Consider the following 71,310-nt stretch of genomic DNA (forward strand, 5'->3'; position numbering starts at 1 on the left):
GCCAAGTAAGCACTTGGCTTATTTACATATGCAACCTATGGCTCCTCCTAGGTCTGGATTGTCTACCTTACAGCCTAAGGGCAGGGTCAGGGAGGAGCTTTCAGGTAAAGGCAGTTTGATGATGCTGTTGGTCTTGACCTCCTATGCCAGGGTAAGTGGGAGAAGATCTGTGGCCCCCAGGACACAATTGTGGAGGTCTTTGAGCACATCACCTTGATGACCCTGGACATACTTATGAAGTGTGTTTTGAGCCAGGAGACCAACTGCCAGACAAGCAGGTCAGTGACAGAAAAGCAAAAAGACACTTGTTCGTCATTATCTAAGTCATGCATTGACATATTGTCCCCACTTTCTCTTCTAGCACCCATGATCTTTATGTTAAAGCGACATTTGAAGCCAGCAAAATCATCTTTCACCGCTTATACAATTTCTTACATCACCTTGACATAATTTTCAAATTCAGCCCTCAGGGCCATCGCTTACAGGAGATGGTCAAAATTCAACATCAATACACAGGTATTGCTTGTGTTTGGATTGCCTAAGTCCATACACCGTCATCATTGTACTGTGCCTGTCTAGAAAAATAGGCCTCGGTGTGAAAAAAAAAAAAATTCTTGTTCTTAACAGAGCTTTTATATGGACAGTGCTCCTTTAGAAGAGTGTGCTAGATCCATAGTAGTAGTTCTCTACTACTTCAGAAGTTTTCTATGTATTATATCATGTTTATTATTATTTCCAATTGTTGGGGCGCCTGGGTGGCTCAGTTGGTTAAGCATCCGACTTCAGCTCAGGTCCTGATCTCATGGTTTGTGAGTTCGAGCCCCACATCGGGCTCTGTGCTGATGGCTCAGAACCTGGAGCCTGCTTCAGATTCTGTGTCTCCTTCTCTCTCTGCCCCTCCCCCAACTTGTGCTCTGTCTCTCTCTGTCTCTAAAAATAAATTAAAAAAATATTTCCAATTGTTATTAATACAAATATAACAAGGGTCATTTAATATCTCAAAGCACACAAGGACATATGGCTTTTTACACAGTGTTTGCAGTAGTCGCGAAGGAATAACAACAAACTAAAAACATTCATGCAACATGGGAATGAATATGAGAACAGAGAGCACACGGACATGCATTCAAAAGGAGGGGGGACGGGGAGTTGTTCAGTAGGTAGAAAGTTTCAGTTACACAAAATGAACAAGTTCTAGAGATCTGCCTACAGTTAACAGTGCTACACTGGGCATGGAAAAACTTGTTAAGTGGGTAGATCTCTGGTTAAGTGTTCTTACCACAATAAAAAAATAAAAGAAGCTCAGTTCAAAAATAGTTTTGGCAAAACATAAACATAAAAGTTGAAATAGATTAAGCTCTTTAAGCAATTCAACATTACTTTTCATCAACACCCGAATAGAGAATATTTATAAAGCAGTTAATGAATCCTTCCTCAGCTATGACTTTGGGCAAGTTACTCACTGCTTTGTCTCAATGTCAGCTGTAAAATGGGGACAAAAAGGAACCTATCTCCCAGGTTTGTGGTGATGATTCACTATGTTAATATACATAAAGCACTTGGGAAAGTGCCTGGTACTAAATAAATGTTAATCATAAAATACAGTTACTTTAGCAAATATATTTGCCTCAAGGAAATTTGCAAGACACACCCACACAGGCACAGGCGCAGTCAGGCACCCATAAACACACATGAATGTAGTGTATAAGGAGGACAGTCAGAAGCAGGTTAGGTTAACGATTTAAGATACAGATGGGCATTATGCAAATTATGGAAAGAACCTAAATGTCCATCAACTGATGAATGGATAAAGAAATTGTGGTTTATATACACAATGGAGTACTACAGGGCAATGAGAAAGAACGAAATATGGCCCTTTGTAGGAACGTGGATGGAACTGGAGAGTGTGATGCTAAGTGAAATAAGCCATCCAGAGAAAGACAGATACCATATGGTTTCACTCTTATGTGGATCCTGAGAAACTTAACAGGAACCCTTGGGGGAGGGGAAGGAAAAAAAAAAAAAGAGGTTAGAGTGGGAGAGAGCCAAAGCATAAGAGACTCTTAAAAACTGAGAACAGGGGCGCCTGGGTGGCGCAGTCGGTTAAGCGTCCGACTTCAGCCAGGTCACGATCTCGCGGCCCGTGAGTTCGAGCCCCGCATCAGGCTCTGGGCTGATGGCTCAGAGCCTGGAGCCTGTTTCCGATTCTGTGTCTCCCTCTCTCTCTGCCCCTCCCCCATTCATGCTCTGTCTCTCTCTGTCCCAAAAATAAATAAACGTTGAAAAAAAAAATTAAAAAAAAAAAACAACTGAGAACAAACTGAGGGTTGATGGGGGGTGGGAGGGAGGGGAGGGTGGGTGATGGGTATTGAGGAGGGCACCTTTTGGGATGAGCACTGAGTGTTGTATGGAAACCAATTTGACAATAAATTTCATATATTGAAAAAAAAAAAAAGATGGGCATTATATACCAGTAGTTCCAAACCGGTTCACATCATGGCCCACACAGAAAATGCTAATATTTGTATGGCTCACTAGAGTGAATCTGGGGCATCTACAAAAGGTTATTGAAAGAACTCTTTACTATTTCTTTATATTACATAATTATGATGAGAAAACAAAATGCAAATATTAGGGAAAAATAAATGCTAAATTTATTCAAAATAAAACCTTTTCAAAAATTTTATATTTATTTAGTCAAATTTACAAATATTATTTGTTCCTTTTTATTTTTTATTATTTTTTAAAATGTATTTTCAAGTCAGTTAACATACAGTGTAGTCTTAGCTTCAGGATTAGAACCCAGAGATTCATCTCTTACATATGACACCCACTGCTCATCCCAAAAAGTGCCCTTCTTAATGCCTATCACCCATTTAACCCAGCAATCCTCAGTTTGTTCTCTGTATTTAAGAGTCTCTTATGGTTTGCCTTCCCCCTCGTTTTTATCTTATTTTTTCCTTCCCTTCCTCTATGTTCATCTGTTGAATTTCTCAAACTCCACATATGAGTAAATCTTATGGCGTCTGTCTTATTTTGCTTAGCACAACACCCTTCAGTTCCATCCATGTTGTTGCAAATGGCATGATTTCATTTATTTTTCATCACCAAGTAATATTCCATTGTATATATACCACATCTTTTTTATCCATTTATCAGTTAATGGACATTTGAGCTCTTTCCATAATTTGGCTGTTGTTGATAGCATTGCTATAAGCATTGGGGTGCATGTGTCCCTTTAAATCAGCATTTTTGTAACCTTTGCAGAAATTCCTAGTAGTGTGATTGCTGGGTCATAGAGTAGTTCTATTTTTAATTTTTTGAGGAAACTCCATACTGTTTTCCAGAGTGGCTGTACCAGTTTGCATTGCCACCAACAATGCAAAAGGGTTCCTCTTTCTCCACATCCCCACCAACATCTGTTGTTTCCTGTGTTAATTTTAGCCATCTGAACAGTGTGAGGTGGTATTTCATTATGGTTTATATTTGTGTTTGAGTGATGTTGAGCATCTTTTGATGTGTCTGTTTCCCACATGGATGTCTTCTTTGGAAAAGTGTCTGTTTATGTCTTCTGTCCATTTCTCTACTGGATTATTTGTTGTTTGGGTGTTGAGTTTGGTAAGTTCTTTATAGATTTTGGATATTAATGCTTTATCCATTGGAAAAAACCCAAAGCTGGAGGCATCACAATCCCAGACTTTAACCTGTATTACAAAGCTGTAATCATCAAGATAGTATGGTATTGGTGCAAAAACACATAGATCAATGGAATAGAATAGAGAACCTAGAAATGGACCCACAACTATATAGCCAGCTAATCTTTGACAAAGCAGGAAAGAGTATCTAATGGAATAAAGACAGTCTCTTTAGCAATTGGTGCTAGGAGAACTGGACAGCAACATGCAGAAGAGTGAACCTGGACCACTTTCTTACATCATACACAAAAATATATTCAAAATGAATTAAAGACCTAAATGTGAGACAGGAAACCATCAAAATTCTACGAGAGAAAACAGGTAATGACCTCTTTGACCTAAGCCACAGCAGCTTCTTACTTAACATGTTTCCAGAGGCAAGGGAAATAAAAATAAACCATTGGTGCCTTGTCAAGATAAAAAGCTTCTGCACAGCAAAGGGAACAATCAACAAAACTAAAAGGCAACTGACAGAATAGGAGAAGATATTTGCAGATGACATATCAATTATTTTTATTACATCTGGATTTTAAGTAGTAGACAGTAGCCATCCCCTATTTTAGGGTATTTCAACCCTTGCTCTAATGACATTTTGGTTTGGGTAAGTCTTTGTTATGTGGGAAGGTGTCCTGTGCATTGTAGGATTGTTAGTTCCATCCCTGACATCTATCCACTCAATACCAGTAGGACTCTGACAGTTGTGGCAACTGAAAATGTCTACATTGATGAATGTCCCCTGGGGTCAAAATTATCTCCATCTGAGAACCACTGCCCTGTACCCAAATTGTAGAGACATTCATCCGTGTTTTTCTTCTAGTGCTTGTGTGGTTTTGTTCTTGCAGTTAGATCTCTGATTCATTTAGGGTTTATTCTTATGCATGGTGCGAAGTGTTGACCTAACTTTTCCAAATGGTTATCCAGTTGTCTCATCACCATTTATTAAAAAGGTGGTATATCTATGCAATGGTATGGTACTCAGCCATAAAAAAGAATGTGATCTTGCCATTTGCAACAACATGGATGGACCTAGAGGGTATTATATTATGCTAAGTGAAATAAGTCAGATAGAGAAAGACAAATACCATTCAATCTCACTCATATTTTTTCATTTAAGAAACAAAATGAAGAAAGAAAAAAGAAACAAACAAAAACAAATTGGTGGTGCAGAGGGCAGGTGGGTAGGGGGATGAGTGAAATAAAGAGGATTAAGAGTATACTTAACATGATGAACATAGAGTAATATATAGAATTGTTGAATCATTATACTGTACACCTGAAACGAATATAATGCTGTATGTTAATTATACTTCAATTAAAAATTTAATTTAATTTAATTTAAAAGTTCCATGTGTTCCAGTAATTGAGATAACCATTTTTATATACTAAATTGACATATGTACTTGAACCTATTTCTGGACTTTCTTTTCTGTTCCATTCATCTGTCTATTTATTCATGTACTGGAATCACACTGATTCTTTTAAAGAGATTTTGTAGTATTTTTTTTAATTAACAAACTATTTTTAGACAGTTTTAAGTATACAGAAAAATTAAGTAGAAAGCGTAGACAGTTCCCATATACTTTCTCACCTCCACCTTCTTACGCAGTTTCTCCTCATCACATCTTGCTTTAGTGAGATACATTTGTTACAATTGAGCCAATATTGACACATTATTAACTAAAGTCCATAGTTTACTTTAGGATTCATTATTTATATTGTACACTCTATGGGTTTTGACACATGTGTTATGATATGTATCCCCCTCTATTCCTAGTTTCCTGAGGGATTTTTTTTTTCTTAATTGTGAATGGGTGTTAGATTGTGTCAGATCTTTTTTCTGTGTCTTTTAATATGGCCATATGATTTTTCTTCTTTAACTTATTGATGCGATAGATTACATTAATTGATTTTTTGATGTTGAACCAGATTTGCATATCTGGAATAAATCCTACTTGGTAATGGTGTATAATTCCTTTTGTGCATTGTTGGATTCTTTTGGCTAATATTTTATTGAGGATTTTAGCATTTATTTCATGAGAGATATTTGGTTTGTAGTTGTCCTTTCTTGTAATGTCTTTGTCTGGTTTGGGTATTAGGATAATGTCTGGCCTCATAAAATAGATTAGGGAATATTCCCTCTGCTATTCTCTGGAATATATTGTAGAGAATTGATGTGATTTCTTTCTCAAATGTTTGAAAGAATAAACCACTGAAATCATCTAGACCTGTTTTTGGAAGGTCATTATTATTGATTTAATTTATTTAATATATATAGGTCTATTCAGATTATCTGTTTCTCTGGATGAATGTTGATAGACCGTGTCTTTCAAGAATTTGGTCCATTTCACCTAGGTTATCAGATTTATGGGCATATATTTGTTCATAATATTCCTTTATTATCTTTTTAATGCTCATAGAATCAATAGTGACGTTCCCTTTTTATTCCTGATATTAGTAATTTTTATCTTCTCTCTTTTTTTCTTAATTAACCTGGCTAGAGATTTATCAATTTTACAGATCTTTTCAAAGAATCAACTTTTGGGTTCATTGATTTTTTTTTCCCTTGGTTTCTTATTTTCAATTTCACTGCTTTCTGCTCTAATTTTTATTATTTCACTTCTTCCACTATGGATTTAATGGGTTCTCTTTACAGTTTCCTGAGGTCAAAGATTAGATTAGGATTTTAGATTTTTCTTCTTTTCTAGTATATCCACTCAATGCTACAAATTTCCCTCTAAGTATTGCTTTCACTGTGTTCCACAAATTTTATTAGCTGTATTTTTAATTTTCATTTAGTTCAAAATATTTTTAAAATTTCCCTTGAGATTTCTTTGGCCCATGTCTTATTTAGAAAAGTGTGGTTTACTCTCCAACTATTTTGGAGTTTTCAAACTATCTTTCTGTTATTGATTTCTATTCCATTGTGGTCTGAGAGCATACTTTGTATGATTTATGTTCTTTTAAAGTTTGTGCTTTATGGCCCAAATGTGGTCTATTTTAGTGAATGTTCTCTGTGAGCTTGAAAAGGAGGTGTATTCTGCTGGTGTTGGATGATGTATTCTATAGGGGTCAAATAGATCCAGTTGATTGATGATATTGTTCAGTTCAACTACATCCTTGCTGGTTTTCTGCCTGCTGGATCTGTCCATTACTGACAGGGAAGTGTTGAAGTCTCCAACTATAAGAGTAGATTCATCTATTTCTCCTTGGAGTCCTGTTGTTTTTTGCCTTATATGTTTTGACACTCTGTTGTTAGGTGCATTCACACAAAAGATTGTTTTATTATTGGAGAATTGACCCCCTTATCATTATATAATACCATTTTAATCCCTATTAATTTTTTCCCTACTAATTTTACTTGCTTGGAAATCTGTTCTGCTGAAATTAATATAGTTACTCCAACTTTCTCTTTGTTAGTTAGCATGGCATATCTTTCTCTACTCCTTTACTTTTAATCTATACATATCTTTATGTATTTAAAGTGGGTTTCTTGTAGATGACATATAGCTTGGGTTTTTTTCATCCATTCAGAAGTCTCTGTCTTTTAGTTGTATTTATACCATTGATGCTTAATGTGATTATTGATATATTTGGATTAATAGCGACCATATTTGTTACTTCTTACTGTTCATTGCCTTTTTTTGTCTTTCACTCTTTTTCTGCTTTCTCTGGTTTTAATTGAGCATTTTATATGATTCCATTTTTCTCCTCTCTTAGCATATAAATTATACCTGTTTTTACCTTTTTTTAGATGTTGCCCATGAGTTTGTTTTATATATATATATATATATATATATACACATATATATACATATATATGTTGTTATATATATATGTATATATATATAACATATATTTATGTTATATATATATATATATATATATTTGCTATCACTTTGGTAATCAGAAATTGTTATTCTATCCCAGAAAAGATAATCCAGGATAGAAAAAAATTGCTCAAGAATGAGAAGAAGTATGGTAACACTCAGAAGCGGAAGTACCAGGATTTTCTGGATATTATCCTTTCTGCCCAGGTAAGTCTCAAATGTCTGAGGCTGCTCATATAGTTAATTGTGTGGGTAGCTGGATGATTGAGGAGGAGAATAGACAAAAGCAACATTGATCAACTAAATTTAACAACACTTTTGATGGTTGGCTCCATACAGTTTGAGATCAAGACAGAAATCTATAATTCTGTTACTAGAAGGAATTAGGTAAGGCCAAATTTTTTACTAATATGACAGGATTTGGTGATTATTGCAAAGACACATGATAGTTTAGGGAAACATGGGGAAAGAGTCACAGCGTAAGCTGGTAAAATGATGATGATGAGGTGCTGGGAAGTCTGAATGAATCTGGTAGGATGATTGGAAGAACTCTTTGCAAGGTCTGCTTTCCTTGTCTAACATTGGTTCTCCTTTATGCTCTGGTCAAAGTATGGCCTCTATTATGTATTTGATGAACTATATTAAAATTGAAACTCTCATTTGAAACTCTAATTTATTTCCCTAAAACCATTATCTTGATTGGGGCTCCAAAGATCTGTAAATTGACATTGCATAAAAATTTCTCTATTTTATCCGTTGCATAAAAACAGCTCTGTTTTACCTTTCAGGCTGAAATTGACAACAACTTCTCAGATACTGACCTACAGTCCGAGGTGAACACATTCATGTTGGCAGGGCAAGACACCATGGCAGGGGGCATTTCCTGGCTCCTCTACCACCTGGCTCTGAACCCTGAGCACCAGGAGAGATGTCGGGAGGAGATCAGGGGCATCCTGGGGGACGGGTCTTCTATCACCTGGTAAGATCTGCATTCCTAAACATTTCATCCTGGTTCCCCTCCTTGGGTTTTGCTTTATTTTTACCTGTGGTATCTTGGTGACTGTTATTGCTTTAAGATATGTGCCTGTAAAAACAGAATAAGCAAGCTACTATTCTGCTCTTTTTCTAAAGGAACCAAAATTATCCCTTTATCTTCTGCTAAAGAAGTTCACTCATCCACAACTTATCTGTTTTGTTGTGTTTCTAATCAGTGGTGTGTAATGTCTCATTTCTTTCTTTCACCTAGGCTCCAGTGCACTGAAAATGGGGCTTGATCCCTAGACTTGCATTTAGAGCTTAAATGGTAGGGCTTAAGTGGGGTTCCTCTTCCGATACCTGAGTGCATATCCATATCATTTCAGCCTCATTGTAGTCATTGTCTCCCATTTCTTTGTTCACTCCTCAGGACTGGCTTTGGACTTTGAACATAGTACCAAATGATATACACTTTAGTTGAGTCTGCGGATTATGGACTTACGACATTTTAAATACTGAGGTACTTAAAAAATGTCCAAGGTTTGATTGGGCTCACACCTGGTACAGGAGACAGACCTCCATACAAATAATTGCCATATAACCTGGTAAGGGTAGCGAGAGAGAGAGATGTGCGGGTTACTACAGAGATTTAGAAGACAAGCACCTAACCTGGTATAGGGGACTCCAGAGGACTTCCTGGGAGATCTGACATGCTAGCTGCCTCTTTTAGGATGGGTAGGAATCAGCCAGGTAGAAAACTTCAACACCGTTGTGCAAGACTTTGAGCTTATCTTGCTGTTAATGATGCCCATGTTATGGATTTGCCCCCTCAGACATAATCTCTGATAGAAAAACAAACACATGTCTCCAATATAAACCACATTCTTTACCCTAGTTAGATATTTCACTTATCCTTGTTTTGCTGGTCAAAGGGACAGAAAGATAGAAATACTAAGGGCCACATGACCTCATGACTAAGGGGAAAACACCGTATTTCAAATGCAAAGGTCAGCTCAGAACATTTGTAAGGGACAATTTGAATTTATATAGATGTAGTAGAGGTCTTACTTTTTATAAGGAAATAATATTTCCTACCATAAATTAAAGGTTTAATTTGTATAGCACAAAATATAATATTGATTAATCATTTTTTACTCATGCATTAACATTAATCGGATAACCTGTTTAGGGTGGATATATATGTATATATATATATATATATATATATCCAACCCAAATATTCACCTTCCTTATTCTTGTTTGGCCTATGTGAAATATGAAAACAATAAAGAAATTTTTGCCAGGTGAGAAGAAAAAGTCCAAAGGATCTGTTAACTTTCATTTTAATGAGAGAAATGAAAATAATTTTATAAACAATAAGATATGTTTTTATTCCATAGTATGACCTTATACTTACATTTAGTGAAATTTTTCCATAGCATTCTGGAAATTTATAGTTCTTTTAGACAGATAGTAAAACCACACTGCAAAGAGCAATTTCCAAAAAAGCTGGGAAGTTATTCAATGTCTCCATTTGGCTCCTCATCAGCCATTTCTGCATTGGTTTAAAATTCCTCTCTTCTTCTTGCACCAGGGCTAAGATGGACAACATTGTGTTTCTTAAATATGCAAAGTGCCAGACTAAGCAGAATTACTCTTTTTATTCTGGGCTTGAGGAGGAAAGAGTTCAAAATTAAAATTTCACAGGGCACCTGGGTGGCTCAGTCGGTTGGGCATCCAACTTCGGCCCAGGTCATAATCTCATGGTTTTGTGGGTTCGAGCCCCACTTCGGGCTCTGTGCTGACAGCTCAGAGCCTGGAGTCTACTTTGAATTCTGTGTCCCCCTCTCTCTCTGCCCCTTCCTTACTCACACTCTGTCTCGCTCTGTCTCTCAAAAATAAGTAAACATTGAAAAAATTTTAACAAAAAAATTAAAATTTCACACCACCGAATGGCCAAAGCCTGCATTCAAAATAAGTAATCAGAAAAGCAAACAAATACAATAAAACAAATAGACTGAATATATGCAGTCATTTTATGACTAGCTGACTATCTAGGATGCAAGTAAAAAACTTTATTCTTCTCCCTCTGATACTTGTATAGGGCAAGTTCTTTTCATCTCCAGAGTGAAATCTTACCCGGATCTCAGAGAGTTCCCATCCATTTAATTCACAAGAGCAGTCTCATTCAGTAATTAAGCTGTGGTCCAGTGGAATAATACAAAGTGTAAATTCTCATCCACTGGGACCATCTTTCTCCATCCCAGATCAGCATTTCTTTGGGTCTGGAAGCCAGTGGTGACTGAGGGGGTTATGGTTGACTTCTTACTGACCAGTTCCTCCCCTACCCAGTAGCTGCTGCTTCTGGCCTTTCCATAACTGGTCCCAGGAGGAAGTGAGGATAAGGAGAAAGGGGTGGTAATATGGTGATCCTGCCCTCTAAGCTTAGTAGCTATTCAGTGCTTCCTTTTATTCTCAGTGGGTGCATCTCTGGGTTTTTTGGAGATTCCCTCACTGTAGCTTTGCCATGGTGATCCATGGGGCAAGGAAATTCTTGTCCTCAGAGCTCCTTTCAAGCTGGTTCCAGAGCTCTCCCTCTTGCCAGTTCATTGGCCCATAGAACACAATGGACCACTCCTAACTTGTCCCTGTTGCCCTCCCCTCACTCCCTGCCTGTTCTGAGTCACAGCGTTTCCTATCAGCCCTGTTTCCCAAACTCCAGGGAGCACATTTCAGGTCATCTCAGTGACCCCAGAGGGCTTCTTTGCCTAACATGGTTTGGGGGCACTCCTCCATTCTCCACAGTACTCTGGCATTCCAACAATTCTCCTTAAAGATTTTTTTTTCCTATCAAAACTCTTCAGCCTCTTCTTTTTAGTCCTTAGTCATTCCTTACACATTCTTGAGCTAAGTGTTGCAAAACTGGTTTCAGAAACTCCCCTAGCAAATCCTTTACTGGTAGATTAGCATCTTGCTTTATCATGAAGATATCTGGCACTTTTTTGGTCCCTCTTTCTCTGGAACCTCAGCTGATCCTGAGGCAGAAAGAGTCTCAACATTCTGTTACATAAACCAACTGCAAAATAACTTTGACCTAGAGATGGTATTTACCAAGAATAAACACCAAAGAGGAAAAGAACATCAATATTTATAAACTGGATATGGAGTCTGAGTTCCCTACCCTCCTTCCTTGTCCTCACAGGGACCAGCTGGGTGAGATGTCATACACTACAATGTGCATCAAGGAGTCACTCCGACTGGCCCCTCCAGTCCCATCCATTTCCAGAGAGCTCAGCAAGCCCATTACCTTCCCAGATGGACGCTCCTTGCCTGCAGGTCTTTGTATTCTTTTCCTAAGCAGTTCTTAGAGACCATGGGATCTTGGGTGACAAAGTGACAATGACAAAGACTGGCTTGTTTCTCAACTGTTAGAGTCAAAATACAATCCTAAGGATGTCTAGCTTAGGATTGGGTGCCTATTAAGAATTCAGTGGGAAATTCCTTGATCAAATGTGGCTTCCAGACTTTCTCAAAGGTATATATAACCATTTGAAGCAAAGCTCTGTGCCCAGAACCTGGATTACCAGAATCCCAACCCAGGGTTTCTTTCATTGGAGGACATTGTTCCTAAGATTATCCTTATTTGGCTTAGTTTGAGACCCAGGTGAGACTTCGTGGGAAATGAGCATCATCATCTTTATCTAGATGACCCCGTGGGTTTTTGGCTTCATCATCATAATAATGTCACTCTTGTAAGTGTACAGCACTTAATAGTTTACATAGAGCCTTCAAACACATTATCTCATTTTTCCCCTTGGAAATGATCTTAGCAGGCATTTATATGGTGCTTCTCAGTTTACAAAGCACTTTCAAATACTTTTGGTGTAGCCAAAAACCCACCAGAGACCCCAAAGTGCAGATGAGCAGAACTAAAACTCACACAGCATCCCAACGCCTGGAGCCCTGTGCTCTTCAGAGCACAGGTTTCCAAGCATGGCAGGTGAGAGGCAGAGGGGTGTCATGTGAAACACCCTTCACTTATCTGCTTCAGTGTTCTGTGAATTCTTGCCCTTAGATACAAGCTGATAAGACTGCTTGTAGCAAACACCAACAGCTTGTCACTTACTGTGACTTTGTGGACAGATCCAGAATTAATTTACCAGAATTTTTATGGTAATCAAATAATCCTCAAAATCTCTCTCCCCTGTGTTTTTTTTTTAAGCCCCAAACCACATGGATATTTGCTAAAATTTCCTCCCTTCCACTTATGAACAGAACCAGCAGAAACTTGTCACTGGACCTCCATGATGGAATTGTGATTCTGTTCTTTTCTACCCAAACTGTCTCTGGTGGGTGCTGTATAGTCCACTAACAGATATCATTTTGACGTGATACCAATAGCTCCTTAAGATAGAAGCATGTATTAAATAAGGCATTGCTTTGAAATCTAAGGTGTCACCCAGGCCTCATCTTCCCATGGGTCCTTGACTGCTGGCATCAGCTACAGTGCACAGAACTCTGCCAAGAGCTAGCTCTTTCCCTTCAAGAAGAAAAGTCTTATCGAAGAATGGTGTAACAGTAGCCCACAACTTGCTGTATCTTCTGCAATCTTTTTTATTTCTTTCTTTTCACAGGAATAACCGTGGTTCTCAGTATTTGGGGCCTTCATCATAACCCTGCCATCTGGGAAAACCCAAAGGTACGACTGTCTTGCACATAAATCCTTCAAAGAACTAATGCTGTGTAGCTCACTTTTTGTTAGCTATGCATGGAAGTGGCAAATGACTCAAGGCAAACAAAATAAACTTAAAGACCAAAAATGTTCAACCTTTCCCCCAAAGGAAAGCTATCTGTCCCCTTCCCCTATTCCTACTTTATGTTCGCTTTGCATGAACATATGGATATAATGCCACACAATCTGTTTGAAATTGCCCACAGTCTATACCACAGCTGTTTACTTAGCAAGCTCTATCAAGAACTCACCTAGATGCCTGCAGGAGTATAGACTACTCATGCAGTCATGCAGGCAACTCAGACTCTTTTTGGCTGGATGTAACAATCAGGATTCTGGCAGAAACCCAATGACACACTCAACTTGAGCACTTGGAGGAGAGTTTTATAAAGCAACTATTTACAAAGGTATGGGTAGGCTTTAGAAAAACAGAATGGAGCAAATAACTGCTGAAGTGCTTACCACGTCTGGGCCAGGCAGGAAAGAGGATTACAAAGCCTGGAGAGAGATTACTGTGCTGGGAAGTGTCCTGGGCAGGAGTTGGACCTTCACTGGAGTGTGCAGCCAGCCAGAGGCAGCCTGGTAGGGTGGGGCCCAGGGAATAAATAACCCAAAAGCTCTCTCTGCCCACCCTCCAGATCACCAATGTCTTTTATCAGCCAACCTCAAAAGAAACCATGTGGGTCAGCTTCTTGGAGCCCAGAGCAGGGCAGGAAAGGGAGGAGAGACTGCACGCAGAGGCAAAAAGAAGACATATAGCTTACCTGAGCGCTTGATTCAACGTTCTTAAACTCTCAACACTCACAACACCTACAGATACTTTCACATAAGTGGCTAGGATTTAAGATCTCTTATGTGTAATGGGAGGTGGTCTACATGTCTCAGTAATCATTGATCACATAAGCACTTTGGCTTGACTTCTAAGTGGGCGCATTCTTTTTTTTTTATGTTCAAATCAATTTTATTTGAGTGTAGTTGACATACAATTACATTACATTAGTTACATTAGTTTCAGGTGCACAACTTAGTGATTTGACAAGTTTATACATTATGCTGCGTTCCCCACAAGTGTAGCTACCGTCTGTCCCATTACATCGCTATTACAGTATTATTGACCATGTTCCTTATGCTATGTCTTTTATTCCTGTGACTTACTCATTTTGTAACTGGAAGCCTGTATCTCCCCTCTCCTCTTCACCCATTTTGTCCAAACTTCCCCCACAACCATCAGTTTGTTCTCTGTATTTTTGGTCTAATTCTGCTTTTTGTTTTTTTATGCACTTGTTTTTCATTGTTTTTTTTTTTTTAGATTCCACCCATGAATGGAATAATATAGTATTTATCTTTCCCAGTCTGACTTATTTTACTTAGCATACTGTCCTCTAGGTATATCCATGTTGTCTCAAATGGCATGATCTCGTCCTTTTTATGGCCATGCAATATTCCATCCCATCCACCACATCCTCTTTATACATTCATTTGTGGATGGACACTTAGGCTGCTTCCATATCTTAACTATTGTAAATAATGCTGCCGTATTGCACATACCAGGTGCATATATCTTTTCAAATTAGTGTTTTCATTTTCTTTGGGTAAATTAGGTTGGGACATTCTTACTTCCAGAATGAAAATAATATTACACCCTAGTGTTTCTGCTTTCTCCTTATGTGTCTGGGTAGCAGATTTGTCAATGAAGAGGCCAGACAAGGGCTGCACCTCTTGAATTGCACTGTCCAGTGTGGTAGCTACTAGTCACATGTGGTTACTGGGCATTTGAAATGTAGCTAATGGGAAATGAGATGTGCTGGAAATGTGTACTCAGTGTGTATCACTGGATTTTGAAGACATAGTACAAAAATGTGAAATATTTCCTTAATAATTATTTATATTGAGTACATGTTGGAATGATAATATTTTCTGCAAAATAAATTCTATTGTTAAAATTACTTTCACCTTTTAAAAAAGTGACTACAAGAATGTTTGAAATTGGGGCGCCTGGATGGTGCAGTCGGTTAAGCGTCCGACTTCAGCCAGGTCACGATCTCGCGGTCCGTGAGTTCGAGCCCCGCGTCAGGCTTTGGGCTGATGGCTCAGAGCCTGGAGCCTGTTTCCGATTCTGTGTCTCCCTCTCTCTCTGCCCCTCCCCCGTTCATGCTCTGTCTCTCTCTGTCCCAAAAATAAATAAATGTTGAAAAAAGAATGTTTGAAATTACATATGTGGGGGTGCCTAGGTGGCTCAGTCAGTTAAGCGTCTGACTCTTGATCTCGGCTCAGGTCTTGATCTCAGGGTCATGAGTTCGAGCCCTGCATTGGGCTCCATGCTGGGTGTGAAACCTGCTTAAAAAAAGAAGAAGAAAAAAAATTACATATGTAGCTCATTATAGATTTCTGTTGATCAGTGCTAAGCAGTAGCTTAAAAATGTGCTAATGGTGTTTTGGGGATGGTGGTGGGGTTGCCTTGTCATTTCAGGTCTTTGACCCCTCGCGATTCTCTCAGGAAAATTCTGATCAGAGACACCCCCACTCCTTCTTACCATTCTCAGCCGGACCAAGGTGAGGACAATTTGAAGTTGTTGAAAATGGACAGAAGTGTTTTATTTGGAAACAGCACTCTTCCTTTGGTATCTCAGGTGTATATATTCTTCCATGGAACCCCATCTTCTCACCAGATTATGAGGTAGATATTGGTACCTATTTGAGCCCCTGAAAAGACCAGTTAGTTTCACAAAAGACAAAGCCCTTCTCTATCACATCTTATACAGCCATGCCTCAGAAAGCTCTCCCACAATGCAAACTTGCTCATCAGCCATGCAGCCCACCCCTGACACAGGAGAAACAATTCTTCTTTTTTCTTAATTTCAAATTTATTGAGATATAGCTGACATGTGAAATTGTAAGATATTTAAAATGTGTATCATGGTGATTTGATATCTGTACAGATCATGAAAGGACTCTTCCCCATCTAGTTATTACCACATCCTCCATCTCACAAATTTATCTCTTTGTGTGTGTGTGTGTGCACGCGCACGCGCACGTGAGGACATTTAAATTCTGCTTTATTAGCAAATGTCAATGACACAATACTCTGTTACCCACTATAGTCACCCAGTTTGACATTTATATCCTCACAGGAGAAACAATTCTATAAGCAATTCCAAGTGCCACCTTGTTTAGGGCAGGCATCACATTGCAGCCTCCCGGTTCACATTCTTACAGGGAACAATAGACATTCAAAAGTTTCTGTGGCATATGGTGTGTAAATGCAGCTTTACTGTGACTATCAGATTAATTATGCTAGCATCTTATGCAAGAGTCAGAAAAAACTACCATTTCTTCAAGTATCTCTTTCCCTCTGTGTCTGCAGAAACTGTATCGGGCAGCAGTTTGCCATGATTGAGTTAAAGGTGGCCATTGCCTTGATCCTGCTCCGCTTCAAGGTGTCTCCAGATCCCACCAGACCTCTTGTCTTCTTGCCCCAGATTGTCCTCAAACCCAAGAATGGGGTCTACTTGCACCTGAAGAAACTCCCCTAATGTTACAGCCCAGGGTACAACGATTTTATATATATATATATATATATATATATATATATATATGTGTGTGTGTGTGTGTATAATTTTAAAGTTAAATTACAGGACCACCTGGGTGCTCAGTCAGTTGAGCGTCGAACTCTTGATCTTGTCTCAGGGCTTGATCTCACCATTCATGAGTTTGAGTCTCGGGTCAGGCTCCACTTCCATGCTAACAGTGTGGAGCTTCTCCCTCTCTCTCTCTCTCTCTCTCTCTCTCTGCCTCTCTCTCTCTCTGTCTCTCTCAAAATAAATAAACATTTAAAAAAATAAAGTTAAATTACAGCTAATGGGCCAAAAAAATGGTAAAGAATCAAGGTACAGTGGGAGGGTTAGGGGTAGGTGTGATGGGGGTCTCTGTGTAACTGCACATTATCCAAAGGTACACAGGTGATACCCTGTGTCACTTAGATCTGTTTCGGTATGATTTGGGGAGATTTTCCAATCATTACTGTTTGATTCTGTCTTCTATTAATGCTGTATACCAAGAATTTTGCTAGGTGACTTCCATGTTTTCTGCTTTTTAGAAATAGTTTTTGGAATTTCACAAGTAATAAGTGAATAAATGCTCACAGTAAAAGATTTCCAACACTAGAAAAGCATGTAAAGTAAAAAGTAAAAATCCCACTTCACATACGCTACACGTCTCTGCCCTGACCCACGCCCTGACACATCTACACGTTTTCCTAAAAACAGAATAGTTTGGTGTGCATTCTTTCAGAGTTTTTCCTATACATTTCATATATGTATGTATACATTTCATACATATGTAAGTATGCATTCTTATAGATGGAATCATATCCATATTATTCTTGTTTTTTTCACTTAATAAAAAATACATCTTATTCCTAATCAATGGATTCATAATATTTTATAACATGGATATACTATAACTTATTGAACTATTTTCTTATTATTGGATATTTACACTATTTATAGTTTTAAAAACATGCTTATTGGCCATTTGTGATTATCTTTGTTTTGTTGTCTGTGATTCATACATCATCTATGCTTATTTTCCAATGAGGTTGTTTGTCTTTTTCTTACTGATTCGTATGAGTTCTTTAATATTGTGGATAATAGCCCTTGATTGTAACTTTTCTTTATAATTTTCCCCATTCTTGCATTTTTATAGGAATACATTTATGGTGTCTTTTATCATACAGAAATTCAAAATTTTCATGAATTAAGATAAATAAACTTTTCTTTTTGGTTTCTGGGATTTGAATCTTAGATAAGAAAACCTTCATTTGGAATATTATCAAGATAGTCTACAGAGAAAGACAGATACCGTATGTGGTTTTCATTCTAATGTAGATCCTGAGAAACTTAACAGAAGACCATGGGGGAGGGGGAGGGAAAGGAAAAAAAAAGTTAGGGAGAGAGGCAAACCATAAGAGACTCTTAAAAACTGAGAACAAACTGAGGGTTGATGGGGGGAGGGAGGGAGGGGAAAGTGGGTGATGGGCACTGAGGAGGGCACCTGTTGGGATGAGCACTGGGTGTTGTATGGAAACCAATTTGACAATAAGTTTCATATTTAAAAAAAATTTTTTAAATAAATTAATATTAATAATTTTTTAAAAAGATAGTCTACAGATTTCCCTGGTGGTAACAATGCTTGTGAAACCTGAGCAGGAATTTTTAATAATTTCCAAATAATAACCATAATAATAATAATTTCCAGATTCATTGCTCATTTGATGTTTATGTGTCCACTGCATGTCAGATATTATGATAAGCATTCAGTGAATGCACAGTTATGATCCCTGCCCTCATGGAACTTGTATCCTTTTTAAAATTTTTTTAAATTTGTTTATTTTGAGAGAGAAAGAGAGAATGAACAGGGAGGGACAGAGAGCGTAGGGGACAGAGGATCTGAAGCAGGCTTTGTGCCCACAACAGAGAGCCTAATGGACTCAAACTCATGAACCATGAGGTTATGACCTGAGCTGAAATCAGACACTCGACCTACTGAGTCAGGTAGGAGATTGTTTCCTAAAGTGCAAGTTGGGTAACAAATCATTATGAATTTCACTAAGTGCCATGAAGAAAATAAGTGGGCCAAGCAAGACAGTAATGAAGGGGCACTTACTTTAGATTGGGTTGTTTAGAAAGCCCTCCTTAAGAAAGGGACATATAAATTGAGGCCTCAGAGGGGTGGAAGCTGCTTCTGTCCTTTCTCAGATGTCCCCCAGCAGCAAAATTATGGGCAATGAACTGGACAATTTAGCCCTGAAACACTTCCAGTCACAAAATGAATAAATCATGGGAAGAAAAGGCACAGTATAGGGAATATAGTAAATGATACTGTAATACTGTTGTATGGTGGCAGGTGGTAGCTACACTTGTGGGGAGCATAGCATAGCAAAACATATAGAGAAGTTGGATCACTATGTTGTACACCTGAAACTAATGTAACATTGTGTGTCAACTATACTAAAAAAAATGTTTTTAATAGCCCTGAAACAAACAGTAGAAGTATATTGTCCTCGCCAAGTGAAAGCAAACTGACTTTGACTATCCGGATGGATAAGAAATGAAAATAAAGTACTGGTCACATCCAATAACAGTTCACTACAACAGAAGTATGCCCAAATAGAGGAGCTTAAACAAGATAAAAATTCCTTTTTCTCTCACATGAAATTGAGGAAATAGGTGGTCCAGAAATAGGGTAGTTCGCTGTACAAGGTCACCAGGTATCCAGGCTCTGTGTATCTTGTTCTCCATCTTCAACACATGGTTTTCAATAAATGACCTAAGATGGCTGCTAGCTCCTGCCACCACACCTGTCTTCAAGTGGGAGGAGGTAAAAGGGAATGGGAAGGCAATCACCTTTCCTCTTTAAGATATTAGCTGGAGGGGCACCTGGGTGGCTCAGTTAAGCGTCCAGCTCTTGGTTTCGGCTCAGGTCATGATCTCACAGTTTGTGGGTTTGAGTCCTGCATTGGTCTCCATGCTGACAGTGTGGAGCCTGCCTGGGATTCTCTCTCTCTCCCTCCCTCTCTCTCTGTTCCTCCCCTGATCATGGTCTCTCTCTCTCTCTCTCTCTCTCAATCTCAAAATAAATAAATAAACCTAAAAAAAAAAGATATTAGCTGGAAGTTGTACTTATCACTCTGTTCACGGCTCTGCCAAAAACCCAGTCCCTCCCAAAGCTGAAAGGGAAACTGGAAAATGTGGTCTTTAGCTGGCAACCACATACTCAGCTAAATCTATTTCTGTGAAATTGGGAAAGGATGCAGAAGGAACACCAAGCCACAGACAGCCTATCATTTAAGCACGGACTGGAGCAAATCCTTGAAAATAGGAACAATATCAAGGATAGTGCTGACCATGAAGGTGTCATAACATTTAGGTTTAGTTATCAAGAGCCAGCACTCAGCAGGCCATACAGGTAAATAGTCCCAAGCCAGGAATGGATGGGGTGGGCAAGCATCCTGAAGAAGTCACATAGGCTTGGAAAAAATACTCGGATTCTCTCTTCTTGTCCCCTCAACTGAAAGACAGCACACACACAAAAACATATGCTCAGTTTCTTCAACACTAATATTAAAGTCTACAAAGGATAATACACTCAACAGAATTGTAATTAATATCAAGTATCATGTTTTTATTCTTTACCTTTTGTGACTCATTGGCCTTTTTACAAATCTAAAGAAAATTGTGGATCTTCTCCAGAAATATGTATGTACTTCAAGCACCAACAGAGTTTGTGATTTCAAGATATTTGTGGACTCCTTGAGCCCAGGCCTGGACCCAGTTGATAGCCCTTCCTCTATCTTCACATCCTTAAGAACCTTATCAGATGGCTGTATCTAGTAATGGAGGCACCCATTAGTTCAGGAAGCAAGTCACTTCATCCCTAGGCAGCTATTACTGTTTCAGGATTTTGAACGAAAACCTTCCTTCTTGTAACTTTCGCCCATTGATACAGCTCAAAATTTCTTTATCAATATGTAGTTTTCAGAGGCCTTTTACCACCATTACATAATTAGATCTTTATCCCCCCCGTTGTGATGTACACATGCGTTATTATCATATTCATTTTCCCAATGAAGAAAAGGAAGTCCAGCAAGATCAGGTAACATACCCAATGTCTCTTGGTTACTGAATAGCAGACCTAGAACTCTGGAGCCTTGGCAATTCTTTAGGTATTTAGAGATAGTTCTCATGACTTTCCAAGCCCTCATGTGTTTCAGCTCTATAGTTTTAACAAATCAGATGTGGGCTTGCACTAGCATCCACTGCCATGAAGTCAAGATGCATAGAACTGATGGTATTCATGGCATCATCCTGGAACTTTCTTCTGTACCTACTCTAATCTGGCACCCATTTAGGCTCTGGCATGTTTTCTCTCTCATTTACAATTCCATTTCTGGTATTTTGATTTGACATTTGCATTTTGGATTATCTCTCCAACTCCTGACTCTCCTTTTCTTCTCAAAGAGGAGGCTTGAACTACACTTTCCCTCAGGTCTCATTAACCATTCAATGACCCAGCTAGGTGCTGGCTAGTGCTTCAAGCAGGCCCATCTTATCCCCCCATGAATGGGGATTCAGACCTCTAACTCTGTCTACTTTTCTTCATGCAACATCATCCTCATATCCAACACTTTCCTGGTTTGTCTCTTCTTAACTCAAACTAGTTGGACAACATCCTTCTTAAAACATGATGCCCGTACATGGACAAAATAATCCAAGATGTTATAAGTTTCTTTCTCCTGACATCCAAGACTGCCTCATGTGGGGACACCAGTGATATTTGGTGAAACCAGAATGCATGTTTAGTCAACACTCCAGGAACCAGAGTCTTCTTGAGAACAACTGTAAAAGCTGAAGAAAATGGTCCACAGCTCTCTGGAGAGCCTGCAAAAATTGAGGCCTCACCACTGTAAATCCATTTAGAATAAAATGTGAGTATCTCCCCTGAATGGATCAGTATAGCTTCCCTGGCAATCTCTAAAATATATAACAAGAACACTGATCTCTTCCTTACTTCTCCCCACAACAACCCATTGTTGTATGAACTACTTTGCTAGCCACCCATAAAGGCCTCCATCCCTAAAGAATGCTCTCAGATGCACCTTCTAGGCTAGAAACAGGCTGTGCTGAACCACCCACATTCCCTTTCTTTTTCTCACCTGAGACTAGTGACATTTGTTTATGGAATACGGAGCTATAGCTGCCTAACTAAATCTAACTATGGATTGGCCCCAGCTGTAGCCTTCATAACTCTGGATACCCTACTACATGGTAGACACCCAAGACGTATTTGTTTAACGAATGAATGAATTCATGGACAGATGAATGAACAAATGAACTATGACCACAAGGTGATCTCTCTCCCCAGCCATCATACTGACTGGCTAGCCAACGAAAGTTATTTATGTTCTGGGAAAATAAATGTTGCAGCTCTGATTCAATTATGCCATCAGCCTCAGCCGCAGTTTGGAGAGATACTATGTGGCTTTGTGTGGTTCCTTCCCACTGCAGGCACATGCTTCAGTCTGCCCTTACTCTTCGCTCATGAATACTTATTGAACACCTGTGTGCCAGGTGCTGTTCTAGCCACTAGAGACATTGTAATGAATAAACAGACAAAGACTGAACTCTTGACACTTATATTCTAGAGAGGGCACAGAGAATTAGAAAATAGATGAATAAATCAATACATTTGTTAGGTTTAGTCTAGTTTGTAAAAATCATCAAACCCCCAAATTGAAGTGGCTTACCACAACACAATAAAGGAAGTTTATTTTTCACTTACATAATTGATCAATATAGGTGTTCCTCATGGGCTGGCAGGCTTTCACACTGAGATTTGGGGGGCCAGTCTCTTTTCATCCATGGATCTGCTATCCCCTTGAGTTTTGGAGTTCTCTGTATCCATCCAGCAGAGAAACAGAGTGTGGAGAAAGTACACCTGTTTCTTCCTTGCCTTGTCTCAGATGTGATACACATCACTTCTGAGTATGTTGTATTACTGAGGACACGTCACAAGGATGAGAGAATTGGAAATGTGGCCCCTGATTGGACAACTCTACATTACGGAAGAAGAAACACAAACATTGTCCCTCTCTGTGCCAGTCTATCCCTTTGGCCACCAAATATCTGGTTTATTTTATTCTCAAATACAGAGTACATTTACTCCCTCTGTGAGGATGACAACAAAAGTCCTATCTTGCTGGATATTCAAAATCTCTGGGTGATGCTCATTTCTCTTCATTAGGCCTGGATGGGACTTGTTGTGTTCCTGGGGTCTATGAACTAAAAGATAAGTTCTCTTTACTTAATGGTGGAGCAGAGACAGGAAAACGGTCAACTCTCAACCCTATCCCAATAAGACTATATTTCCTGGATGTTCTTGCTATTAGGTGTGGTTGTGTGACTTAGTTTAGGCCAGTGGGATATGAGCAAAATTGACGTGTGCAACTCTTGCATCATGCCATATTGTAAAACCAAGCTGCTTGCCCTAGATCTCTTCTCCCCTTCCCAAGGGTTGGAAGGATTTGGGTTGATTTTGATAACTGACCGTTTGGGCCACTTGTTTTTTTTCTGCTCCCATACTTTAAATTCTACCCTTTAAATTTGACTCCTATATAAAGTGGAATTCACACAAAAAAGAGAGTGAGCCTAAGAAACCCTAGGCACATACCCTCAACCCCAATAAAAGCAGAATACTAGGCCCACTAGTGCTCTTTCTCTTTACCTGCATCCTTGCTATGTGGCCTGAGCTATGCTATGTAATTTACAGGTCTTGTAAGTAATAAACCTTTATTTTTTTTTAAGTCCCATGATAGTTGTTGCAGAAGAGTATTTTGCAATCATAAGAACCACAAGGGCTGGTCCAGCCACAACATCGGTTATTGATAGGCTGAGACCAGCACAAAACACTCCCATACTTCTGGGGCACCTGGCTGGCTCAATCAGTAGACTCTTGATCTCAGGATTGTGAATTCAAGTCCCATGTTGGTGTAAAGCTTACTTTAAAAAAAGTTAACAAACTACTAAAACAATAAAACACTATGATATTTCTTTTTTTTAATATAATTTATTGTCAAATTGGCTAACATTCAGTGTGTACAGTGTGCTCTTGGTTTGGGGGGTAGATTCCCGTGATTCATCACTTACATACAACACCCAGAGCTCATCCAACAAGTGCCCTCCTCAATGCCAATCACCCATTTTCCCCTCCCCTCCACCCCCTCATCAACCCTCAGTTTGTTCTCTGTATTTAAGAGTCTCTTATGGTTTGCCTCCCTCCCTCTCTGTAACTATTTTTCCCCTTCCCTTTCCCGATGGTCTTCTGTTAAGTTTCTCAGGTTCCACATATGAGTGAAAATGTATGATATCTGTCTTTCTCTGACTGACTTATTTCACTCAGCATAATATCCTCCAGTTCCATCCATGTTGCTGCAAATGGCATGATTTCATTCTTTCTCATTGCCAAGTAGTATTCCATTATATATATAAACCACATCTTCTTTCTCCATTCATCAGTTGATGGACACTTAGGCTCTTTCCATAATTTGGCTATTGTTGAAAGCACTGATATAAACAATGGGGTATATGTGCCCCTATGAATCAGCACTCCTGTATACTTTGGATAAATTCCTAGTAGTGCTATTGCTGGGTCATAGAGTAGTTTTATTTTTAATTTTTTGAGGAACCTCCACACTGTTTTCCAGAGTGGCTGCACCAGTTTGCATTCCCACCAACAGTGCAAGAGGGTTCCCATTACTCCACATCCTCACCAGCATCTGTTGTTTCCTGAGTTGTTAATTTTAGCCACTCTGACTGCTGGGAGGTGATATCTCAGTGTGGTTTTGATTTGTATTTCCATGATGATGAATGATGTTGAGCATCTTTTCATGTGTCTGTTGGCCATCTGGACGTCTTCTTTGGAAAAGTGTCTATTCATGTCTTCTGCCCATTTCTTCACTGGATTATTGCTTTTCAGGTGTTGAGTTTGGTAAGTTCTTTATAAATTTTGGATACTAACCCTTTATCCAATATGTCATTTGCAAATATCTTTTCCCATTCCATCTGTTGCCTTTTAGTTTTGTTGATTATTTCCTTTGCAGTGCAGAAGTTTTTTTATCTTGATAAGGTCCCAATAGTTCATTTTTGCTTTTAATTCCCTTGCCTTTGGAGATGTGTCAAGCAAGAAATTGATGTGGCTGAGGCCAAAAAGGTTGTTGCCTGTTTTCTTCTCTAGGATTTTGGTGGTTTCCTGTCTCACATTTAGGTCTTTCATCCATTTTGAGTTTATTTTTAACACTACCATAGTTCTATGTTCTTCTTTATCCTCCCCCCAAACAAAACAAACTTACATTAACTGTATTAATGATTCTAACAACCACCCAATTACTAAAGCCAGAGAGCCATCTACTTTCCTCCTGTCCTCATTCATCACACTCATTCACAAAGTCTACTTCCTAATTTTCTCTCAAATTCAACCACTTTTCTCCATTTTTATTATCAACACATTCATTCACTGATTCATTTGTTGACTCTACTGTGGGCTAGGAATCTAGAAAACTGAAGATATCAAAGATAATTAGGCATGGTTTTTGACAGAGAAGAGTTTTCAGTATAGTGAGGAAAAAGGTAATAAAACAATGCTTATAATACACTGTGAAAATCCTGTTCCTCAGATTTGCCGAGGGTGCAATGGAAGCATTGGGAAGTGGTTGCTAATCAGCCATGTGGTGATGGTGAGGGTAAGTCAAGTAGTACATGCTTCTCAAAGGATGTGATGCCTATTTTTGTAGACCCATACTATCAGGCTGGGCTCTTTCATGAACATGTCAAGCAGCAATATTACTTAGAATTAAGGAAATAATTTTCTGTGAGACCTCATGTTGCTAAGTGATCATCTCAACTAATCCAACATTACTTTACTGGAAAAAACTCGTACATAAAGGATGCAAGAGGGAGAATTGCCATTAACACTGATTCCAAAATGGTCAGAGAACAATCCTCCATCAAATGCCCTTAAGGGACACTCTAAGTAGTTAAGTGCTAGTAACATCTCTAAAGATAAGTTTTAGCATCACCATGGAAACGACTCCCCTCAAATATACTAATGAGATGACAATGAAGACAGCTGTTGTATAATGAACACAATATGGACAGAAGCAAATTACCAAAATTACCAAAAGAATGATCTAGGAAGAGACCAAGAAAAATTTTCAGCCATAGGCTTCTTGAGATAGAATGGAAAAGGACCTATAAAATTCTAATATGGAGTTTGAGTACTGTCTGTAAAGTTCTCGTAGTATCCAGCCACCGCTATGTACCATAAATTGGGTTTTGATTATGCCGTCTAGTTTCTCAGCTGACACTTCTAGTGCTTGTGCAGACCTCAGGGAGCTCACAAACATCAACCAAAGATCGTTAAAAATCTTTAGAATTGTTTTCCCTCCTAATATATTGGAGAGTGTAGAGGAACACTGTAAATGACTGGAAACTTTCCATGAGGGCAACAATTTTAGAAGTCCCAACATTTACAATTAATATTTTATTACTTGATCCCCCCAAAAGCTCATTAAATGAAACCTGTAGCTTTTGGTCCGTTAGCCTTTCTCTCTATTGTTCTACAGCTTTTGCTTTCTTTTCTCTATTTCCTGCCATCTCCTTCCTTGCATCTGGCTTCCTTCTCCTTTCCTTCTTTCACCTGTGCCCTCTCTCTTCAATTGCTTTCCTTCAAGAGTTGGTTTTATCTGTTTGAAGACTGAATTAAGATTCTTTTCTACTAAGTCACACTACCAGGAAGATAATTTCCTCCAACAGACTTTTGACTATAGTCACATATTCTTGGCACATTCTTTCCCCAAGTTTATTGCATATTGGTTGCTGAATGTGATGGTTAACTTTATATGTCAACTTAACTAAGCCTCAGGGTCCCAGACATTTGCCCAGACATTATTCTGAGTGCGTTTGTGACGAGCTTCTGAATGAGCTTAATGCCTGAATCAGTAGACTGATTGAAACAGATTGCCCTCCCCAATGTAGGTGGGCTTCATTCAATCAGCTGGAAACCTGAATAGAACAAAGAAGCTGAATGAGAGCAAGCACTTCCTGCCTGACTGCTGGCCTGGGAAATTAGTCATTTCCAGCCTTCACACTTGGACTGAAACATTGGTTCTTCTTGAGTCCTAAGCCTGCTGGCTTTTGGACCAGAAGTATACCATCAGCTCCTTTGTTCTCAGGCCTTCAGATTCAAGCTGGAACTACACCTTGCCTCTCCTGGGTCTCCAAGTTGCTGACAGCATATCTTAAGACTTTTCAGCCTGGGAGATCCTGGGAAGATGGCGGCGTAGGAGATCGCAGGGCTCACCACGTGTCCTGCTGATCACTTAGATTCCACCCACACCTGCCTAAATAACCCAGAAAACCACCAGAAGACTAGCAGAACGGAGTCTCCAGAGCCAAGCACAGACGAGAGGCCCACAGAAGAGGGTAGGAAGGGCGGCGAGGCAGTGCGCGCTACACAGGCTGGCAGGAGGGAGCTGGGCGGAGGGGCGGCCGCCGGCCAAGCAGAGCCCCTGAGTCTGGCTTGCAAAAGTGGAGGGGCTGGACAGAGTGTGTTCTGACAGCAAGCAGGACTTGACATCTGGAAGTTTATAAGCTAACAGCTCTGCTCGGAGAATGGGAGGGCTGGAGGACAACGGGAGAGTTGTTGAGCCCCTGACGACAGATCTCAGCTTGGCGGGGAACAAAGGCACTCACCAGCGCCATCTCCCTCACCCATCCCCCAGCCAAAATCCCAAAGGGAACCAGTTCCTGCCAGGGAACTTGCTTGCACCGCTCAAACACCCAATGCTGTGCTTCTGTGGATCCATCCCTCCGGCGGGTCTGACTCCCTCCTGGTGCCACAGGGCCCCTCCCGAAGTGGATCTCCGAAGGAAAAGGAGCTGAGCCTGCCCCTCCCGCCCCTGTGCACCTTGCCGATCCACCCCAGCTAATACACCAGATCCCCAGCACCACAAGCCTGGCAGTGAGCAAGTAGCCCAGATGGGCCATGCCTAGTGGCCTCCTAGTGAATCCCGCCCCTAGGAGAGGGGAAGAGAAGGCACACACCAGTCTGACGGTGGCCCCAGCGGTGTGCTGGGGGCAAACATCAGGTCTCACTGTGGCCCCGCCCACCAACACAAGTTATTCAAGACAGCACAGGGGAAGTGCCCTGCAGTTCCACACCACTCCAGGGACTATCCAAAATGACCAAACGGAAGAATTCCCCTCAAAGAAAGTCCAGGAAATAACAACAGCTAACGAACTGATCAAAAACAATTTAAACAATATAACACAAAGTGAATTTAGAATAATAGTCATAAAATTAATCACTGGGCTTGAGAACAGTATAAAGGACAGCAGAGAATCTATTGCTACAGAGATCAAGGGACTAAGGAACAGTCAGGAGGAGCTAAAAAATGCTATCAATGAGCTGCAAAATAAAATGGAGACAACCACGGCTCGGATTGAAGAGGCAGAGGAGAGAATATGTGAACTAGAAGATAAAATTATGGAAAAAGAGGAAGCTGAGAAAAAGAGAGATAAAAAAAAATCCAGGAGTATGAGGGGAAAATTAGAGAACTAAGTGATGCACTAAAGAGAAATAATCTATGCCTGATTGGTATTCCAGAGGAGGAAGAGAGAGGGAAAGGTGCTGAAGGTGTACTTGAAGAAATCATAGCTGAGAACTTCCCTGATCTGGGGAAGGAAAAAGGCATTGAAATCCAAGAGGCACAGAGAACTCCCTTCAGACGTAACTTGAATTGATCTTCTGCACGACATATCATAGTGAAACTGGCAAAATATAAGGATAAAGAGAAAATTCTGAAAGCAGCTAGAGATAAACGTGCTCTAACATATAAAGGGAGACCTATAAGACTCATGACCAATCTCCCTGCTGAAACTTGGCAGGCCAGAAAGGAATGGCAGGAGATCTTCAATGTGATGAACAGAAAAAAATATGCAGCCGAGAATCCTTTATCCAGCAAGTCTGTCATTTAGAATAGAAGGAGAGATAAATGTCTTCCCAAACAAACAAAAACTGAAGGAATTCATCACCACTAAACCAGCCCTACAAGAGATCCTAAGGGGGATCCTGTGAGACAAAGTACCAGAGACATCGCTACAAGCATGAAACCTACAGACATCACAATGACTTTAAACCCATAACTTTCTATAATAACACTGAATGTAAAAGGACTAAATGCGCCAACCAAAAGACATAGGGCATCAGAATGGATAAAAAAAAAAAAAAGACCCATGTATTTGCTGTCTACAAGAGACTCATTTTAGACCTGAGGACACCTTCAGATTGAGAGTGAGGGGATGGAGAACTATTTATCATGCCACTGGAAGTCAAAAGAAAGCTGGAGTAGCCATACTTATATCAGACAAACTAGACTTTAAATTAAAGGCTGTAACAAGAGATGAAGAAGGGCATTAGATAATAATCACAGGGTCTATCCATCAGGAAGAGCTAACAATTATAAAAGTCTATGCGCCAAATACGGGAGCCTCCAAATATATAAAACAATTACTCACAAACATAAGCAATCTTATTGATAAGAATGTGGTAATTGCAGGGTACCTTAACACCCCACTCACAACAATGGATAGATCATCTAGACACACGGTCAATAAAGAAACAAGGGCCCTGAATGATACATTGGGTCAGATGGACTTGACAGATATATTTAGAACTCTGCATCCCAGAGCAACAGAATATACTTTCTTCTCGAGTGCACATGGAACATTCTCCAAGATAGATCACATACTGGGTCACAAAACAGCCCTTCATAAGTATACAAGAATTGAGATCATACCATGCATACTTTCAGACCACAATGCTATGAAGCTTGAAATCAAGCACAGGAAAAAGTCTGGAAAGCCTCCAAAAGCATGGAGGTTAAAGAACACCCTACTAAAGGATGAATGTGTCAGGGCGCCTGGATGGCTCAGTCGGTTAAGTGGCCGACTTCAGTCGAGATCAGGTCATGATCTCATGGTCTGTAAGTTTGAGCCCCGCATCGGGCTCTGTGCGGACAGCTCAGAGCCTGGATCCTGTTTTGGATTCTGTGTCTCCCTCTCTCTGACCCTCCCCCGTTCATGCTCTGTCTCTCTCTGTCTCAAAAATAAATAAATGTTAAAAAAAAAATTTAAAAAAATGAATGGGTCAACCAGGCAATTAGGGAAGAAATTAAAAAATATATGGAAACAAACAAAAATGAAAATACAACAATCCAAATGCTTTGGGATGCAGCGAAGGCAGTCCTGAGAGGAAAATACATTGCAATCCAGGCCTATCTCAAGAAACAAGAAAAATCCCAAATACAAAATCTAACAGCACACCTAAAGGAAATAGAAGCAGAACAGCAAAGACACCCCAAACCCAGCAGAATAAAAGAAATAATAAAGATCAGAGCAGAAATAAACAATATAGAATCTAAAAAAACTGTAGAGCAGATCAACAAAACCAAGAGGTGGTTTTTTGAAAAAATAAACAAAATCGATAAACCTCTAGCCAGGCTTCTCAAAAAGAAAAGGGAGATGACCCACACAGATAAAATCATGAATGAAAATGGATTATTACAACCAATCCCTCAGAGATACAAGCAATTATCAGGGAATACTATGAAAAACTATATGCCAACAAACTGGACAACCTGGAAGAAATTGACAAATTCCTAAACACCCACACACTTCCAAAACTCAATCAGGAGAAAATAGAAAGCTTGAACAGACCCATAACCAGTGAAGAAATCGAATCAGTCATCAAAAATCTCCCAACAAATAAGAGTCCAGGACCAGATGGCTTCCCAGGGGAGTTCTACCAGACGTTTAAAGCAGAGGTAATACCTATCCTTCTCAAGCTATTCCAAAAAATAGAAAGGGAAGGAAAACTTCCAGACTCATTCTATGAAGCCAGTATTACTTTGATTCCTACACCAGACAGAGACTCAGTAAAAAAAGAGAACTATAGGACAATATGCTTGATGAATATGGATGCAAAAATTCTCAATAAGATACTAACAAATCGAATTCAATGGCATATAAAAAGAATTATTCACCATGATCAAGTGGGATTCATTCCTGGGATGCAGGGCTGGTTCAACATTCGCAAATCAATCAACGTGATACATCACATTAATAAAAGAAAAGAACCATATGATCCTGTCAATCGATGCAGAAAAGGCATTTGAGAAAATTCAGCATACTTCTTTAATAAAAACCCTCGAGAAAGTCGGGATAGAAGGAATATACTTAAAGATCATAAAAAGCCATTTATGAAAAGCCCACAGCTAACATCATCCTCAATGGGGAAAAACTGAGAGCTTTTCCCCTGAGATCAGGAACACGACAGGGATGTCCACTCTCACCGCTGTTGTTTAACATAGTGCTGGAAGTGCTAGCATCAGCAATCAGACAACAAAAGGAAATCACAGGCATCAAAATCGGCAAAGATGAAGTCAAGCTTTCACTTTTTGCAGATGACATGATATTATACATGGAAAATCTGATAGACTCCACCAAAAGTCTGCTAGAATTGATACATGAATTTAGCAAAGTTGCAGGATACAAAATCAATGTATAGAAATCAGTTGCATTCTTATACACTAATAACGAAGCAACAGAAAGACAAATAAAGAAACTGATCCCATTCACAATTGCACCAAGAAGCATAAAATACCTAGGAATATATCTAACCAAAGATGTACAAGATCTGTATGCTGAAAACTATAGAAAGCTTATGAAGGAAATTAAAGAAGATATAAAGAAATGGAAAAACATTGCGTGCTCATGGGTTGGAAGAATAAATATTGTCAAAATGTCAATACTATCCGAAGCTATCTACACATTCAATGCAATCCCAATCAAAATTGCACCAGCATTTTTCTCGAAACTAGAACAAGCAATCCTAAAATTCATATGGAACCACAAAAGGCCCTGAATAGCCAAAGTAATTTTGAAGAAGAAGACCAAAGCAGGAGGCATCACAATCCCAGACTTTAGCCTCTACTACAAAGCTGTAATCATCAAGATATCATGGTATTGGCACAAAAACAGACACATAGACCAGTGGAATAGAATAGAAACCCCAGAACTAGACCCACAAACATATGGCCAACTCATCTTTGACAAAGCAGGAAAGAACATCCAATGGAAAAAAGACAGTCTCTTTAACAAATGGTGCTGGGAGAACTGGGCAGCAACATGCAGAAGATTGAAACTGGACCACTTTCTGACACCATTCACAAAAATAAACTCAAAATGGATAAAGGACCTGAATGTGAGACAGGAAACCATCAAAACCCTAGAGGAGAAAGCAGGAAAAGACCTCTGTGACCTCAGCCGTAGCAATTTCTTACTTGACACAACCCCAAAGGCAAGGGAATTAAAAGCAAAAATGAAGACCTGGGACCTTATGAAGATAAAAACTTCTGTACAGCAAAGGAAACAACCAACAAAACTAAAAGGCAACCAATGGAATGGGAAAAGATATTTGCAAATTACATATCGGACAAAGGGCTAGTATCCAAAATCTATAAAGAGCTCACCAAACTCCACACCCAAAAAACAAATAACCCAGTGAAGAAATGGGCAGAAAACATGAATAGACACTTCTCTAAAGAAGACATCCGGATGGCCAGCAGGCACATGAAAAGATGCTCAACGTCACTCCTCATCAGGGAAATACAAATCGAAACCACACTCAGATATCACCTCACGCCAGTCAGAGTGGCCAAAATGAACAAATCAGGAGACTATAGATGCTGGAGAGGATGTGGAGAAACGGGAACCCTCTTGCACTGTTGGTGGGAATGCAAACTGGTGCAGCCACTCTGGAAAACAGTGAGGAGGTTCCTCAAAAAATTAAAAATAGACCTACCCTATGACCCAGCAATAGCACTGCTAGGAATTTACTCAAGAGATACAGGAGTACTGATGCATAGGGGCACTTGTACCCCAATGTTTATAGCAGCACTCTCAACAATAGCCAAATTATGGAAAGAGCCTAAATGTCCATCAACTGATGAATGGATAAAGAAATTGTGGTTTATATACACAATGGAGTACTACGTGGCAATGAGAAAGAATGAAATATGGCCCTGTGTAGCAACATGGATGGAAGTGGAGAGTGTGATGCTAAGTGAAATAAGCCATACAGAGAAAGACAGATACCTATGTGTCCACTCTTATGTGGATCCTGAGAAACTTAACAGAAACCCATGGAGGAGGGGAAGGAAAAAAAAAAGGAGGTTAGAGTGGGAGAGAGCCAAAGCATAAGAGACTCTTAAAAACTGAGGGTTGATGGGGGGTGGGAGGGAGGGGAGGGTGGGTGATGGGTATTGAGGAGGGCACCTTTTGGGATGAGCACTGAGTGTTTTATGGAAACCAATTTGACAATAAACTTCATATATTGAAAAAAAAAAGACTTCTCAGCCTCCATAATCGCAAGAACTAATTCCTTATTTTTTATGTATAGACATAGATATGGATATATAAGCACACAAAAAATGTTATAGAATATTATATATATAGTGAGATATCTATATCCATATCTATATCTATATCTATATCATCTATATCGTGTTGGTTCCGTTTCTCTGGAGAACCCTGAAAAATACACTGGATTAGAACTTCAAATCTGAGTTTTCATTTGTGTAATTGTTCAGTTTAACCAAAGACTAACCAAATTGTCTGTCTACCACTTTCTCTCAGCTTTAACTGCCAAGGTAACCAAGACCCTACAGAATCAGACTAAAGTTGTAGTCAGGGTCAGGAGTTCCTGAAAAGACAAAGCTGAGGCTTTTCAGGCATCTGTCTTTCAACAGGAAGTAAGTCCTTCTGCTATGACTCCTCCTTCACTTATGTGATCATAATCAAGGAATTCTGAGCATACTTACATAACCTGTTTAATACTTCCTACCCTTCAATACAAGTCTCAAGAAATGGTCAAACAAAAGACTCTGGATCAAGGAGATGCTGCCAATGTCTCCCTTGCCTGCTCTAGCATCTTCCTCCGGGAATCTCTCTGAAGCTGGCAACCTTTCAGATTTCCCTATCCCAGGGTCATTCTCTCATCTGCTAGTGTTGGTCTTTTCTGTTCCTACACACATCTCTCCCATTGCTCACTCTTGTGTGAATGCTGATATATTAAGAATGACTTCTTAACATGAGGAAGACGGTTTCTTCTTCATGATCATCAAGTAGTAACACAAGCACTGATAAAGATTCTCCATTGATCTGATTGGTTTTGACCAGGTGCCTTTGGGAATATATAGCATAACTCTGCCTACATCTTCTGTTAATGTTGGTTATGCCTAATTTGATCTACTTCCAAATCTATAATCTGATTCCACTGTTGGCCACTAAGGCTTTATTCTAAAGTGCAGTTAAATTACTCAGAGACAGTTTGATCCTTTAAAGTCTTGCTTTCATGCTCTGTCATTCCAAAGCAGCATTAAGTCTAGGTCTCATTTTGCCCTACTACTGTGACAAAAATCCCTTCATTACTTGATGGCTTATGAATTCTGAGGTTTTTCACTCTTGCTGATGGAAACACAAAATATCCCCAGATTATGAGCCTTCAGCTTTGTTCCAAGATTTTCCGGTGTGCTTTACAAGCCTTGGGTAACTTCCTATGTGCTGAGTAAGCTTCTTTTAAAGGAATGAAATCCCTTCCTCCCACTAAAAACATATTGTCTCATCTTGCCTGTTCTTAATTATTTCACCAAAAGATAATGACAGAGCCAAAACCTTACTTGGTTCTGAAGCAAATGAACTTACTGGGTGAGACCCACCAGAAGCCTTCCATCTCCTGAATCAGGGTATCACAATTTTTCTCTATGAAATAAATTGGCTCAAAGCACTTCATTTTCTTTAAATATTTTGACTTGTGCTTCAAAGTTGTGTTCACAGTTGAATAACATTATTTTAATTCATAGGGAATTATTTTTATTTTTTAGTTTGTTGGCTCAAAGTATCATGTTTCACTTTTAAAATGGTGTTATTGTATGGGCGCCTGGGTGGCTCAGTTGGTTAAGCATCTGACTTCAGCTCAGGTCATGATCTCATGGTTTGTGAGTTTAGCCCTGTCCCAGAACCTGGAGCCTGGAGCCCAATTTGGATTCTGTGTCTCCCTTTTCCTCTGCTCCTCCCTTTCTTGTGCTCTGTCTCTCTCCTTCAAAAATAAATAAACATTCAAAAGAAAAAATTCTTTTTAATGGTGTTATTGTAGAGGCCCCTGGGTGGCTCAGTTGGTTAAGCATCCGACTCTTGATTTCAGCTCAGGTCATGATCTCACAGTTCGAGCCCTGTATCGGGTTCTGCACTGACATCACGGAGACTGCTTGGGATTCTGTCTCCTTCTCTCTTCCCCCCACCACTCACTTTCTATTTCTCTCTCTCAAAATAAATAAAAATCTTATAAGAAAATTAATTAATCAATAATAAAATAAAATGAAATAAAATAAAATAAAATAATGTTATTGTTCCAATCTACAAAGGAAAAACTTGTCCAGTGGGGACTTGGGTTCGGTGGTTTGCTAGGCATGACTCCATGACCAGAATTTCCTGGATCCCCTATGTTCTGGTTAAGCTAAGAAGTGCTCTTAAGTCATCCTTGATCACCATATTAGCTTGTGAGTATTTTTTTAAGTTTATTCATTTATTTTGAGAGAGAGAGAGAGAGAGAGAGAGAGAGAGAGAAAGCACATGCACATGTGACTGGGGTAAAAGCAGAGACAGACAGAGAGAATCCCAAGCAGACTCCATGCTGCCAGCATGGAGCCCAATGTGGGGCTTGAACCCATGAACTGTGAGATCATAACCCAAGACAAAATCAAGAGTCAGATGCTCAACTGACTGAGCCACCCAGTCACCCTGTCTTGTGAGTATTTTAAAATTCACTCTAGAATAGTACTTTATAAGTTGGAGTGGCTTAATAGTACCTCTGATGTGGTGAAAATGTCTTTAGTCTTTTTCTCAATAACCTGTGATCTAGTCTTATCACAAGAGAAATATCAAATTCCAATAATGAGGCATCTTAAAAAATACCTGACCCATACTCACCCAAACTATCAAACGCATCAGAAATAAGGAAAGTCCATGAAACTCCCACAGCCAAGAGAAGCCAAAGGAGATGTGACGACTAAATTCAACACGGTATCCTGAATAGGATCTTGGAACAGAAAAAGGACATTAGACAAAAACCAAGAAAATATGAATATAAACTATTGACAATAGTTAATAATAATCTATCAATATTGGTTCATTAATTGTAACAAATGTATCACATTTATGTAACATGTCAATAATAGGAGAAACTGGGTGTGGTGTAGTATATGGGAATTCTATATTACCTTGTCAATTTCTCTATAATTATAAAACTGCTCTAAAAATAAAGTCAATTAAAAATCCTAGGGTAACTATAAAAAAAAACTACCAAACTAGTAACTAAGTTGGGAAGTTTGCAAAATAGAAGGTTGCACGCTAAAGAATTAACTCATCAGGCTTGAGATGTTCAAACCCTACACATGCCAGAAAACAGACTGGCTTTTGACAGACTCTGGGGAAATAAGCTCTAAGTTCTTAGAATCTCTTGCCTGATGAGTGTCTTTGTTGAAGACTATCAGTCTGGAGTACTCTCTTGTCCAGAAAGAGAGCAGTACAGAATTGAATACAAGAGAGGCTAATGTCCAGGAGGGGACAAGAGCCCAAACAGGGGTTTTCTCTCTGCATTTATTGAGCTCACAAAATATTACCCACGTGGTGAACATGAAGAAAACAAGATCTTACACACGTGGTCCTGGAGGAAATAATCAAACAGTAATCATTAACTTGTGTGTGTCAGAAGCAAAAGATCTGGGGGGCAAGTGGAGTTTGTGATCGAAGTACAATAGTATATTGGTGTCAGATGGAAAGTAATTTCTTGCAGGTGATAAAACAAGTTTCTCATCATCCCATTACAATATCTCACTAACTAACCTCAGGTGCTTTTGCCCCCATGGTGGCAGCTTTCCACCCTAAACTTTTTTCTAACCCATTTATGTAAGTAGAACCTACATCACCACATGTCCTTGTACACCTGGGGCCTTGGGCCACACAAGAGAGTTTCTGCTAATAAAGTAATTTATGGTAGATGGGGCACCTGGGTGGCTCAGTTGGTTAAGCATCCAACTTCGGCTCAGGTCATGATCTCACAGGTTGTGAGTTTGTGCCCCACATCGGGCTCTGTGCTGATAGCCCAGAGCCTGGAGCCTGCTTTGGATTCTGTGTCTCCCTCCATCTCTGCCCCTTCCCCACTCACGTTCTCTCTCTCTCTCTCTCTCTCTGTCTCTCTCAAGAATAAACATTTTTAAAAAAGATTTATGGTAGAGACCTTAGGCCACGCTGTATCATTTCCACCTCTGGAGAGACTGGAAAGATTGAGTAACTATGGTCATTCACATTCTCCATTCTTACATTACTGACTCCCAAGAAATAAATCCTGGACACCAAGGCTTACGTGAGCTCCTTTGGTGGGCCATTCTTTGTACGTGTTGACACATGTCATTGCTGGGAGAATCAAGTTCTGTTCATTGGTTCCACTGGAAGAAGAGAGCATGAATCTCGCTTCTAGTCTCTACCTGCCTTTTCCTTTGCTGATTTCAATGTATGTCCTTTCACCGCAATAAACTGTAATGGTGAGTAGAATTGCTTTTCTAACATAGACCCAAACTACAAAAGTGAGCTAAATAATTCTAGAATTTCCATTTCATTCTCTTTTTTTCATTTCACTCTTTTTTATAGATTAAATGATTTGATTCCATTTTTTCTTCTATATTCTAAAACTCATTAGTCATAGTTATTTCAATATCTCTCTCTGGCCACTCAATATCTGGATCATTCATGGGACTATTTCTGTTGTCTGAGGTTATTCTCCTTTGCTTTTTGATCAATTAGACTGTTTCTTGGCATTTCTACTGAGTGTTTATTAAATGAACATTGTGTGCAATGAATTGTAGAGGCTCTGGTTAGTTCGCTAAAGAGTTAATTGTCTTTTGGAAGTCAAATAGTATATTGGCAACCTCATGATGCAGTTAGTGGGAAGTAGACAATTTGGACACAACATTTCCTTTCAGTGTTTGTGGGTTGCTTTGCTTTATAATACTTGTAATTATACTGTACTTTTATTTTCTCTCCATTTCTCTCTACTTTAGAATCTAAAGAAGCTGTAAAGTCACCATAAAATTTGAGAATTAAGGACATGTAGAAAAAGGGACCAATAGACACTGATAGGCATTTTGTATGATGTGATCTTCATCTCTCTTTCCAGGACATATGTGAGAGGCTCATTACCCAGGACCCATATCTGAACTTCTTTGAACACATTTCCTAATGACCCTGGACACCATTATGAAGCGTGTCTTCAGTCACCAGAGTGGTGCCTAGGTGAACAGGTCAGTGACTAAAAGGGGCTAAACTCATTCGCTATCACCTATTTAATCCATTAGCATGCTGCCCCATCTTTTCTCTTCTAATATCTCCAAATTCTGCCTGGAAGCAGTGTTTAACAAAAGCAAAATCATCCCCCTTGGAAAGCACACTTTCCTGCATCACCATGCCTGGTTTATAAATTCAGCCATCAAAACCTCCATTTTAGGGATGCCAGGATAGTTCAGTCAGTTAAGCATGTGACTCTGATTTGGGCTTAGGTCATGATCTCATGGTTCCTGAGATCAAGTTCCAAGGGGGGTTCTGTACTGACAGCGTGGAGCCTGCTTGGACTCTTTCTCTCTCTCTCTCTCTCTCTCTCTCTCTCTCTCTCTCTCTCCCTCTCTCTTTCCCCTGATTGCTCTTTCTCTATAAAAATAAACATTTTTTAAAAACCTCCATTTTAATAAATATTCTCTAGTGGCCAATGAGCACACAGGTTTGTCTTGGGCTTTGCATTGCCTGAAACTTGCATAAAACAACCAGTTGCCATAATGATGATACATAAATGCCAATGATGGATGCTTCTTCAGTGATGGTTGGACAAAAAGTAGCAGACAGGTGGTTCTCAAGAAATAAATGGTATCTGGGGTACCTGGGTGGCTCAGTTGGTTAAGCATCTGACTTCAGCTGAGGTCATGATCTCACCATTCATGAGTCCAAGCCCCACATCAGGCTTGGGCAGAGCTGGCTTCCTATCTTCTGTCTCCCTCTCTCTCTACCCCTTCCCCTCACACACTCTCTTTCCCCAAAATAAAATAAAACATTAGAGTTAAAAAAAAAAAAAGAAGAAGAAGAAGTTCATCTGGGTGGCTCAGCCAGTTAAGCATCTGACTTCCACTAAGGTAATGATCTCATGGCTCATGGGTTAGAGCCCTGAGTGGCGCTCTGTGCTGACAGCTCAGAGCCTGGAACCTACTTCGGATTCTGCACCCCTCCTCTTTTTGTGCCTCCCCTGCTCACATTCTGTCTCTCTCAAAAATAAATACTTAAAAAAATTAAAGAAATGGTAGCTAAACTTGAGGCAGAGTAGGGCCAGTTGTAGAATCCCAAACTCCTGAACTCCAGCCAGGTTTCTATCCATTAGGGCCACCCCCATGTCTCCTCAGGAATCCCCTGGAATCCCATCAATGGTCACTCCACTCAGACCCCCAGGCTGAGCAGACTTCTCTTTCTCAGGAAAAGGAGAGTTGCTGGTCCAGCACCCATCTTCCCAGGGACTGTGGAAGCTTTGCCATCTGGTGGCAATTCAAGATATTACAAGCAATAGGGAGCCGATAACAGGAACAGACATTTGCAAAAAGAAAGCACTGTATTTTGTGAATGAACTTCTGGAAAATGGGCTCAAAGCAAACTGGAATCTTCTCTATCCTCTTATGGTTTACACTGTGGTAGAACTGAGAAATGTAAATGGATTCAACCCTTAGGGAAACTAATAGAAAGCATGTGCCTTTCAAGAGCCTTAGAAATGTTCATGTTCTTTGATGCAGTCATTCCACTCCTGGGAGTTTATCCTAAGGAAGGGTTATTGCTTCAGGGGTTTGATGAAAAAGGCACAATGACTAGGGTCATCCAGATAGAGAGAAGTCAGAGTGCAGAGATCCATGGGAATAGCTGGAAACCAGACCTTTGGCCCCACTGCAGACTGAGCTGGGACATCAGGAACGGGTGGACAGAGAAAGAGACCTGGGAACATGGTCTTCTGGGATGCACAGTTGGGTTTCAGAGACTGGGAGACTAGGCTATTCTTTTCAGGCAAATGGGAGCCCACTGGACTCAGTTGATCTGTCGACCAAGCCTAGGTCTGCCCAGCCCAGCTGGCTTGCAGACTAATTCCAGACCCTATTTGGTAAATAAAGACCTTTGGGAAGAGGTAAAACCATTTTTAATACCCTCAATTGGGCCAGGTGAAAAGAGTGAGCATAGGGTGAGCAATAGCTGGTAGGCAGTGGGAATAGGTGGTGAGTGATTGGCAGATGGCTGTGCATGGTGACCGTAGACTACAGCATGCCAGGTCTTATGCCAGGGCCTTACACTGGACTCTCACTACAAATATGAAGTAGATCCTCTTTTTAATGTCCATTTAAAGAAAAGAAAATGGAGTCCTAGAGAGGTGAAGTGATTTGCTCAAGGTCATGCAATAGATTTAATTGATCTGGGACTAGCTGACATATTCAGCCCATTCCACAAACACCAACCACTTGCTCTGTGCAGGGACTGTGCCAGATGTCCTGGGGGTGTCCTGCCCTCCAGGAGCTCACAGACATAGAGTGTGGTGAGGGAAAGGGGTGTCAGAGAGCCATCCTGAGGGGACATGAGGCTGGCAGAAGGAAAACTATGAGCCCTGCACATGAACAACACAGGCACTAAGATGTGGAGCAGCGTGACAGGGGAGGGAACTGGAGAACTTCAAGAAGTGTAAAGTATGTGGCAAGAGGGGGAGACCGGAAGCTGGAGAGGTAGAAGGAAGCCAAGTCACAGAGGACCCTCAGTGTGGCCATCTACTGGCTGCTCAAGATATTGCGGGCACAACAGAAAGGAAAATTATAATGGCTGTTGCTTTGAATATTTACTATATGCTTTCTGTACATATATTAACTCATTTACTTTTCACCACAACCCTGTATGATGGGAATTGTACCCTAGATTTTCAGCTTCAGACACTGAGGTGCCTTTGTTATGAACTTGCCCAATATCACACTAATATAAAGTTGACAGGGAGGGATTTGCTCAGGAAAGTCTGGCTTCAAGCTCATGCCCATAACCATTAAGCGGCACCTGCCTGGAGCCGTGGAGTTCGTCTCACAGGTGTAAAGGGCTGGGTCCCAGTTGGCTCTGTGTTTGGGACAAGTCTCTCTAGTGGTAGTGTGGAGGCTGGTTTGAGCATGCAGCAAGATTGAAAACAGGAACATAGGAAAAATGGCTGCAAACATCCAGGTGAGCTGGAGACCTGAAACAAGGGAGCTGGAGTGAGGCTGAAAGAGGGAAATCCGGTGTGAATCCTGTCGCTGTCTTGGGTGGATGAGTAGTGGTGCCACTAACAAGAACAGGGGACTCAGGTTGGTGAAAGATCAGGATTCCACTTGGACCTGAGGCACCTAAGGAGTGGTGCAGGAGGCAAGTGGGTACCAGATGGAAGGGTTGATCTGGAAGTTGATACTTCATGGGCAGTAATGGGAATGAACTGAATGCATGAGATCCCCATGTCATTCTTTCAACAAACATGTACTGGAGACCCCCAGTTTTCTGGGCCTGTGCTGGACATTCAGACACTACAATAAACAAGACAGATGTGGTCTCTGCCTCACAGTTCCACGTTCACAGAGAGCAACGCCAATGACCCAACATGAACCAACAGGCCTGTGGGAACCTGGTGAACTGAGGACACGTGATCAGGAGCCAGGAGGCTGCAGAGAAAATGGCCATGATCCCATTATGTTGTGAGCAGAAGGATCACCTTGCAACAAGAAAATGGGACTCTAATGCACTTGGTGAGAGCAGTTCAGCAGTGCTGCGGCTGAAATTGAGGCTACAAAGTTGAGGAGCAGGTAGGAAGGATGGAGACAGAACTGGCAAATGTGGACCACTCTTCTTAGACACTTGAAGGGATCCCTTTCCACCTGCCCAGATGCATCTTTCCAAACGCAGTTAGCTCTGCAATGGCAAACACTGTTTTCTTCAGCTTCCGATGTCACACACACACACACACACACACAACAGAGAACTCTAAGATAGGGGACAATTAGCAATGGACTTAAAGCCAAAAGACTAGGGGCACCTAGGCGGCTCAGTCAGTTAAGCACCCAACTCTTGATTTCAGGTCAGGTCATGATCTCACAGTTGGTTCGTGGGTTCGAGCCCCACATTGGGCTCTGCACTGACAGCACGGAGCCTGCTTGGGATTCTCTCTCTCCCTCTCTTTGCCCCTCCCCAGCTTCGCTTCCCCTCTCTCTCTCTCTCAAAATAAATAAGTAAACTTCAAAAAAATTTTTTAAATAAAGTCAAAAGACCAGAGCCCAATACCAATAACTAGGCCAATGTCCCTAAAGCCACCTCCCTTTCTGTGTCTGCATTTTCTCCTCGAGAAAATGGGCCCAGTTATATCCACCTGGTAGGTGATAAGAATGAGGCTCCAATCAGAAAGTGTCCTCTCTGCTATATAGTAACCCTCAGTTTCCATGTAAAAACCAGCAGTGCCACCACCATCACTGTGTTTGGATTTGAGGGAAGGCTCTTCCCGGTCTCTTGCTCCAGCTTGTTAGCTTTTGGGGTCTGGAAGATGCTTCCCTCAGCTTCTCCCCATCTCTCCCTCTCCTCCTCCCCCCTGACCCTTTCCCCACTTTGTCAGTACCTGTCCTCACCACCCCCATCCCACATGCCCAAGTTCATGGCCAGAACCGGTCAAGAGTCTGGTTATTCATTTGCAAAGTCCATGTGCAGAACTGTACCGGCCTCAGCGATGCAGAACAAAGCCACATAACCAGCTCCATTATGCCGGTGCCTCCAGAAGTCCAGAAGGGCAGCTGGGTCCAGCATGTTCTGTACTCACTAGCCAGGCATGTACTCATTAGCTACCTCTCACCCCAATTCGGTACATGATCTCAGGCTTCAGATTCCACAGTACAATATTAGCAAACTGGGCTAAATCATTCTAAATACTTTGCTAGCTCTGACACACTGTGGTCTTGCATGCAATTCCTCATCCTGTAATGATAGTAGAAATAAAAACAACAGCTAACATTTATTGCACACTAAATGTGGGCTAGGCGCTAGTCTATGTGTCTTACGTGCACCGTTTCTGTTAACCTTTACATCTGTTATTAGATAGATACCATTTACTGCCTCCAATTTTACAGATGAGTAAACTGAGCTTAGTGAGTTGAGTTCACTCATCCAAGATGTCTTGGTATTAAGTGTCCAAGCAGTGCCGTATCTAGGCTGCCTGATCCAGACCTGGGGTCTTAACCTCCCAGTGGGCATCCAACTGGAAAAGGCAAAATGTCTGGCTCAACTACTAACTGCTCACCTGAGCTTCAGACCTGAACTGTGTACCCACCTTGCCCTCTAGTCCATCCCCAGATTCCACTGCCAATAAACGCAACCTTACCCCCACATGCACTCTTGCCTCTCTCCTCCCTGGCACCTGCCATTCCCAGCGCCATTCACTAGCCTGTATGGTGCCTTTGTGAGAATTGGAAAAAAGCACCCTTCCCTGCAGGCAGACACAGGCCCAAACCAGCTTGCAGGGCCCGGTTAGTAGAGACACAGCCTGTATAACCCAGGGCAATGTCCCAGCCTCCCCCACCTTGCACCTTGCTCAGGACAATACTGGAACTTGTCCTTGACTTCTGTCTCTCACACTTTCTCCTCTCTCTCTCTGTCTCTCTCTCACACACATCAAGCTTCCTCTTTTCTGCTTTTCCAGGGGGTCTCCCAGGAACATATCCAAGAACCTTTGTCATCCCTTGTCCTCTGGAGTAGCACCCCAGGGCAGAAGCCACTGGGCTCCTATACCATTTCTGAAAGAAGAGGATGTGTGTCATCAGGACGAAGCCCCCAAGAGCCTGGCCCCCACCAGTAGTGCTTACAACCTAAGGGACTCACAGTCTTGGCCTTTGGGACCACAAGGAGGGGAGCACTGGAGGCCGGTGCCCTTGAAGCCTACAGGAAGTTGAGGACGTTGCTGGCACAACCTGTGGGGCTGTGGGGTCCCTGGAGCCATGCCCTGGGAAAGCCTCCAGTACAGCAGTAAGGAGGAAGAGCCCTGCCTGACGCTCAAGTTCAAAAGCTCTGCTGAATCTTCCTTCCTGTTGAGTGTGCAGCCACCAGATGGCAGCCGAGGCTATAGGCAGACAGACTTGGCTGGGTGGAGCATGGATGTTCAGGGGGGCTGGCTCATCACTGACCCCACAACCTCCAATCAGAAACCGTGAAAGAGTGAGTGCGTGTGTGTGCAGTGTGTCTGCACCTATACGAGCTGAAGGGTATGGACAGACATACACCTGGATGGAAAACTAGGCTTAGCCCCTTCCTTTGGGTTTCCTCAGCACACCTAGGGGTTCCCTTCCCCTGAGTCCAGCCCTGTCCAAGGTGCCGGTGATGCAGAGGGAAGTGACCCTGTTCTTGTGCTCGAGGAGCAACCAGGCCTCACAATTAAACAGGCCACAGGGTGGTGTGTGCAGAAGTGGCTGGAAAGGCCCAGGGGAATGCCCAGCCCCGGGGTGGGGAAGGACTTTCTGCTGCACCTAGGGGGCTTTCTGGCAAATGACAGCTGCAATAATAGCGTATATTATCTCTGTTTCCTCCCAGCAGCCCTGCAGGGAAGACACAACAGAACCAATCCTACTGGCAAGCCAGTGGGCACTAAAGGTGCTAGGTGGTCCACAAGCAGTGAGGAACAGAGATGGAATTTGAACCAGAGTCTGCATGATTCTCAAGCTCAAGCTCTTGGCCGCTGTGTGTACTTCTGGGGACTAGAAATGGAGAGGACACCCAGCTGGGGGCTCCAGGCCCTAGGACAGACTTGGAGGGGGATAGATGCCTCCCACATTGGTCCCAGAGCAGGTTCTGACAGCTTCAACTGTGTGGTTCACCTGTGAACTTGGTTCAAGGGGACAAGACAGTGTGTGTGTGTGTGTGTGTGTGTGTGTGTGTGTGTGTGACTAGGGTCACTCCTGGAGTGCCACTCTGCATCCCCAACCCCACCTGTACCCTAAGCTGGGGGAGGAATCCCTGGTGAGCAGTAGTCTTGATCTGATGGCTCCTGTATTTCTACTCATGTTACACTGAGCGTAAGGGAAGCAATCTTGAAAATCATTCCAACCACCTGGCACTCTGTCCCATAACGGGTGACACTCGAGATAGATTTCCACAGCCTTTTTTTTTTTGACACCAACTTCAGACTGGAAGTTCCTCTTCCAGTCTAATTGAAGTAAGCAGTGCTGCCATCTACCTTCAACTCTGAAGTTCCTGGGCGGAGCCTTAAGTGGCTGAGCTTCATGTAACCTATAATGTAACCCTGTGAAATTCACACGTTTTAGGTAGAGAAGGAAAAAGAAAGGTGCAAGCCCTGTTCCAGGAAGCAGGAGGAGCAAGAAGGCCCTATAGCAGTAGGAGAATCTCCTGGTCTCCCTGCCAGGGCCTGGGCAACCTGGGCTTTCGGCCCAGAGAGCAGGTGGACAGATCAGCGGTAGATGGCGCCACACTGAGAGGTGAAACTCCAGTCAGGGAGGGCAAGGGACTTGCCCCAGCCAAGGGATAGGCACCAGGGAAGTCTGGCAGGTGGGGCCCGCGGGGGAAGAGGTAACACAGGGAACCTCCTGGAAACAGAGAAAGGATGCAAGGGGAGAGAGGAGCCGGTGAGCACTAGCTCAGGTGGAAGAAGGAGACGGAAGAGACAGGAAGATGGAGATAAAAGCAGAGGCCAAGAGGTGCACTCATAAAGAGAAACAGACAGAGATGGATAAAGGCGGGGGGCGGGGGGGGGGGGCGGCAAAAAAGGAGACCAGGACTGGGTGGGAGAAAAGGGTGGGGAAGGAGCAGGAAGTCGTGAAGACATAAGGGCCTCGGCGCGGGGGGGGGGGGGGGGGGGGGGGGGGGGGGGGGGGGTGGGGGGGGGGGGGGGGGGGGGGGGGGGGGGGGGGGGGGGGGGGGGGGGGGGGGGGGGGTCCTGCCGGGCCAGCCCGCCGCTCCAGTCCCTCCCCTTATCTGTCACTCAAGGCGATCAGAATCCCCTCCCCCCGGGGCTGGCCGGGGGAGCTCGCCTCCCAACCTGCCCCAGCCCAGAGGCTCCCTTCCCCAGGCCCCCTGATCGCCGCCCCCTGGGACTGGCTGTGCAGCCCCGATAGATGGTGGGGGGCCCAGCTGGTGTGTTATCAGCCTCCTCCAGGAGCAAGCCTGAGCCACTCAGCGGCTGCCAGCCTGAGATTAGGCCCCGGAGGGTCATTAAGCACCGCCCTGGCCCGGGCCCAGCCTCCTTTCCCTCCCTCATCTGGCCAGGCTGGCAGGTGGGAACAGGCGATAAGGACTGGGGGCTCTGGGGCCGGCAGCCCCGTGCCCCCTGCCCTCTGCCAGGGCAAGAACATGGGGTGGGGGAAGGTCAGTGCCAGCGCGACACCTGCAAGGACCCCAGGGTTCCCACCATCCTGGTCCTTCTACCATGGAGAGGGGGCTAGGGAGCCTCCCAAAGAGGCCAAGGCAGGGAGAGGGTGGCCTGCCCCAGGAACCTGGCAGGACAGCGACGGCCAACTGCCACGGGCTCCTGCTGGGAAGCCTCACAGGTGAGAGGGGCGGGGCTTCACTTGCTGAGCTTTTGCAGGGCGCTTGTGGGGCCAGTTCTGAACCCACCTCCACCCCTCAGGGACAAGGGGCGGGGGCGGGGAAGGAACGGAGCTTCCTGCCAGAAGAATGCAGGCAGCCAAAAGGTTCAGACCAAGGAGGCTAGAAAGGAAGAAGGGGGTGTTTGTGCCTTAGCAGAGGCCCTCAAGTAACTTCCATCTCTCCTTCAGGAATAGGCTGGTCTGGCTGCCCGCCTGGTTCTGCCCTCTGATCTAGTCAGGGAGGACTTCCTAGACAAAAAAGAACCTTGGCAGGGCCAAGAAAAAGGAATATGCAGAGTTTAAACTGACAGAGGTGGGTAAGAAGGCATCTGTCTACATGAGCACAGCCACAATTCTCTGAGCTTCAGCTCAGAGAAGGAAGGCAACTTGTCCTGAGTCACACAGCAGGCAAGGGTAAGCCTGCCGTCCCTCTGCTCACGGCTCTTCCCACTGCTGCAGGCTGCAAACTAGACCTCCGTGCGGTGAGAAAGGCTAATTCAGATTTCAGATGGATCTCTCCCTGAGTATCTGGCTGAAGCCTTTGAACAGCAAGGCAATGGCTGAAATGGTGAAGCTAGGGGGCTGTGATGGGTTGAGACAGCTGGCAGAGGGAGATCTTTGGGACAAGGTGGACTGCCTCCTACCCTCTAGCCCCACTCCTCTAGATCTGGGAGTGCTCCTGGGTGGGTCTCAGGTTGTCACCCACCTGCCCCCAACTCTGCCTGTTCCCATAAGAATGACAGTCACAGGGATGAGGGGCTTCCAGGGTCAGCCAGCCTGCTAAGTACGCCTCCTCCCCTGACTTCCTCCTGCTTCATTCTCCTGGGGACCCAGTTCCCTGACTCCACCCCCACCCAGAACTAGGAGTCAGTGGCACTTGTGAGGATGATTTTACTCCAGCTCTGTGGCAAGACTGGCCAAACTGTCCCCAGAGGGGAAGCTCAGCTCAGAGAGGACTATAGCTCTCCCAAAGTCACATAGTAAGCCGGCAGGGGACAGGCACTCAAAGCTGGGCTTCCTGAGTCCTAGCCCAAGACTCTTGGAGCTTGCTAGAGCTGGCTGGATGAGGGATGAGTGAACCGCCAGCAACCAGGCCACATGGAGGATAGGATAGGGAAGGGATAGGGCTGCTGCACCAAGAAGGGCCCAGAATCACAGTTGTTAAGAGCAGGTCAGGGGAGGGGTGCTGGCAGGAGGGTCTCTACAAGGGGTAGAGTGGCTGAGCTTCCTAGCCCCATGGGCCTTTAAGAGAGGGCTTCTTGGATAATCCTCCAAAGTTACCATGACAGTGGCTTTGGAAGGTGATTGTCATGATTCAGAAAGCAAGACTGGGCCTGGCTGTAAATCTGAGGGGCTCTTTCTGAGCCCTGGGAGCATCAGGCCTGGAAATACGAAACATCTTTATTTCACAGAAATAAGAGGCATTTCCAAGGTTAGAGGAAGACGGTATGAGGCAAGGCAGGAGGTGATGAGCTGACTGTCCTCTTCAGAAGGGTCTTCTGAATTGAATTGGGTGGGAGACCTCCTAGGAAACCCCCCAGAGCCACAGCTGAGCCCTAACCTGGATATAGCCTGAGCTTCGACTTTGGCTGGTGACCACTCCAGAGAAGGTGGGCAGTGTGGGGTTGGAAGAGTCGGCCCCTTACTGTAGATTCCTACACAGAGAAGGAGCAGCTTGAGTGGTGATCTGGGCATCCATCACAGGCACCTGGGCTCACAGCTGGGGCCCACAGGCAAGCGGGGGTCACATGGGGGTGCTTCGGACCCTGCCCTCCTCCTCGGGGATATTTTCATAGGCATTCTCGTGCTCGTTGGACCTGAAAGAGGATGACAGGGGTCACCACCCATTCCATCCCATCCCCTTCTCCCTGCCTTATCCTGCACTGGTGACAGCAGTATCTTCCAGAATAAAAAATCCTTGAGTGCCAGAAGGGGTTCCCCTGCCCACATCTGGCCCCAGGTGCACCTGAGACTGGAGGCCTCTCAGCACCCCTCCCTGAGCCCCATCTCTCTCCTACACTGAGCCCCTCCCCCACTGGGCCCCCACTGAGCAACCCCCTCATGGAGTCCACCTCCATACTGAGCTGCCTCCCCTACTCACCCCTCTCTCCACATTGAGTGCCCCTGACTCATCCCTTCAGAGTCACCTTCCCCCACTGCACTCCTCCCTATGAATCCCAGTCTGCCTGTGAGCTGCTCCCCCTACCCGTCCCTACCCCCTTATTGGGCCCTCTCCCCAGCTGAGCCTCAGGTCCCCAAGGAGCCCTGCACCCTCACAAAGCCCCCATTGCCACCTCCCTGAGCTCCTCTCTTCACTGAGCCCTTCCCCACATGAGTCCTCCTCCTTCCCTGCCTTCCCACCTTCTACCCCCCTCCCACCCCCCAGAAGCATCTGGTCCTTCTGGAGCACAGGGTGGTTACCCTGTACCATCATCTCACCTGAAGCTGGCCGCCATCGAGGAGTACCTTCCGTCTGTTCCTACCAGGATTCCATCTGCCTTGTTTCCAACGGTCATGACTGTGTTCATGGGCTCCCTATGGATGGGGCTCATCAGTCGGGCTCCCTAGGTCCCTACCCTCTTTGTTCTCCCTCCTCCCCCTTGCCTAATCAGACCTTTCTAGGCTCTGGTTCTCACGAGTCCAAGAGCAGTGGCTGGCCCTGGGCAGAAGCCCTTCTCTCCAGTAGGGGCCCTGCCAGTGGCCTGATTCTGGCCCCACTCCATGGGCCTTCCCACCCTTCTCCCTACTCCAAGGTGGGGGCCTCAGGTCCCAGTCCAAGATTTGCAAAAGATGTATCCAAGGCCTCACACTTTGTGCAATTTTCCTTCTGGCCTCAGCTCAAGACCCAACAGGATTTAGTTTCTGCCCAGATTTCCACAAGGCTTTCCCCAGGGAATTAGGTACAGACATGGTCAACTTCCACTGAAGGCAGAGCTTGGATCAGTTGAGAAAAAATAACATTTCTGACAAAAAGTTCCTGGCCTCTTATTCCAGTTTAAACCCAGTGACTGTGGCCTCTGCTCCTGCCTACCTGAAACTATTCTTACATGGGTCACGGGGACTCTTACTGCTGCTTGTCCTTCCTTGGACACCCCACAGGCACCTCAGACTTAGTATGTCTCAAATTAAACTCAGCAGTTGCCCCCAGATCTGCCTCTCATGCTCCGTCTCCGTAAGTGGTACTATCTGAAGCCTGGACGCATCCTTGTCCTTCCTTCCTCCTGCCCCCTGCCGTCCCCATCTACCAACTTCTGGGGACCAGACCCCTAGACAGCCGTCAGACATGGTGCCTGTCTATCCCCTCTGCTCCCTCCAGAGTCCAGACTCTCTCCTGACCTCATGCTCTCAGCCCCCCGCCCTGCCCTTCTCACCTGCAGACTGGCCCCTACCCCACGCATGCACCACGGAGCAGCCAGAGTGCCTGTGCTCAGGCCAACTCTCATCCCAGGACCAGCGTACAAGCTCTCACCGGATTCCTACTGCACGAAAGATAAAGCCCACAGTTTGGGGTATAGGTGTACAAGGGTCTGCCAGGCCCGGGCCCTGCCTACCTTGCCAGTCTATCTCAGGCCTCCCATCCTTCTCTCTACGCATGACTGCTCGTGTTCCTGCAGTGGGCTGCACAGGGCCTTGGCTAGCACCCTGGCACCAGGCCCCTCCGTGGGAGCTACTGGCAGGTGCAGCCTTATTCCAGGATCGGCCAGCACAGAGTGGACTGGATTTCAGCCCACCGCCCTCGACCTCAGTGTCCTGCACTTTGGACCCCTGGTGGCCTCGATGCCCTCTTCCATCAGCTGCAATGCTCTTCCCGTGCTACTCTATCCTGAGAGGCGCTCCTCTGCATTCTTTAGGCTTCAGAATAAACATGCAATTGGAAGCCTTCTTGGACTACCATCCCCGGCCCCCCAGACCAGGGCAGGCCCAGCACTGCAGTCTGCTCTCCCTTTTACCATTGGTACTTGCACTGGGATCACTCCTTGTCTTCCGGTCTGGGAGCCTGAGAGTTCAGGGGTTGTGTCTGTCTGTCCCACTGCCCCCCTGTACCCCTGCACGTGGCACAGCACCTGACCCTGAAGAAAGATGGAGCCTTTCTTCCCAGAGATTTTCACAACCCCCATCACAGGCTAAGCCAGTGTCCTGACTCTACAGATAGAAACACTGAGACCTTGAGAAGAGAAGACATTGTCCCCAAAGCTCGCAGAACCGTGGAGGCCAACAGAGCCGTGTCTGGGGGCCGGCGAGCCCGAGCACCAGTCCTAGAGAACTTGGGCCTCGGTGTCACTTCTGCACAGTGACAGGACTGGACTCCGGGTCTCCGAGGCCCTCCTCACCACTACTAGAGCAGTAGCGGTGGTCCTGGGGCCTGCCCTGCCTGCCCAGCCCAGACCCCAGCACCCCCGCAGCACTCACGGCTCTTCCTGGCACCAGAAGTGGTTGACAGCAAAGGCAATTGCGACTAGGACCAGGAACACAGCCACAGCGATTAAGCCCTGCATCCAGGGCTGCAGGTTCCCCAGGCCTGGAAAGAGGGGAGCAGGGATGCTGCAGCAGGCTCGGCAGCAGTGGGGGCTGCAAGTGCAGAATGGAAGAGGGGGGAGGGGGAGGGGAGCAAGGGCTAGAGCCTGTGTCACAGGCCATCAGCCTGCTGCCAGGACCAGAAGAGACATTCTGAGGCAGCAGGGCTGGCAAGGAGGACCGACCTGACCCCACTGAGCTAAAGTAAGGGATGATGGGGGGGGGGGGGGGGTGGCGGGGCACCTGAATGGCTATCAGTTAAGCTTCCCACTTCAGCTCAGGTCATGAGCTCTGCGTGGACATCGGGCTCTGCGCTGACAGTGCAGAGCCTGCTTGGGATTCTCTTTCTCTCTCTCTGTCTCTCTCTGTCTCAAAATAAATAAATAAACTTTAAAACAAAAAAAAAGGGACGATAGTTGGAAAACAAGAATTCAAAGAAGAAATGAGGAGCCAAGGAGGGACAGCCTAGAGCCTCCACCTATCCCTCCATGTGAGTCACATGCAGGACGCCCTACAAGTGTCTGGGCCCCAAGGACCAAAGAGCAGCCCTCTGGATGGCCGGCCTGGGCCTTGCCAGCTGAGGGTATCTCCCCATCTCCCTGTGAGAGGGCGGGTCTGGCATCTGGAAGATCCTGTTCTGTAATGACTTTGCTCTGATACTAGGTAGGGGGTGGGAGTGTGGGACAGGCAAGACTGCTCAGCCAGGGGTGTCAGGGTGCCTGAGAGATGGCAGGGACAGAACACCTTTGGAAAGGCAAGGCAGAAGGGCAAATTCCCTTCCAGGTCGTGGGGCCCAGGTAGAAAGCTTCAAAAGCTGCTCCCCTTCTGTCTTCTCCAGCTGGATGCCTCTGGGACTAGGCCAGAGACCAGGTTGAGGCCCATCCATCTACCTTTTTTTCTTCTTTTTAATTTTTTTTATATTCATTTTTGAGAGAGAAAGAGAATGAACATGAGCAGGGAGGGGAAGAGAGAGAAGGATATAGAGGATGTGAAGCAGGCTCTGTGTTGGCAGCAGAGAGCCTGATGTGGGACTCGAAGTCTTGAACCGTGAGATCATGACCTGAACCGAAGTCGGATGCTTAACCGACTGAGTCACCCAGGTGCCCCCCACCTTCTCTATCTTTTGACCCTTGACCTTTGACACCACCTTTAACCCTCATGGTTTCCCAGAATCTCTGCCCTCAGTCACTGGCTGCCCCAAAGGGCTCTCCCCTCCCCCAGGCATGACTGTGTTCCATGAGCCTGAGGGAGCTTGACCCTGCAGAGGACAGACATGCAGTTGCAGGCAGGTCTCAGGAGGGGACAGAGGCCAGCAGGAGGCTCCCGAAGGGTCTTGCCTCCAGGCTAAAACACATGCATCCCTAGTGTCATCCTGTACTTTGAGGGGCCCAGGCTGGGCATCAAAAACCTTACTCGGCCTCACTCTCACTCAAAAGTCCTTCCTTGAGTCTACCTTAAATCTCTCCTGCTGCAGCGAAGGCCCTGCCTCCTCTCTGAGCCTAGTAGGTTCTGGGGACAAGGGAGGGATCTGGGAACTCTCTGGCCTGTGGCCAGGTCAGTATGGTTATCTTGACTTCCATACTTGCCAAAAAGCAGTGCTTTGGCTTCATTGTTTGCCCAAGGAACAATGGTTCCTCAGGTCAGTGACTAGGCCTCAAGCCCTGGGAGGCCCCTCCCTGCCTCCTCCAGACCCTTCAGCCAACTCCCTCCAGACACACAGGGAACTCCGGGTCCCTGCTTCTCCTTCCAGGTGGCTCTGAAGTGAACATACAGCACAAGGGTCAGAACCTGGAGACAGAGGTGATCTGAGTTCTGTCCCCGCAGGAGGACTCAACCATCCTCCCTTTCGGCCTCAAACTTTCACTTTGATTAAGTTCTTCTTTCCAGCTTATCTCTCAAGTCAGGCAAAATACCCTGAGGGCAAAGCGTCTCCAAAGGAAACCAAAACTACCCTCTCAAGAAATCAGGACTGCCCTGAGCCAGCAAGACCTCTGTGATTGACCCCAAGACAAAGACCTGACCTTCACTGCCCACCTGCAGGTACCCACCCACCTTTGTCCCACATTTTCCTTACATAAACCTGGAAGTCTTTTCTCCACTTTAGGGATAGTCTTTGCGACTCTGGTCCACCATCTTCCTGGTGTCGGCCTCACTGAAATAAATCCCTTTCCTGTTTCCCCACCACTCGTCTCTCCGCCTTTGGATTTTGTCAGTGGTGAGTGGCAAACCTGGTCTGGGCCCCTGGAGCCAGGAGCTCCTGCACCCTGGCTATATCCTTTCTTGCTCTGCTGTGTGATTCACACAAGTTACTCGACCCCTCTGATCTTGTTTCTAAGAGGGCTGCCAAGACTGCAAGGCAGAAGGGAAGTAGACGTGCATGCGAGCTCAGGGCTCCTGCAAGGGAGGGGTACTCTGGAAACATCTTTGCTGGTCCTCTCTGGACCCAAATCCCACCTGCTGAGTCCCCCACACTTCCAGATCTCAGGGTGTGGCTCCTCACTGGTGTGAAACTTTCCTGCACCCCAGCCCTGGCAGCAGCCCTGGGAAGTAGGCAGGGCAAGTTTACAGTCCTCGTTTTATGGATGAGAAAACTGAGTCGAAAAGAGGGCCAGTGATTTTCTCCAGGCTACAAGACATAGGCAGAGCTGGACAAATCTCAGGTACGCAGTGGGGACCACACTGGGGCACTGTCCTCTTCCCAAGCCCAGGAAGCAGGCCCCGGGCAACACTGCCCCTCCCCTGGAACAAGCCCACCGTTTGGGGGATTGCTTGGGCCCCTCCCTTCTTCCTTGTAGCCCCAGGACCCTGCCATCTCTAAGGCAATTCCTGCTCCTAGATCTTGGGTCTCAACTCCTCTAGGTCTCTAGTCCCCGCCCCCCCCACCTCCCCACCCTGCATTCCTCACTCATGGAAAACAAGTCCCAGACAGAAGCCTTGCTCAGAGATCTCTGCCTTTGGAGGTTCCTCCAGTGAGCCCAATCCCTGCTTCTCCTTCCCAACTGTATGTGTCCAGGATGGTGAGGGAGGCCAGAGGACCACCCCATCCTCCGCTGGGTTTCCACCACCCAGCCCAGCCCTCCTCGCCACAGCCACCACGGCAGGCCCAGTCCCACGCTACCTTGCTGACAGCTGGCGGGTGGCAATGCCGTGAACAGGCCCAGAATGAGCAGGATGAGGGCTGACATGGCTGCAGAAAGCTTCTGGGCCTTCTCTCTGGCTGCTGATATCTGGGCTCCTGGAGCTGCCGTGGGGTCTGTCCGTGTCTGCCTGAGATCAGCCCAGGCTTAGTCTGGCCCTGGAGAAGAGGCGCAAGTAAGGAAGGCGGCGAGGGAGGAAGGAGGGGAGGTGGAGAGAAACCGCCCTCCCTCCCATGGTAATGAGCTTCCAGGCCTGGCCTCCCCTGGCCGTTGCCCTGCCCACTCAAGCTGGCATTCGAGGTCATCTTTCAGAGGCTGGGTAAGAAAGCAGGTCTGAGGACCAGGGAGACAGGAAGAGAGTTGGTGCCTCACCTCCAAGCCCCCGGCCTCCCCAGTTTTTGTATCTGCTTTCCCCCTTCCTTGCAGCAGGGCTGGGCTCTGGGGAAAGGAGTGACACATTACTGCTCCTGCGGGCGGGGCATCTTGGAAGGCTGACAGTGGGATTAAGAAATCTGTTGTCTGGCTGCTCAGCCGGAGCTTGGGGAAAACCCCAGTGGCTAGGGAAAGGTCAAAGCTGACCCTCCCCCTCAGCCTGGTCTATTTCCTGTTCTCCCCCTCACCTGTCTCTACTCAACCCAACCAGACCAAGGGGCTCCAGCCTTGGGACTCAGCCTTGGCTTCTGTCCCTCCATCCCTGGCCTAGCTCAGTAGCTCTATAATCCACCCTCCCCCATGGGGACCATGACAGTGGGCCTGAAGGTCCCAGTCCCCAGCCTTCCCTACCCAACCCAGCTGTCCTGGCCCAGTTCAGCTTTCCTCTTGGCCCCACATGGGGTACCTGGAAGCTGGGTGGAACCTCCCTGTGACAAGGTCAAGGCTCGGTCAGAGGCCTCTATACACACCTTCTGACCCACCCCCACCCAACACAGGGAGACTAGCGGGTGAACACAGCCCTGCCATGGAGGCAAAGAAAGGACACCCCCAAGTGGAAAGATCCAATAGAAGTCCCGGAAGCCCTGGGCATTCAAACCGCAGGGTCACGTGGAGTCCATCTGACCTTCCAGCTAAGGAACTAAGAATGACCCAAGTACCTGTCCAGGCCCGGGACCAAAGGTCATGCTGGGTCTCCTTGCCTTACCCCTCCCCAGGAGTACAGGAAGCCAGAGATGCTGAGAGTCTCACTCCACAGACACCAAGAACGGAGGACCCAGCACACCAGGGCAATGCCTCAGAGGGAGTGTCCCCAGAAGGCCCTCCACGGTCTCCCTGCCCAGAAGCCACCAAGCCGCTGCTCACAGGACCTCATGGGCAATCCTTCCTATAGCAAGATGGTTCTGCCAGGGGCAGCAGTCACGTGTTCTGCCGCATCCCCACTTCCTGTGTCTACACATTCAAGCACAGCAGGTACCACCATCATCCAAAGATGGGGTGACGCAGGTGGTCTGAGGGAATTCAGCCCGGACTTGAGTGATACATCCATATATGTCCTGTTCTCCCTCCCTAACCCCAACTTGGAGTCCTCAGAATCTTCTGGCACAAAGTTTGGCTAGAGTAGTCACCTTTCGTGTTAATGAATAGCTAGGGAATCACTGATCGGTATGCAAGGAATGGGGTTGAATTTAATAAACATCAGGATATTTTCTTGGAGAGTTTTAAGCAGAGGAGTCATGTGGCCAGATCTGCATTTGAGAAAACTTCTCTGGCCGGGGGGTGGAGACTGAAAGGGAGTGCAAGGGCTGGAGAAAGGGGAGAAAGGGCTGCTGGATGGCCACACACCCAGGGCCCGGGCTGCACCAGGGCAGCCTCGGTGCATCTGAGCCCTCTAGGAGATGGGGTGGATAGGGCGTGGCTTCTGAACACATGACTAGCTGGGGGTGGCCGGTGAGGGACAAGGATTTGCCCAGGGTGATGCCTGGTGTCTCAGAGGCCCGAGCAAGTTTCAGAAGAGGTGGGGGGATGATGGTCTGCAGTCTCAGATGTATTGTGGTGCCTGTGGATCCTCCGTAAGGAAACATCCAGAAGGCAGCAGGATCTTGAGTCTGGCATAGAGAGCTAGATCTGGGAGCCATGTGTGGCACAGCGCTGGTAACTGAGGCACAGGAACACATGGTCACCCCAGGGTGTGTGTGCGTGTGTGTGTGTGTGTGTGTGTGTGGTGTGTATGGTGTGTGTGATATAAATGTGTGTGGTGTGTGGATGTGTGTGTGGATGTGTGTTGTGTATGAGTGTGTGGCATATGTGGTGTATGTGTGTGGTGTGTATGTGTGTGGTGCGTGTGCATGTGTGCGTGTGGTATGTGTGTGGTGTATATGTATGTGTGCATGTGTGCGGTGTATGGGTATGTGTGTGTGGTGTTTGTGGGGTGTGGTGTGTATGTGTTTGTGTGGTGTGTATGTATGTGTGTGGTGTGTGGCAAATATATGTTATGTGTATATGTGTATGTGGTGTGTGTGTGTGTGTGTGTGTGTGTGCAGGGGAAAGGAGAGAAGCCAGGGACCAGGACACAGCCCCAGTGATAAGGGTCTGTAAAAAGGAAGGTTAGAGCAGGTTAGAGCAGGAGGAAGAAATCTCAGAAGAGTGAGGTGTCCCAGAAATCCAGGAAGGAGAGAGCCAGTAAGAGCCGGGCAGGGAAGTCACTGTAGTGACCCCCGCTCCAAGGAGTTTCCCCCAAAAGGAGCCCAGCCTCTCCCATTGGTCCCCAGGTCTCATGTCCTGCTTCCCTCACCCAAGCATTCCCCCCTTCCCTAAAGAATCCAGGAAAAGACAAGGACTCCCAGGGCCCTGTTTTTGGGTGGGTGGGGGAGGGGGGAAGGGGATGAGCAGGAAGGACATCAGGTGACCAACGGGAGGAAAACACACCTCCCAGGTCAAAGTCCCAAGCTTTAGAGCAAAACAAGTTGTCCCGGAAGAGGGGGGTGTGGGTGGACATTTGGCTTTGAGGCTGGTCTCTGCTGTCTGGGCGTCCTCATCCAGCTGAGGGGGGATCATCTCCCCAGCTGCATGGACACAGCCCTGGGTCCCCATGGTAACAAATTGGTCCCCCTGCTGGTCTGGTGTGGCCCCAAGATCTAGACTCAGGCCTCAGCAACTCCACAAGACTGGACCCTGTGTCCTCATCTCTGAGCTGCTGCTTCATCAACACTCAGTTCCTCCCTCGGGGTCCCAGCCCAGCTCTGCCACCATGAAACATCAGGCCCCTTGGACCAGTCCTCCATCTAGCATCCAGCTACGCCTTGTGTGATTCACCCTTTAGAAACATCGAAGTGGGCCTAGACTTTCCAGCCATCCCGCCTGCCATTGCAGTTGTTGCCAGCAGGTGGCAGAGTCTAGCTCCAATCCCTGCCAGGTTGGGAAGGACAGGGAGGGGGCCAGTTTGCCAAAGAAGATTCTGCAATTTCCCCTTCTTTCGGGCCCCCTCACTTCCGCCCCCTTTTGGGGGTGGTTTGGAGGAAGGGAGGGTGGACACTGACATGTAAACAGTCAGCCAAGCTGGGAACAGTGCCCATGGCATGCTCAGGGCTGTGCCGTAGAGAAACACAGACCACCAAATTGTTAAGGAAGCCATCCTGGAGGAGGTGATGCTAGGAAGGAAAAAGGTTAGCTGAATCATTGGACCAAGCAGAAAGGCAGCCCCAGAGAGAGGAGAGAGCTGAGAGCAGAGAGAGGACAAGCATGGAGACACATTGGTGAAGGGTATCTGCTCTTAAGATAATATGCAAACTTTAGGGGTGCCAGGTGGCTCAGTCGGCGGAACGTCGGACTTCGGCTCAGGTCATGATCTCACAGTTCGTGAGTTCAAGCCCCACGTTGGGCTCTCTGCTGTCAGCATGGAGCCTGCTTTGGATCCTCTGTCATTCTCTCTCTCTGCACCTCTCTGGCTCATTCTCTCTCTCTCTCTCTCTCTCTCTCTCTCAAAAACAAACATTAAAAAGAAGAAGAAGAAGAAGAAGAAGAAGAAGAAGAAGAAGGAAGGCAACAGGGGCTCCTGGCTGGTTTAGTACAGTGTGTGACTCTTAATCTCAGGGTTGTGAGTTTGAGCCCCATGTTGGGTGATGAGATTCCCTAAAGGTAAAAAATTCTTAAAAAGAAAAAAAGAATGAAGGTAACAAAGCACAGTCCCTCTGTGCTATTTCCATATTACCACACGCCATTGTTGCAGATATCTGGACTGCTCATCACTATTATCACTGCTTATGCTCATCACTATTCAAAGCATATCAGTCATTGGACCGACTGCCACTAGATCTTACTGTCTAATACATTATCAAACTATAAGTAAGTTACTCTTTTGCAAACTTACATTTTTAATATTCTAACAACTACATTTCAATATGATTGGTTTCCTTTTTTAAATTTTTTTAATGTTTTTTTCTGAGACAGAGAGAGACAGAGCATGAGTGGGGGAAGGGCAGAGAGAGGGGGGTGGGACACAGAATCCAAAGCAGGCTCCAGGCTCTGAGCTGTCAGTGCAGAGCCCGACGCGGGGCTCAAACTCATAGACCTCGAGATTATGACCTGAGCCGAAGCCGGACACTCAACCGGCTGAGCCACCCAAGCACCCTGGTTTCCTTTTATTTTACACATTTAAGTCCACAGGCTGCACCAGACCACTCAAGGGTTTCACGGCACCAAAGAGGTTAAGGAGTCGTGACTCACAGGAGCCTAGGGCAGGTCTGTTCAAAGCAGTGCCATGTGATCTCAAGGTCAGACCTGAAGAAAGATTGGCACTTTCTGGACAGGGGCTTTCTGGGGCTCAGGGCTGGAGGCCATGGTCAGAGTGAATGGGTGCTCACCCTCATAGAGCACCCCATGCCTGGGAGCTGGAAGGGGCAAAAAGCACCAGCGTGGAGACAGCCAAGCCAAGGAATGTACTGGCTGTGACTCCTGGGTCCTAGGCGACCCCACTGGGCTGGTGAGATTTATGACCAGGACCTCCCAGTTGGGGAAGATCAATCACCCCCTCCTGCTGCCTCTTCACTCAGCCAAGAAACTAAAGGGCTGGCCCTGTGCCAAAAGCCCAGCCTGCCAGCAGAGGTCCCAAGGCCAAATCCTTTGCCAGTGGTTCCAGCACAGCCCTGCTCCCCTGCCCAGGGCTGCAGGCCAGCAGTGGAGCCATGCTGGGGGTGCTAGTGTCTAGAATCACAATCTCCCCTGGCCTACATGCTCATCCTGAATGGTGTGACCTTGTTCCTCATTTTTCAGCTGGGGAAGCTGTGACTCAGAAAGGGACAGTAACTAACTGAAGGTCACACAGTAAGTTAGTAGGAGAGATAGGGCTAAACCCTAGGCATCCCGATGTGTAGCCCAGAGCTCAGTCCCTCTGTCAAGCACCTATGTATTGGTCAGTTTCCCAAGTGGCATTCCCAAATGGCTTGCTTTCATTCATTTGCTCAACATATTTAATGTCCACCATGGGGCTGGAAATACAGTAGTGAGCAAGATAGGGCTTATACAATTATCTAATTAACTATCTGATTACAGTTGACCCTTGAACAACGTGGGTTTGAGCTGCTTGGGTCCACTTACATGTGGATTTTTTTTTCAATAAATGTTGTACAGCACTGTAAATGCATTTTCTTTATGATTTATTATTTTCTTAATAACATTTTTTTCTCTAGCTTACTTTATTATAAGAGTACAGGATATAATACATATACAAAATATGTGTGTCAACTGTTCATGTTATCAGTAAGGCTACTGGTCAACAGTAGGCTATTAGTAGTTAAGTTTTGGGGGGAGTCAAAAGTTATGTGTGGATTTGTGACCTTTGGGGGGGTCAGTGTCTAACCCCCATCTGCTCAAGGGTCAACTGTAACCTAATTGCACCAAATATTTTAAAGGAGACGAAGAGTGCCAAGAGTATATAAATGAGGATGCCCTCTACGGTAGGAAATCAAGAAAGGGTAATATTAAGTCTAAAATTCATTCATTCATTTATTCATTCATTCAACAAATATTTACTGAATGCCTCCTGTGGACCAGGAACTCTTCGAGATGCCAAGGATACAGCAATGATCAAAAAGAAGTCCCTCTTCTTAGAGAGCTTACATTCTAGAGGGGTTATCCAGGAAACAAATAAATAGATACAATAGGTCATATGGCTATATGGGAAAGACAAGACAGGATCAGGAGAATAGGATGCTATGTGCTATTTTACATAGATTCATCAGGGAAGGCTCCTCTAAGAGGGAACATTTGAACAGAGCTGAGTTGAGGAAGCAAGATGTTCAGCTGTCAGAGGGGAGAGGGTGGCAGGCAAGGAGAATAAACAGAAAGTGCAAAGGTCCTGAGGAAGGGGCATGAGGAAAGCGTCTGTGTGACTAATAAAGAAGTGAATGCAGGAGAGGAGGTTGGAAAGGCTGCGTGAGACCCACTCACATGGAGCCTTGTGAGTGACTGTAAAGACTTCAGCTTTGAATCAGAGTGAAGAGGCTATTGGAGGGTCTGAGCACAGAAGACATGATGCTGCTGCTTTGTTGAGGAAAGATCCCAGAAGGCAAGAAAAGCAGAAGCAAAGCAGTGAGACTAGTTAGGAGGCCACCACAATACTACAGGCAAGGGATAACAGCAGCTTAGGTCAAGGCAGCAGCCATGGCACCAGGGATACGTGATTTGAATCTAGATACATTTTGAGGGTAAAGCCAACATGATTCGGAATGTGAGGGGGAAAAGAGAAGCCAAGGATGGTTTCAAGGTTTCGAGCTTGTTCAACTACCACAGACTGAGATGGGGAAGGTTCAACAGGGGCAGGATTCACATGTTTTGTCTGGAGATGGGTATGTGGGTCTGGAGTTAGGAGGCGTGGTCCAGGCTGGAGATGTGTATTTGGGAGCTGTCAGGCAGCGATGGAGGGCTCCCCCGGACACAGGGAGACAAGATCTGAAGTGCCGGGCTTGGGAAGTCATAGGCAAGAGCTACTTCCAGGCTGGGGAAGAGCAGACAGGAAAGCTTGCAGGTAGGGGGAGCCATCGGGGCATCAGCCTGTTGAGAGAGCAGAAGGTGATCCGGAAAGGGGTCCTGATGGCCTTGCAGGACCTGTGAAGAGATTCCATCTTTCCCTTACAGGTAAAGCCACACCATTATAGTATTTTAGGCAAGGACGTGGCACAGGCAGTCTTGCATTTCAGCGAGGTCTTTCCAACCACACCTGGAAGAATGGGTTCGATAGACAATGCAGTGAACAGTGAGCCAGTGGGTGGGCTGGGGGTGGGGGAGGGACCCAGGAGACAAGAGGCACAGCTGGAGTTAGGACAGCACGTGGAGTGAAGCGGGAGGGTGGGAGAGCAACTCAATGGGGAGAGCCGGCAGGCTAAGGTGACTCCCTGGATGTGAGGAGTGAAGGACTCAGAAGAGTAGAGTCAAGTTGCACCTAGTCCCCCATCTTAGACAACACTTGGATGTTGGTGCTAAGAATACTAGAAGAGCAGCAGGTTGGGTCCGGGGGGGGGGGGGGGGCAGGGGGCGGTGAGGAGAGAGCCTGTATTCATTCAACAAAACTCTCCAGAGTGCCTGGCACTCAAGGGCTAATGAATGAAACAAGCAAAAAGCAATGAGCCAAATGCTGGGTCCCAGGGCAGGTCATCTGAGTTCACGGCACCCAGGGCACATCTCAGGATGCAGCTCGGTGTGTGAGAGAGATCTGAGCCAGAAGTGGTAGCTTAGAATTCAGCAGCTTACGGATGGTAACTGAGGCCTTGGCAGGGCTGATGTGGCTGGAATAGGGAGGGATGAGAAGTAGGGCTAGGACCCAGCCCTAAGAAATGCCCGTGTGAATGGATGGGGAGTGGATCTCCATCTGAATCAAAAGGAAAATGAAGAAGGAACACATATCACCTTTACACCACTTAGGATCAAATTACAGGCATCAGGTGCACTCCACATTTCAGGACCTTTGGAGTCATGTAACTGATTTTATTTCACCCTAACAAAAACTGTTTTCTTCCCTGGTTATCAATTTTGCCATTAGTCTATGAGATATTTGGAGAAGATGAGATTTTCAGCCTGAAAAGGAGCACTCTCAGGAGTCTCTGTCTCCAGTTATCTGCAGGGCTGTCCTTGCCCAGAGAAAAATCATCCTCTGTGCCCTCTGAGCATGGAGCTGGGGATGAGAAGATTTACAGAGAGACTGTTTTTGGTTCACCGAGACAAAGCCTGTCTTGAAGAGTATCTAGTGATAGCGAAGAAGCCCCTGTAAAGTGATGAGCTCCCCATCACTAGAGGTGTGCAACTTGGAGCTGTGAGCTTGCAGAGAGAGGTAGAGTACAGGATGGGGCAGGGAGGGGGTGAGTGGACTCAATGGCGACCTCTCTGGGGCCCAGGAGGAATGAGCTGAGCGTCGAGACCCTCACCCAGCACAAGTTGTGTGACCCGGGCACCACCCTCACTTCTCTGAGCCTCTGTTTCTCAGCCTCTGTTGCTGCACTGGATTGGTCAGAGAGTAAGGCATCTGAACACCTGGTAGCAGGAGACACTTGATAATGTTAAGAGCACCCAGATCTAAATACAATGTCCAGTGTTTGAGCTATACTGCCCTGTCCCAAACCAGTCCTTTTTCTGAACAGAAACACCAGCAGGGCAGTAAGAGGCATTATGGGCACATTCTGTTGGCCACATGTTCACCACCTCTAAGTCAGTGTAGAAGAAGCCACACTCAAACCATCTGCACATTTCACATCTGGAGCTTTGGTCTGAAAGTCAGACTCTGGCCTTCGAAATGAAAATTACTTTAAAAGCCTGCAGCTTCACGCAGAAGTTAAACATAATGCAACCATAATTTCATGGTTGGGGAAAAATATATATATTTTTTAAAGATTTTATCTTTAAGTAATCTCTACAGCCAACGTGGGGCTCAAACTCACAACCCTGAGATCAAGAGTCTCACACGCCTCTGACTGAGCCAGCCAGGTGCCCCCAAATACAGACTTTTTTTTAAAGAGAGGAAATACAACGAAACATTCATTGGTGAACTGGGCCGAGTTTATGATTTTTGTTTTGTTTTGTTTACCTCTCTTTCTGTTCTTTCCAGAGTTTCTATAACAAGAAATGTTTGTTTGGGGGGGGGGGGGGAGCTCGTAGTTTAAAAATAAATAAGATAGGGGTGCCTGGGTGGCTCAGTCGGTTGGGCTGCTGACTTCGGCTCGAGTCATGGTCTCACGGTCTGTGAGTTCGAGCCCCACAACAGGCTCTGTGCTGACAGCTCAGAGCCTGGAGCCTGCTTCAGATTCTGTGTCTCCCTCTCTCTCTCTGCCCCTCCCCGACTCATGCTCCATCTCTCTCGCTCTCCAAAATAATAAATATTTAAAAATTTTTAATAAACAAAATAAATGTGCATTAAAAGGCAAAATTAAGTCACTTTTCCAAATTTTTACTAGTGCCCTTACATAGCGCAGAGTTAACCCAGAGCCTCTCTTTGCCAAAGTATCTGTCCCTGGCCAGGCAGGGGCACTAGGACGTTATGGCCGAGCCCAGTCTGTCTATTTTCTGGCTAGTGGGAGCCTGCCCCCGTCATGCTCTTCCAGAGAGGCCCTCCAGGTGCCAGGACACACATAGGAAGCATCTGGGGCCTGCCCTGCAGTTCAGTCCAGAGACACCTGTAACACCAGAAATGCTAGCACTTTTTGAAGGCATGCTTACTATGCGCCAAGCGCTGTGCTAGGTGCTGCGGACTCACAGCCCATTTAATCCTCACAATATCATGAGTGCTATATCCCCATTTTACCATAGACAATACCGTAGACAATTTCAGAGAAATTAAACTCAGAAAGTAAGTGGATCTAGAATTTGAATCCACATTTATTTGATTCTAAAGCTCTCAAGTATTACATTATACTTCCTCCTCATGTTAAAAACAAATCAATTACTAAAAAGCCATGAGTGCCGTGAAGGAGGCATACAATTGGAACCTCGGAGAAGGCACTATTAAAGTCCCCAAAGGGGAAGGAAAGATCAGGGAAGACTTCTAGGAAGAGGTGTCCATTGAATTGAGCTTTGAAGGATGAGTAGGAATTTACCAGAGCATAGCACACAATCAGTCAGAGTGGGTGTTCAATGGATATTTTTAATTGTAAGAACTAACAAAGATTTTAACTGAATTTACAGATGAAATAACATGATGTTTGGGATTTGCTTCATGATAATCCATTGTGAAGACAGGGAGTATGGGGAAGGATGGAGGTATAGATGACACAAGATTACCCACGTGGCTGATTGTTGAGGCTGGTGATGGATGCATGCCATTTATTATATTATCCTCTCTATTTTCACATAGATTTGGAAATGCTCTTAATGAAATGAACGTAACGACCCATTTGTGCCCACACACCACGAGGACCTGATGAAATAATTCAGTAAATATTTACCGAGCACCTATGTGCACCCACACACTCTGGGCATGACAGAGCCCCCAGTGACCAGTGACACCCTGTCCCAGCACTGGCCAACTCACGGATAGGGAGATGAGGCCGGGACTCAATCCAGGGCAAGCGGCACCAGGTATGGTTCAAGGGGCTCTGAGTTCAGAAGTAAGGAAGGCCCCAGCCCTCAGCAGGGGGACGCGGGGGCAGGGGGGGGTGCGGATCCAGCAGATGCAGCATCTGAGCATCTGAGGTAGTTGAACACACAGGAGTGCACCTGTCGTGGGGCATTCAGGGCAGGCACCTGAGCCAGGGAAATGCTCACAGGTGGGAACTAAGAGACAGTGCACAGGAAACACGTTGGGAGCTCAACAGGCCCTTAAGGGAGGATGGAGGGCAGAGGAGGGCACAGCACTTTCTACTCCAGTCTTGAACTGGCCTGATTTTTTAGGACACTCCCTGGACCATGCTTGTTCCCCCCTTCCCTCCCTGAAACTGTCCACATCCCCAGAGCACTCGGAGCCATCAAAGTGAGTGACGGCAGGCTAATCACAGCCACTTGGGTGTGAGGAGGCCCCTTGTCTCTCTCTGAGGACCCTCCAGCAAGGACAAGTGCAGGACAAAAGCTGTGCCTCCCCCTCCTCGCCTGCCACAGCCCTCATTAGCATCATACAGAAAGCCTGCCCGCCTGGCAACTGGGCAGACCAGCCCAGCTTTGGCTAGGCCCCAACCAAGCAGATGTGGACCCTGAAGGGGCCTGTGGGCAACCCTGCCCCCCCTCCTCAGAAACTAACCACGCCAGGCAACCACGGCCCTGTCCTGCCAGCCCCATCAGCCTTTCCTTGCATCGCCCCACAGAATCTGCTGGGACTGCCAAAGAGCCAAATGGAAGCAGAGAAGCAGACGAGTCCTGAATGATGACTCCTGGGGTCTTAGAGACCTGTCATTAGGCTCAGGGTCAAATCCTAGCATCCTAGACCGGGGCAGCCACTTCAGAGAGCTGCTTTAGAACGTGCCATTGCCAGAAAACAGACACGACAGACACTCAGCTTCCCAGGACTTTTAAGTCTCCAGCCTGGTCGGGCAGGTAGCCTGCAGCAGAGATCTGAGGTCCCAGGCGGTCCTGGACGAGATTGCCTGGGGGCTTGGGGCTGGGAGTGCCTGTGTCTGTCTGGATCCCACCTATTCAGGGGTAATGGAGAGGGGCGTGAGAGTGATGGGGAAGCCCGATAGCCCATTGAAAGCGCAGTGCCCTGGGGACTGCTGGAGAGAGGGGCGGAGCACGAGGGAAGGAACCAAGGCCAGCCTGTGTGGGAACGGCCAGAGGGCAGAAGGCCCAGCCTCCCGAGATCCTGCAGAGCCTGGGACCCAGGAGCACCACAGGTCCCAGGCTGCAGAGGGTAAGCTGGGAAGGGCGAAGGACCCTGGGCTCCCAGGTCGCAGCTGGCTGAGCTGTCACCAGGCATGGGGTGGGAAAGAGTTTTTCACCCTGGTCCCGTAGGTCCACTGGGTCTCAGAAAGGCAGGGGTCTTTTGTGGGGCCTAGTTATGGGATGGCAAGGGGTTGGGGGTTGCCTAGGGAGAGGGGACGTTATCTGCAAACCACCATCTGCATCAATGAAGCTGAGTCAGGAGAGATCACGTCTCCCCAAATCAGGGAGCTCACAGAATAACATAACCAAACCTCCCTTCCCACAATGTAGGGGGGAGCCCTCCGATTTCCACTCCAAGTAGTCCCGTCCTAATGGCCTGGGACTGGGTGGTGCCTCTCTGCAGGGATCCCAGCTGTATTCAGGGGTTCACCTGTAGTGGGGTGAGCGAACTGGCTCCCCAAACAGCCAGGGTCAGAATCCCAGCTGGGCTTGTCTCTTAGCCACTTGACCTTGGGCAAATCATTTAACCTCTCTGACCTCTGTGTTTCCTCATCTGTAAAATGAGGAGTGACTGTCCTCTTGCAATTGGGTTGTTGGGAGGAGTCAGAGTGTGATAGCAGAGTCAAAAGCCTCGCCCTTTGCTATAAACTGTAGACACGAGCACAGGTGGGTGAGGCTAACCTTCAGTGACCCACTTCCTCTTCCTGAGCTTCCCAGGTCTGGGGCTGGGGTCCCTCGGCCTCTCTCGGTGAAAATCTGCTCTTGCCTAGGGGACTGGCATATTAACAGGTCTAAACTTATGTTAATTCAAATTAAACAAACTTAAAAATTCAGTTACTCAGTCACACTAGCCACATTTCGAGTGCTTGATAGCGGCATGTGCTCAGCGGCTATCATATTGGGCTGGGCAGACACAGAACATGGCCATCATCACACAAAGCTGTATCGGACAGTGCCGGCCTAAAGGCATGAGACAGCTCCAGGTTGGGAGTTAAGAGATCTGGACTCTGGTTCCAACTTATCTCCTAACTCATGCTGTTTAAACAAGTCCCTTTGCCCCTCAGAGCCTCAGTTTCCCCATCTGTGCAGCCTATCCCACACTGTGCAAGGCAGAGCACAGTCAGTGCTTGACGAGGCCCTTTTGATTGATTCTATCACCCCACTGCCTTGGATCAGGCCCACAAGGAAACACGTGTGTGGGTGGAGCCCTGCTGATCTGGAGGCAGAGGGACTCACCTGCCCACCCTCATGCTCCAGCTGCTCCAGAAAATACCCTGGAGTCCAAAACTTGTCAGGCAAGCCTCCCTGAGTCTCAGTGTCTCAGACAATTGTCTGCAGGCCAGCAAAGCCGGAGCCTGAAGAGCAGGCCTTACAGTGGGCCAGCGTGTACCTTTCCATAGGCTTACACAGGCCTGAGAAGCCGGAAGACCCCAAACTCATCCCTCTCAAAGCAGGCAGGGCCTTGGGGAGGAGGCAGCCTCATGGAAGGCAGCCCGGAGGGGAGGAGGGGAGGGGAGGTGTGGAGTGGAGAGTCAGAGTCAGAAATGCGCTATCAGCACTGCCCGTCCTCCCCACTTCCTCTCTTGAACGGATCACATCCTGTTATTGTGTGGACAGAGAAGGCCAGGAGCTGGGGAGGGAGGCAGGGCTCAGATCAAGTGAGTGGCGAGAGAAAGGAGGAGCCAGAGGGAATGTCACAGTGGGTATCAGGTAGCTCTAGCAGCCCAGCCCTGCCTGACCCCAGGTGGCCTGGCAGGAGTAGGGCACCCAGGAGGGAGGACCAACATCCCCGGAGCAACTTGCATCTGCCATTAAGAGAAGATGCTGGAGCTCAGGACAGGCTGTGCCTCCCTGCAAAGGCACCTGGTGGGCGGGAAATGGTACCTTCTCCAGGAAGCCTTCTCCAGCCTCCTCCCCAGGCTCTTTTCAATTCAGCAAACATTTACCCTGGGCCTGAGGGCCTCTCTCTCACAACACTTTCCTCTGGGGTTGTAATGTTCTGGATCTGTTCCCCTCCACCTAGCTTCCACCCAGCCTTCGTGCCCCCTTCGGACAAGGGGACAGGGAAAGTCCCTTGCTGGCCCCCCAGCATCGCGCAGCATCGCCCAGCATGTGGCGGGTCCAGAGAAGTTCCCGCTGCTGTGAATGATTAGTGTTCCCACTTCCCTCTCTGCCCTCTTTCTCTCTTCTGCCGTTCCCAGGTATAGCCCTGTCCCAAACCCATTGCTAGCAATAACAATGGCTCTTTCTATAAAACACAAGCACTTTATATAGATTATTTTGAAATCCCATGCCAGCCCTGTAAGATGGGAGTTAATATCTTTACTTAACAGATGAGGAAACTGAAGCTCAGAAAGGGTAAGTGATTTACCCAAAGTCACACAGCAGTATAATCAGTGGTAGTCCTGAAATTTAAACCCAGATAAGTCTGACCCCAAGCCTAGGCTCCTTCTGTGGCCCACAAAGCGCCTCTCTTTCTGCCTTTCTTGCTCAATCCCACCCATGTCCTGGCCTCTCCCTTCCTGAACTGACACCACATCGACTGTCCTTACTGCCTGTCCTCAAGCTGAGCCTGTTGCTATAGGCAAGCTCTCCAGTGCCCCCACCAATTGCTCATGGTCCTGGGCAGATTCTACAGCACAGCATGGGCCTGTCTGCTCTAAAAACACCCAACTACTTAGGGACTATTTCTTCTTCCTCTCTTGAAGGGCAGTGAACACTGGCTTTGGACTCAGACCTGAATTCAAATCCTGAGTAACTGGTAAAACCCCATCCCCTCTCTAGGCCTCATTTCCTTCTCTGGACAACAGAGAGGATGCTCTGGGTGTCCTGACTTACTCCTTTCACTCTGACTCATGATGGCCCAGCACCATGGCCTGTCCTCAGCACATTGGTCAGATGTGCTGGCCTGGTTCACATCAGCCATAGGGCCAGAGAGAGCACCGTTAGTTGTTTTGCACGTAAAGAGGGAGGGGCAGCACAAGGGGGCAGGGCTGCTATGAGCACAGGGATAAACAGCCTCCTGATCTTCATCAGCCACACCTCGCCCCACCCAGGTCCAGTATGATAACCAGGCCACTGGGGCCCAGCCCCAGAAAGCTCACACCCCGCCTCCCCACCAACAGAAGCAGCCCCAAGAGCAGAGCTGTCCATCTGCCCCAACCAGCCCAGAGCTGTGGTTTTCGGCCGGGGTGGGGGTGGGGTGGGGGAGAACATTGCAGGAGGCATCTTTGTAGGGATGACCCAGCCTCACACCTATCCCACCCACCCTCTCATTCCATGCTGGCCTCAACACTGAGCTAGGAGTTTCCATACGTGGGAACCTCTTCATTCAGTCAATGTTGAAAGGATCCCATGCCAGGTCTGCCATGGGGCACTGGAGGCCAATAGACCAATCAGGCATGGTCTTGCCCTCAGGGGGCTCATGTTTGATTGGGGAAGCAGACAAGTGAGCACAGAGGGAAGGGAAGCCCCATAGAGTCAGGACAGACTTCTGGGTGCTGGGGACAATTTAGCCAGACGAAAGGAAGATGGAAGCAGATGATAGATAGAAACAAAAAGTGCAAAACCGAACGGTTAAAAACACAATGGCAGCCAGGACAGAAAGGTGAGTACAACAGGGGCGGAGAAAGCAAATAGTGGAATGGGCGGAATGGCGAGAACATGGTCTCTTCCCTGAGGTGGGCAGAAGGTGTCCTGGGAGGCAGGAAGTCTAGTCTTGCCCTGCCTGCCACTATTGTCATTGTCCATGGGATGTGTGGCCCTGGGAAGACTCTTCCTCTCTGGGCCTCAGTCTTCCTATCTGAAGATGGAGACACTAGTCCAAACGATCCCCAAGGGCCTGGCCCACTTGGGCAGTCAATAGCCCCACAGACTCTGCCTGGTGGCCACAGAGTCAGGTCTTCCTCACCTCTCTGTAAATGGAGTCCCTGCCCTCTCCTGGGAAAGATCCTCCTGGAAATAGGTACTCCTCCCTTCCCATTCTCCTCCTCCCCAGATGCCATCCTCACCAGAGCCTCGGCTATCACTGCATTGGTCTTGGCTAACCACTTCCTCGACCCCAAACCCCCTTTCACTATAGCTTCCGAAATGTCACTCTCTTGCTTGCATGAACATGCATCTCTCTCTCTCCTCCACCCCCTCTCTCACCACCCGAACCCCCTTCTCCTGCCCCAGGACTAAGTCTCCTCTTCCTATCTTCCCAAAGGCTTCCTTGCCCTGGGCCAGGGAGATGCATACTTGGGAGTCTTCTAAAAGCTCAGGAGCTTCCCTACAGGCCAGAGTTTGACCCTCAAGCTCTGCATGGCCCTGGCCCTCCTAGATTATGGTTGGAAACTTCCTAGGACAGGTGTGGCCAAGATCAAAGCCTGGCAAGATGAGCAAGGCTAATCCCAAAAGAGCCAGAGTCATCCAGGGGCCCCTTGAGTTCCCTTCTGGGCACATCTTTTTTCCCTGCTACTAATCACCTTCTAATGTGCTGTAACTTCACTGTATCAACACCATAATCAGCATATTTAATATGCGTGTGTGTGCGTGTGTGCGCTTACTGTCTCCTTGCTAGAATTCAAGCAACTCAAGAACAGGGATTTTGGTTTTCTTCACTGCTGGATCTCCAGTACCTAGAATGATACCTGGCCCGTTGTAGGGCTCAAAAAACACGACTACATGGAAGGATTGGTACTCCATTGGAAATGCTAACCCACTGAGGTCCCTGAAGTTCCAACAGTCCATATGCAGAGCCCTCTCTGCCCCCCGAACCCAGAGTCCCCGTCCGTCACGGCATTTCCATTCCTAAGCCTCCCCTCACTGATCACTTCTCCCAAAGCCTCAGCCTGTCCCTGAGCCCCACATGAGACCTGCACCCCCCAATCCTCGAGAGTCAGGTATTAGAGCTGCAGCCTCCATGGAGTCATCAGAGCACCTGGGACCATCCTCTGGTGAGACCTTAATCTGTCCTGAACTTATGAGGAAAGCCACTGCCCCAGCCATACAGGCTGAACCCAGCACACAGAGGAGGCCACCTGCGGGGTGGCCCTGCGCCACCAGTACAGGTACACAATGTTCAGAAGAGGCCCCCTCTGTGAGGCCTGGGAGAGGGAAAAGAATGGAACCTGTAAGGCGGGTAGCCTCAGGGTGGGATCATCCCACCCTGAGCGAACAGCTGAGTCCTGGAAGCCCCTCTATATCCAGGGAAACAGACTCTTGTCAGACCTTTCCTTTTAATGTCCCAACTCTCAGGCCTGGGGGTGCAAGATCCAAGTACAGAGTCCAGGCCCCTTTGTAAAACTTTTATTTAGAAATCTTCCCAATATATCCTTATATA

At 45.6% G+C, this 71,310-nt stretch overlaps 3 protein-coding genes across 9 annotated transcripts in view; 1 reads left to right on the forward strand and 2 right to left on the reverse strand.

The window, feature by feature from the left end:
* LOC122480468 (cytochrome P450 4X1-like) overlaps nt 1–16,850 on the forward strand; it is a 30,504-nt gene extending 13,654 nt beyond the window's left edge. The window contains exons 5-12 of the mRNA XM_043574909.1: nt 151–278; nt 362–516; nt 7,623–7,729; nt 8,311–8,501; nt 11,700–11,833; nt 13,132–13,196; nt 15,700–15,782; nt 16,594–16,850. Of these exons, the coding sequence (XP_043430844.1) occupies nt 151–278; nt 362–516; nt 7,623–7,729; nt 8,311–8,501; nt 11,700–11,833; nt 13,132–13,196; nt 15,700–15,782; nt 16,594–16,762 (1,032 nt within the window). The 3' untranslated portion in view covers nt 16,763–16,850. The remainder of the gene's footprint in view (nt 1–150; nt 279–361; nt 517–7,622; nt 7,730–8,310; nt 8,502–11,699; nt 11,834–13,131; nt 13,197–15,699; nt 15,783–16,593) is intronic.
* A 31,148-nt stretch (nt 16,851–47,998) lies between these two features.
* Nucleotides 47,999–55,118, reverse strand: PDZK1IP1 (PDZK1 interacting protein 1). 4 transcript variants are annotated; one of them, XM_043574913.1, is made up of 5 exons: nt 55,102–55,118; nt 54,245–54,421; nt 51,022–51,130; nt 49,051–49,146; nt 47,999–48,428 (listed from the first exon to the last, which is right to left on the reverse strand). In XM_043574913.1, the coding sequence occupies exons 2-5, from the start codon at nt 54,309–54,311 to the stop codon at nt 48,356–48,358; spliced, it is 345 nt and encodes a 114-aa protein (XP_043430848.1). In that variant the 5' UTR covers nt 54,312–54,421; nt 55,102–55,118; the 3' UTR covers nt 47,999–48,355. The 4 variants fall into 4 exon arrangements, with proteins under 4 accessions (XP_043430848.1, XP_043430847.1, XP_043430845.1 ...); XM_043574912.1 differs by lacking the exon at nt 55,102–55,118 and adding an exon at nt 54,636–54,749; XM_043574910.1 differs by lacking the exons at nt 51,022–51,130; nt 55,102–55,118 and adding an exon at nt 54,636–54,761.
* Nucleotides 55,119–71,261: 16,143 nt separating this feature from the next.
* Nucleotides 71,262–71,310, reverse strand: part of TAL1 (TAL bHLH transcription factor 1, erythroid differentiation factor) — a 15,477-nt gene continuing 15,428 nt past the window's right edge. For all 4 annotated transcript variants that reach the window (XM_043574916.1, XM_043574915.1, XM_043574914.1 and 1 more), the window contains one exon: nt 71,262–71,310. This exon is cut by the window's right edge and continues 3,484 nt beyond it. The gene's annotated coding sequence lies outside the window, so the exon portion shown is untranslated.

This window comes from Prionailurus bengalensis, chromosome C1 (genome assembly GCF_016509475.1).
Source record: "Prionailurus bengalensis isolate Pbe53 chromosome C1, Fcat_Pben_1.1_paternal_pri, whole genome shotgun sequence".
Taxonomy (NCBI): Eukaryota; Metazoa; Chordata; class Mammalia; order Carnivora; family Felidae; genus Prionailurus; species Prionailurus bengalensis.

What these genes read in the sequence shown, in the direction of transcription:
- PDZK1IP1 (XM_043574910.1), bottom strand. Translation starts at nt 54,722, where the DNA reads ATGTGTCACTCCTTTCCCCAGAGCCCAGCCCTGCTGCAAGGAAGGGGG. An exon ending in ACCCGCCAGCTGTCAGCAAG is followed by an intron (nt 49,147 to 54,244) that starts GTAGCGTGGGAC and finishes CCCCATCCATAG; the next exon opens with GGAGCCCATGAACACAGTCA. An exon ending in TCGATGGCGGCCAGCTTCAG is followed by an intron (nt 48,429 to 49,050) that starts GTGAGATGATGG and finishes ATCCTCTTTCAG; the next exon opens with GTCCAACGAGCACGAGAATG.